The sequence below is a fragment of the Schistocerca cancellata genome, chromosome 1, assembly GCF_023864275.1.
Source record: "Schistocerca cancellata isolate TAMUIC-IGC-003103 chromosome 1, iqSchCanc2.1, whole genome shotgun sequence".
In the NCBI taxonomy this organism is placed as follows: domain Eukaryota; kingdom Metazoa; phylum Arthropoda; class Insecta; order Orthoptera; family Acrididae; genus Schistocerca; species Schistocerca cancellata.
In genome coordinates this window covers 773,759,342-773,831,430 of record NC_064626.1, presented here as the reverse complement: position 1 = coordinate 773,831,430, position 72,089 = coordinate 773,759,342, and positions in this window count along the sequence as shown.

Sequence of the window (72,089 nt, the reverse complement as noted above, 5' to 3'; positions counted from 1 at the left end):
GCTTCATAAAACGAAATAAGCTTTTCTAATATTGCAGTAATTGTAACTCACGTCAAGTAAGCGAGACTATTTTTGCACAAATGGTCATCTTTATGTACCTCATTTTCGTAATTAAGACGACAGAACATAATTCACAATATTAAATGCCTAATAGTCTACAAGCCAAAAGCTTTACGTTAAGAAATAGTTCCACATTTCATTCATTCACTACAGTTTTCTAAGGACGAGATCGAAAAGTAGTAGTACGAAATTTACATAAATCTGAAGTCGTCATATCCTTCCACATAATTTTTGTGATGTCTCAGTTTCTTTTCCTTCGATGTTCTAACAAATAATCTTGTCGTCACTAATTCTGTAATCATTCCTGCCATTGTCAAAACTTATACTACGGTTTGTAACGCCGGAAATGCGTATCCTCCTATTTCCATCTATTGTACTATTTTTTTCCCTTATTTTGCTACCTGGAGATATGACATTTCTGTGTATTTATATATTGCAATTGTTTTACTATATATATATATATATATATATATATATATATATATATATATATATATATATATATACTCCTGGAAATGGAAAAAAACACATTGACACCGGTGTGTCAGACCCACCATACTTGCTCCGGACACTGCGAGAGGGCTGTACAAGCAATGATCACACGCACGGCACAGCGGACACACCAGAAACCGCGTGTTGGCCGTCGAATGGCGCTAGCTGCGCAGCATTTGTGCACCGCCGCCGTCAGTGTCAGCCAGTTTGCCGTGGCATACGGAGCTCCATCGCAGTCTTTAACACTGGTAGCATGCCGCGACAGCGTGGACGTGAACCGTATGTGCAGTTGACGGACTTTGAGCGAGGGCGTATAGTGGGCATGCGGGAGGCCGGGTGGACGTACCGCCGAATTGCTCAACACGTGGGGCGTGAGGTCTCCACAGTACATCGATGTTGTCGCCAGTGGTCGGCGGAAGGTGCACGTGCCCGTCGACTTGGGACCGGACCGCAGCGACGCACGGATGCACGCCAAGACCGTAGGATCCTACGCAGTGCCGTAGGGGACCGCACCGACACTTCCCAGCAAATTAGGGACACTGTTGCTCCTGGGGTATCGGCGAGGACCATTCGCAACCGTCTCCATGAAGCTGGGTTACGGTCCCGCACACCGTGAGGCCGTCTTCCGCTCACGCCCCAACATCGTGCAGCCCGCCTCCAGTGGTGTTGCGACAGGCGTGAATGGAGGGACGAATGGAGACGTGTCGTCTTCAGCGATGAGAGTCGCTTCTGCATTGGTGCCAATGATGGTCGTATGCGTGTTTGGCGCCGTGCAGGTGAGCGCCACAATCAGGACTGCATACGACCGAGGCACACAGGGCCAACACCCGGCATCATGGTGTGGGGAGCGATCTCCTACACTGGCCGTACACCACTGGTGATCGTCGAGGGGACACTGAATAGTGCACGGTACATCCAAACCGTCATCGAACCCATCGTTCTACCATTCCTAGACCGGCAAGGGAACTTGCTGTTCCAACAGGACAATGCACGTCCGCATGTATCCCGTGCCACCCAACGTGCTCTAGAACGTGTGAGTCAACTACCCTGGCCAGCAAGATCTCCGGATCTGTCCCCCATTGAGCATGTTTGGGACTGGATGAAGCGTCGTCTCACGCGGTCTGCACGTCCAGCACGAACGTTGGTCCAACTGAGGCGCCAGGTGCAAATGGCATGGCAAGCCGTTCCACAGGACTACATCCAGCATCTCTACGATCGTCTCCATGGGAGAATAGCAGCCTGCATTGCTGCGAAAGGTGGATATACACTGTACTAGTGCCGACATTGTGCATGCTCTGTTGCCTGTGTCTATGTGCCTGTGGTTCTGTCAGTGTGATCATGTGATGTATCTGACCGCAGGAATGTGTCAATAAAGTTTCCCCTTCCTGGGTCAATGAATTCACGGTGTTCTTATTTCAATTTCCAGGAGTGTATATGTCGATGTATAATTGGTTTGTTTTGTAAATATTATTTGTATTTTTACGCTGGGTCTGGCCGAGGGAAAACTATGCTATCGAACGATTACATCGATAGGTCGTGTGGAGAACCAAAGTGTTTAGGATCTTTGGTAGCGTTAACTCTGCCGCGTGGAGCGCGGGCAGAGAGAGTCTGGAGGGAGTAGGGCGGTGTAGCAGGTGTGTTGAGTGACGCTCCCGCGAGTTGCCGTGCTTCCGTGGTTTGGCAGCATGTAATTGTGCTCGACTTGCTGAGATAGTTTCTGACACGGTGTCGCGGACGGGAACCATTAGCTGGCGCACATCAAGAGCCCGTTTCGCCTGGTGACCGTGTCGAGAAGGAGGCGCGCCAACATCCAGCTTCTGCAACAGCGACGGCCGACAATGAGTGACTGTCGCCACCTCCTCGACCGACGGCTTCACACCTTCAATCAACCAACAAGGAAGACTGGAAGCACGTAAAGTTTTAGGACTCTGTGGCAGACCTTAGCTTTTCAAACTGTTCCATTTTCATAACTAAAATTACAGCAACTTAGCATGAACATTTGTTGCTCATTGTCCCAATTGCATTACCAAGCAAGGTCCCTTCTTTTTCCGGAATGAACCCGAGTGTCGTTGAAATTTAAACACCAGCATTAAAGTAATATCATTCCATTTCACTGCTTTAATTTCAAAGTTCAGTTAAAGTATTCACAGTCGGCTACAATATTTAGATTATACAAGCACAAATTAAGAGTGCGAGTTTTGTTACCATATTTTAGCTTACCTGTGACTGCAGCTCAGCTTGGTACGTACTAAATTTTACTGTTGTTAATTGTTCAGAATCATTTAATTTAAGGTCAAAGTTAAATCTCTTATTTCTAAATTGCGTAGATTCAAGTAGCTTTTGAAATGATTGTTGAGGTAGCCCAAGACTAACCTTATTTTATTGAATTTCGTAGTGCTTCAGAAACAAAGTTCAATGTTAATTTCAGACACTAAATTAACTTTCAATTTTCCGGTTTTATTAATTCTTTTGCTAAATTAAGTCAGAGTGTAGCGAAATTTATTACTTCTGACAAACATTCAGTTTTCACACAGTACGTGTCAACCTTCAGTTGCCACGCTTTTAGTGCTAATTATATGTGCATTAATCTTTCATTTTCAGTTATTATAGTAGTTGTCCATAGGACTGGCGACCGTAATTTTCCCCAGATCTCAAACATCTAATTAACGCCAATTAATTGTTAACGTAACGACCGCTCATTTACTTTCTTTATTAATTTTACCCTTTTCTCAAAATTAATTTCCACCAATTTCATTTGCATTTTTCCTTTCATTTAGATGTAACCCTTTCCTCCCTCTTTACCGACAGATTAACTTCGGTGACGATTGCTTTTCCCAAATTTCCATTAGGTACACGCGGTTTAACTTTTCACTGTCATTAAGATCGATAAGTGAGGGGGAGGTTACAGGTTAACTTCACTAACCCCGCCAGAATCACAGGTTCACTTAGCCCACCTTTATTCTCCAGTTAGACAGTATTACGTGTTCGTAAAACGCATTTTCCGCGTTACTCCGCGGATAGAACTTAAAGCGGTTGCTAACTGGGGACTGTAGAACTGTTATTGTAGCGATGTGGCAAAAAAATTTGTCAATTTCCTTGGATCACCGAGAAGATAATATGTAATCATTCTTACCTTACCTAATAATTATAACATCACTCATCATTCGCACACCCAATCAACCACATAAACAAACAGCAGTTGGAATTTACACGTTCAGGAAAGTCTTTATTTCTAGATGCGACGGGGATTCCCCTGGCAGAGACGTCACGTACACTATGCAATCATTCAAAAATCAAATTATGATTCATTCAGAAATCAACTTAGAATGTGTCCAAAAATGTTAAAAAAACCAACTGAGATGCATTTCAAAATCATGTGAATAATCGATATACCAACGTGCGCTGGACATTTAGGCGCTTTGTGAAAAAAGGCTTTTTTGTTCAAGAATGTGAATTTGGCGCCCCCTGAAATTACTGCCAGGGGCAGATAACCTTGTTTGTACTTCCTCTGCCCCCCTCGCCCCCCCCCCCCCCCCCCAACTCTTAGATCCTGGCCTGCTCAGGAGTACTAGTAAGGGATCTTCACACTATAGGGTTCTCCGCAACTTGATTTACGATGGTAGTTCGCGCACAAATACAGCCACAGCAGTTATTGTCATCTAAATAATTCGATGTAATTCTAAAATGTTCTCTACCCATTTATGTCTGCAACAGCAGGTCAATGTAACTAGTATAATTAATGTTATGCTCACATATGTAACGATGGGATAGTACACCAAATGTTTGGGGTTTGTCATCTTATTTTGCTGTTCGTATCATCTTATTTATATCGTTTAAACACGTCCTGCCTTCTTCAGTTCGTCTAGAAGTGTGGCCACTTGATCTAATGGTCGCTCTAGAGGAGAAATATTTGTGTTTTCCTTACTTACTTACTACACAACTGTCAATTTCCAACTCTATTTGTTGTTTTACATCCTTTTTAGTTGTGTTGATGCGTATTATTCGGTCTGTCTGTGAGAAAGCTCTTGTTCCATATCCCTCACATTAACTCTATGAGCTTATTTTTCCAACTCGTCTTAGTACTACATCCTTTGGGGTTGTCTCCCACATAACATCAGATCTTCCTCCACAGCAAATACGTATAACCACCCATTGCGTCCGTATACTTCGCTATAAAATACAATTCTCTTTCCACAATCACATGGCATTACTCTTGGCTGTGGCAGCTTTGCTTGACACTCTTCCTGATGGAATGTTGACAAGAGCGCAAATGTTTGGCTAAATATTTTTTCTGTTCTTGTTTAATTCCTTTTAATCTAGTTCTGTCCGGGGGTTTTGTGTATTGTCTTCTTGCATCGTCTATAAGTAAAAACTGAATTTCTGGCTGAATGAAAATATACTTCCCTTTCAACCAAGGGATTTCTTGCAGTAAAGGGAATGTTCTGTATGAGGTAAACATATTATTTACTAACGGGACGTTCATCACGTATGCTACTATGCTTCCTGCTATAAATACATCCACATCAGTTAACTTTAATAACAGGTAACCTGGAGATTTGACTAGAGGAACAGGGAACCTTACATCTTTCAGTTCAGCTCTTGTTATACTGAAGAACTTCACAATTTGTATCGGGTTTATTTTGTGAGGCTGCATTGTATGCCTTTCTGTGCGTTAACTGTAGCATTTATCAATTTGTGCACTTCTGTCTCTCCAAATACATCTCCCAGTTTCAGTACTTGTTAACACGTGATTACAGATGTTTCAAATCCTATGTCTGAACCCTTAACATACTGAGCCGTGGCGCTCAATTCGATATATTGCTCGCAGGTTGGTTTGCGATTTTTGGACAGAGTCCGGCTGTCCGTGATTTAAGAGAAGCTCGAGAGAGAGCGCGAGAGGTACAAGTGGTATAGAGAGCCTATATAGGGAGAGAGAGGCCAATCGGCCCGTGGCCGCCACGTTTTTACCGGATTCCGCGCGGGACGTGCAGTTAGGTAGCGACGCAAGCAAAAAGCCAGCCACTTCACGAGTAAAATAAGGCATGTGTTTGACGCATGAGACCGAAGCAGATCTTCTAGCTTAATACTCGGTACATGATTAAAACAAATGCCATTCGTCTATGTTTAAATAGGCCTAATAAATTTGTGAGCAAATGGAAGTATCGTGAAGCAGTGTGTATGTCTGCCGAATTTCAACAGCTGTATTTCATGATGCTATATAAACATTGACAACTGATTAATAAGAAAAAGAAGTTTCATTTAATGCATCTCAGAGTACATGATGCTGTTTCAGATGTTTCCGTGCAGATATTCATCGCTGAAATTGCTAAACTCTTGTCTCTTTCCATCCACACATAATGCATTTTAAGTGTGTGTCGACCTTATAACATTTTCTTATGCTGGCAAAACACGTCATTCTGTACACATTTTTAGGAACACTCTACCACTGAAATCCGGAAAAATACCAGTATTTAGGTACTCTACTGAAACAGCAGAAAGTAATTCAAAATAGGTACCTGAATATACACACGATAATTATAATTTACAGGAATGTGAATAGCCAAGACTACAGAGCCAAGTGAAGTCGCCATTCGGAAGTACGTAGACTTAGGGTTCCGTATACATGTTAAAACACGTCTTGTAGCATGAATTGTCACTCAGGAACCATTAAAAGTCTAGAAAACGTTTAAAAAAGTGATAAGAAAAGCAAGCATAACTAAAGAATAAGAGGACGACAATATGACTAATTATGCAACTTTACTATTCTAATGAGCAAGTATATCTATGCACAACTATGGATATTCGCGTTTATTTTACTGTATAATGCTGCGTTTCAAAATGCTTATAATTATTATTACAATTAAAAAGCAACTGAACTACTTACAGTCCAGTGCATTTTATTGCTCGAATAGAAAGCACCATTTAAGTAAATAGCCTGTGAACCTTCCAAGTAAAACAAATTGTCATTGCTTTGGTTTTACTAACGGCATATCACAAGAGAAAATTACTCACTTCACAGAAAGGAATAATTTGTTGATTTCCATTAGTCGCCTTTACGATTCCGGCCTTGTTGGTTGACTTTCACTGCCCACTGTTTACGTCTTTCTTCATTTCTTGGGAAAACGAGCATCATATATCCACCATAGCTGTAACGTGTTTCCCTAATATACAAATTTCATTTAAATCGTTGTGAACAAATACTGCTAGTGAGTGCTGGGGTGCATGTTTCTTAAATAAAACTTTCATTTAAACTCTTATGAATAAACAAATCTTGAGAGCACTGTGCTGCATGTCCCTTAAATACCCATTTCATTTAAATTGTTGTGAACAAACTATTCTAGACAGCACTGTGGCGCATTTTTGTTAAATACAATTTTCATTTAAATTCTATATTGGCCAAGTTGCGATTAGTAGCTAATGATCTAATGAGCACAGTGCCACATTTTTCTTTCATTTAAATTGCTGTCAACAAATCTTCATGTTGGGCAAGTTAATCTTAATAAATTTTCGTAAGCGCTAAATTGTGTTTAAGGAACACAAATTTGATTTAAATTGCTTAACATATCTTTGTTAACTAAGCTACGCATGGTATTTAATAACGCAGTGGGCGCTGTATCGCATTTCTCTTCAATACAAATTAATTTGAATAATTCTTAAGATATTTGTTGTGATTAAAGTTATGTCAAATAAAAAGTAATTCCATGAATGGTGTAAGCTTTTGGAAAATATTTTACTTTGTTTGGAATTGCTCTTAATACTAGATATATGTTTAAACTTCATGTTTGTTAAACCATTGCCAGATAATCAATATTTTGAGTATTGTGGACAATCTCGTAAATTGTGTACTTTAACTCTATATAGCTCTTTTTGTTTCTTAGCCGCTTACAAGAGAGAAATTTGCTTGATTCATTTTCCTACAGTTATTGATAAAAGTTGTATGAATAAACTTGGTCCATAATGCAAACCGTGAATGATGATGCTGTTGCTGAGCTAACCCTTTCACATCACAGCCTTGTATGCTGACCCTTGAGACCTATCCTTGTTAATGTCATTTCACATACGACATAATGAATCTTTCCAGCTTTCCCATCCCAAATTTTAACATTTCTTCGTTTTCTTGCATCGCACCTACTGTTCTCTTTACCCCTCATAATGTTTGGTCTTACCACTGCCACTTGTTCCTTTGTTAAGCTCAAAAGATCATTCTCCATTTCATGTCCGTCTTCCCTGCAACACATAGCATACCTTCATCTAGTGTACCGAATAGTATCTCACTTACCTCACTTAAACAGACCTCTTGTCTCACGCTTTGTCAAATGATGTACTAACCTCTGCAGCTAAAAAAAAAAAAAAAAAAAAAAAAAAAAAAAAAAGACGGGTGGCTGTCAACAGCTCCGATGTACTCGAAAAATGGCGTGGTACACTCCATGCTGTCTTACAAGGTATTTATTCACAACCGGTTTCGATCATTGATCATCTTCATAGTGTGGCACAAAAACGGAAACAAAGCGAAAACTGAATATCGACACAAATTACGTTTTTGTGAAAATTACTTGTTGGAAGAGTTAAGTGTACTTACGAAAAATATTGTGACAACTTTACATACCATACATGCTATTTAACCAGAAAAGACGCCATAGATGATTTGCGAACGTCAGAAAAAGATACTTTACGTCGTAATGTCAGCCTTAGCAGGCAGAAAACGTTGAAAACATGAAACCCTGTACCAGCAGTAAGTCCACAGCACCATTGCTCAGGCACAACAGTATCCAGTAGGTTAACACGTAAGAGTTGATCAACGAAGCTACAAACCAAAGTCAAAGAACAAGTTACAAAATATATGTACACTGCAGTCACAGAGAAACACATGTGCACTTAAATTACAATAAAAGGAGTACAATAAAAGCAGTTACAAAGGGATAATTTTTTCCTCTTTTAATTTTATTGTATCCTATTTTTCTTTTTCACTTAACTTCAATACGGTATTATGTAATAAAATAGCCACATGATACTGTTACAGTGTTATATGATCTCCAGTCACATGATGAAAGCAAACCAGTCACTTGGTGAAAACAACCAAATAAGAAAAGTATACATAGTCATGTACAATAATATGCACTACAACAGTCACATATATTGCAATGTCACGTGATACTACAAAGTCACATAATAACTGATCATTTAGTAAAAGCATCACACGATGTACATAGGTACCACTCTATTTTTTAATGTTATCGTGTGATTATTATGACAATACTGTATGCAGACTGCAGCTCCTCATTTCTTCACACTATTTGTATCTTCAAACCTCTGATGTTGATTTGACATGTGAGTTGTTTGCTGCTGCTAGTTTGAATGATTCATGGTAGTTGGACTGTCTAATATTGCATACCTATATACAATTTCATATGATCTAGGTCTTACTAAATTATCAGCTTTTATGTGACATCGCAGTATGATGTGACATTGCAATAATAACATGTGACTGTTGTAGTGCATATTATAGTATATGACTGCTATACTTTTCTTATCTGGTGTTTTTCACAAAATAATTGGTTTGCTTTCATCATGTGACAGGAGATCATACAACATCATAACGGTATCATGTGGCTATTGTGTTACATAATATTGTACTGAAATGAAGTGGAAAAAGAAAAATAGGATAAAATAAGTAGATAAAATTAAGAGGGAAAATTATACATTTTACCTGCTTTTATTGCATTTCTTTTATCGTAATTATAGTGTAGGTGTATCTCTGTGACTGTACTTCAGTGTACACATTTTGTAACTTGTTCTTGACCTTGAACTTTGACCTTGTTCTTTGACTTCGACTTGTAGCTTCTTTGATCAATACTTGTGTGTTAACCTACTGGATGTTGTTGTGTCTGAGAAATGGTGCTGTGCTCTTACTGCTGTTCATGTTTTTTGCTTGCATGAATGTATATTAAGGCATAAAATATCTTTTTCCGTCGGTGCAAATCAGCTATGGCGTCTTTTCAGGCTAAGTAGCACGTATGACATGCGAAATTGTCAATATTTTTCGTAAGTACACTTAATTCTTCCAACTAATAATTCTCATGAAAACGTAATTTGTGTCGATATTCATAGTTTTCACTTTGTGTCCACCTTTGTGCCAGCACTGTGGAAATGATCAATGATCGAAACCGGTTGTGAATCAACTCGTCGGTGAAACTAAACAGTTTCGGCGTGTTCCAACTTTGGTGACACTAGTTACATGAGTTTTGAGGTTATGTGTGTTCGCAGAATTTAGACAAACTGAAATACAAAGTGGGGAACGGAGAATAATGTTCATTTTTTGTAAATATATGCTTTGCATAGGTGTGAAATTTCAGTGATGCTGATTACAAAAATAAGCAACATACTGCTGCTCCTGAGACCGTCATGTCGATCAGAACACATAGTTTGACAATATCTGAGCTGCAGGGCAAAATTTATTGAATTAGGAGCACATACACAACTGAATTAAGAAAAATACAAGCAAATGTAATTCTAGCTTTAGAGATGCTCTTGTCTACAAGCCTAAAATCCCATCGTTCGAGTTGGTCCACTCTTTTTTTTATGTTGTTGAGAGGAGGGGAGGCTACGCAAATCAAGAAGCTACATTCTTAATTCAATATTCATCTATTTAAAACATCGCAGCAGTGCTCCCCATTCACATATATTCGAATTTTGAAACATTGCCACCTTCAAGATTTGTTGCTTTTGCTCAGGACTAATCTCGCATTCTCTAACAACTGCATTTGTGGCTACTGATGTCTCCACTTTATATTTCCTCAGGACTAATCCCGCATTCTCTAACAAATGCCTTTGTGGCTACTGATGTCTCCACTTTATATTTTAGCGCTCGCCTGAGTTTGTCACATGCCTACCTGATTGCCGTTTTCGTTTCATTCTAGCTGATCCCTGTAGATATGAATATGCTGACTAGCCTGAATTCTACTTAGAGTATCTGCATTGCTATTCAGCCTACCTCGTTTGTAAACTACTTCAGTCTTATTTTTCGAGTATGTTTCCACTTCCTGAATCGCAGACTAGAAACCATGTTAATAGCTTACAGCATGTTACCACTGCAAACCGGTGTCGAAATATGTGTGGTCAGAATTGCTTTAATGCAAATAATATAGCCAACAACTCGTTCTCTGGGAAACTATAATTTAATTCTGTCCTGTTGAATGATCTGGAAGCGTATGAAGTGGGAAGTGTTCACCAACTTTGTTCACCTTGGGACAGAACCGTGCCTAAAGCTGCGCTGAGTAGCTTTGTTAAATCTGGATACTGGCGTAGCGATGTATTTCTCCTTTAATTCCTCCAAAGCATTGTTTTAGCCTTTGCCCCATTCATATTTTAATCTTCCTTCAGTAATTCATGGAGCTGCTCCGCAATTTTGCTAAACTTTGCAATGAATTTTCGGTAGTACCCAATTAGGCCTAGAAATGATTAGTTCCTTTGTTGTTCTTCGATATGGAAAGAACTCCACCTTTTCCGTCTTTGCCATGTCCGTTTAGATTCCCTTGTCCATAATACAATGATCGGAGATCATCACCTCTTTTCTTAAGAACACACACTTACGTATTTGGAGCTTTAACTTGTGCCCTTGCAACCGATCCAAAATTAAATGGAGCTTCTCATTATGCTCCTGCAGGTTCTTCCATAACACTATATCGCCTAGGTACGCAAAACATTTAATCCTTTGCAGAACTGCCAAAACTACGTCCACTAATCGTTGGAAAAAAAATGTCGCCCCTTTCAGACCCATGGTCATTCGTTTGTATTCGTAGTGTTGATAATTTGAGCTTTTGGTAATATCCACTTGCAAGGTCAAGCGTCGAGAAATACTCTACTTGTCCTAGTTGGTCCAAGATATCAGAAATGTTTGGTAGATGAAATGCATCGTCTACAGTTGTCACTTAATTGCCTGAAGTCCACTACAATTCTCCATATCTGTTTGCTACTGGCGTCTGTAGCGGGACTTTGAATTTCGTCGCGCTACACTCGTTCCCTCAGATAAAAAATATCCCGTCGCAGCGGTATGAGCGCTCGATGGCAGAGAAACTACTAATATTGTAGCTTTCTTTTGTTTTCTATTCGTTTCTTAATTGTCTCTTGATAGCCGAAGCTTAAGGCAGACGTGATCTGATGAAGACGTTAAAAAAAACTTATTAGCTAGTCTTGATCTGATTTTAATGTGTAGACATATTGTGGAAGTTGTTAAGAAATTCGGAGGATGGAAGTAGCAAAGTGAATTAAATTGTATACAGTATCAAGGTGATTTTAATTGGTATAAATTAGTGATTCCTGGACGATTGCAAGATTTCGGAGCAGACTTTTCACGCAGAATTGAAGGAGATTTTTGAAGACCTGGACGCCGCACGAAAGAAGACATGTTAACCGGGTAAAGAATGAACTCAAAACTACGCCATTTCCCTTGTCAGTTACATTTTGTTATTCTCTGTTCTTTTTCAATGCTTTTTGTAGTGGAAATTGGTTTAACTTTTGCTCAAAAACGCCACAAGGACCACCCCTAACAATAGCTTTTCTGTAATACGAAGTCCGATTTGCTTTTCATTCTTTCCCTTTTTTCAGGGTCATTTACGATTTTAAAACCCCTTTTTTTATTCACCATTTTTCCCACATTTTCAACCTTTTTTTTCTTTTTCTTTTATTCTCTCTTTTCTTTTTTTATTAACCACTACAACTGGCTCCCGCGACAGGACGCAATTTTCGGATTTGTCGTTTTTGAGCAAATTTGAAACTTTAATTTGTATTTTTTCCCAACAGAGAATAACCAAAAATCCTGAACTTTAAAGGGTAACTAAAACACCAACTTTATTGTGCCTAAGCAAATGATCATACAACAATATTGTAAAGAATTTTTGTAACTAATTCAATGTTTTCTTTTCATGGCATATATTGATGCAAAACTGTTATTGTGAGACCTTTTGGTGATTATCCGATGGAGATGTATTAAGAAAATCCATATTTTGACGAATACGATTTACGCAGAAGTGATTGACCAGCCGCTGCAGGACAGAAAATTTAATGGTGAGTCACACAATTATGTTTCATTCAAGCATTCAATAGCCAACTGCAGAATCCAGTTTTCCCTTTCCACACATCCGGTAGTTTTCTTCTAGATGTTTCCAAGATTATCTCTCTCTATTGTAGTTTGTGGTAATTATAGTGTTGTTGTAGCATATGAAGATCGTGAATTTGACCGCCGAACAGTCATTTGTTACGAAAAATTTTGTCCGGCCTGCTGCATCTCTCTCAACCATTGTTTGCAATAGAGCAATCATTTACATTGACGAGAAAATATTTCATCCTAAATTTGAGTCAAATCTTTATTAATCAGACTTATATTATTCCCTTTTTGACTTACGATTATACATCCTATTACAATGGAACGCGGTAAGGTAGAGATAGTTTCGGCAGATGAGTTAAGTGAAGTAGGTTCATCTTTCAACCAACAAGAAATTCCGCGTTTCCCTCCATGGACGAGTTCACAGATCAATGCAATGATTTTGCCTCAAACTCGCAACATTTTTTATAATACACAGATGGCGACTTTGAATGACGAAATGTGGAGTGGACGCGAGACTAGACCTTCAGCGCCATTGTTAACATCAATGTCAGAACCGAATATGAGACAAATTCAGCAATGTGACACAAATCGGACACAGGAAACAGACAAACTGGACCGACTATTAGAGTTATTTGCAGACATGAAACGAGACGTTAGTCAGAAAATTGACATATTAAACCATACTATGACCGAAAATTTTGAACGGACGACAAAACAGATGACAGAATTAAATAACACCACTCAACAGCTCAGCCAGCAATTTGAGACTTTGTCCGATCGAGTCACTAAACAGGAAGAAACTTTGGTTACATTCACACATGAAACAAAAAACGATATCACCCAATGTAAGAATCAGTTAACTCAAATAGTTAACGTGCAGCAGGAAGTGAACACTCGTGTGGAAGAGTTAGCTCAAGCCCACACATCAGCTAGCTCCACCCAAGAAAAGGTGACTGAAGAAGTGGGAAATATTACCCAACAGCTCACGATGGTAGTGCTTGAACAAACCCACCTCAAAGAAAAGATAGAAAAATTAGAAGACCGAGCGGACCTCGCGTCACTAAACAACGACACCAACATGGCCGAAAGAATCGTACATGAATGTAAATTGTGTGACGACTACCTGGACAAAAAACTTGAAACAATTACACAGGACATACTTTCAAAAGCAAAGACACATGTTAAAGACGAGACAAAACACATAGAAGACGAAATGACAAAATTACGAGACAATGTTGTGCCGTGTTTTGCGATTGGTGCAAACGCATCGCTAGGAAACGACAAAACAGCTAAAACCATGGCTAATGACACAGACAGAACACCTATTGTGGAATCACCTATTTCCAATCAAAATTACAATGTGGAGCTTTCTTTTCCACCAAACGAGCAATATTACGGTACGACACCTAGGGTAGCAAGTGACACAAACTACGTCAATACAGTTATGCCAACCGGCATGGTCGATGACACGTTTGTAAGACATGGGCATTTCCAGACATTTTCCAGTGAGGACAAGCACAAGGTCCACCCTATTGTGTTTATTAGATCATTTGACGGTGTTTTTCCACATAGTTGGTCAGAAGTCGATAAAATCAGATACGTCACCAATCTCATGAGAGGACGAGCAGCTAAGTGGGGTGCCGCTATGAAACGGCGGTGCCTTACGTTTGAACAGTTCGAACAAGCCTTCTTGGACGAATTCTGGTCCGAGAATGAGCAACAGAGTCTAAGGAGAGAAGTGTGCAACCCCGAGACCTATGACCCTAAAAAAGAGACATTAAGACAATACGTTGAGAGGTACCTAGACAAGACACTGTACTGGTCCAAACCAGCCGACTTGCCAGCGATAATTGAGACTTTAAAGAGCCACTTACCCTTTCCATACCGAGACAGATTAATAGGAGTACCGGAGAATGACGTTAAGACTTTCTTAAACTTCTTAGATCAAATGGACGTAGTTTACAGAGGCGATTCACGCCATTCAAATTTTACTCATATTAGTAATCAAAATCAGCACCCACCCCAAAGGAACCGTAGTGACGGTGGTTGGTGCAACCATCCGTCCGCGCCGCGACACAATACGATGCCTGCGCGCGAAACATATTCAAATGGAAACGTGTGTGACAGTAGGAACAACCGCAGAAATTCGTGGAAAAATAATAATAACAATAATTATCACCCATATCAAAATGGTAACTACAAGCAAAATGAAAATTACAGACAGTACAACAACAACAGTAGGAGACGTGAGAATAACCGGTACAACCCGGGCTACTTTGACAGGAACATGCCATATAACAGACATAATTACCATCAAAACAATAACAATCCCAACAATCACCGACCTAATATGTGGAACACACAACATTCACGCATGACAAATCATAACCCTCCACGGAATCCACCGCCGTTCCCCAGTACAGCTATGCTCTCCCCGCCACGAAGTAGCAATAACAATTGCGGCGCGCCATCAGCTGACGCGTGGGCGCCAACCGGCCAGAGTGTAAACATAGTGGAGCTGGTCAATGAACCCGGCCAAACACAGCAGACGACGGAAAACAGTCGACGACCGAGCTAAGCGCTCGTGTATCGGTCGTGAGGTGTTGTAAGAGGGCAACGGCTGAGACGGTTTGTTTCCTCAGGTACGATGACAAAATGACAGCAAAACAGGAATTAACAAACCTATCAGGTTGATGACCTTGTTCTTTTGCGTTCACATCCCAAGTCTACAAAATTAAAACAGCTGAACAGAAAATGGCAGCTATTATATTCAGGTCCTTTCAGAATAGCAAGCATACGTCACCCAGGTTGTTACTCCCTAGAATACCCGTTATCTCACAAGCCGAGGGGGCTGCATTCCCACAGACATTTGAAACCCTTTGTGCACTAAAACAACATAATATAATGATAACTAAGTTGAACATGAGCAAGTTGCTGTGAAAACGAGATCATAAATATTTGTATTGAATACACGAACATTAAGTTATACAGCCTAAGAACACAAACATTCATTTATGGAAATTATATACTGCAGTTACACTTGTACACATAATTATGAAGAGAATGTAAACCCAGGTAAGTACACTTACTGAATGAGAAAAGATATTCATATAGGAATGAGATCTACACAGGTTACATTTGTTGTTAATTGTAAATTATAAGGTGAATCAACAATTAGTTAGTTATTTCAAGGCACTCTAATGACAGGAGATAATAGCTGTTGAAATCAGTAATGACATAGGAATGTAGCAGAATGAATGAGGACGTAAGAATGAATGATCAGTATGAATGAGTTAATATATAAGTTAATATAAGAAGGTAAGTTACTGTGAAGTAGTTGATGGAGACAAGAAATTATTTGAGGAAAATATTATTGGAGTTTTATGAGAATGGAAGTGCCAAATGGCCCCACGTATGTGATATATTGTTTGATGAGGAATATGTTTAATGTATAAGGATATATATATTATGATGAATATGTGAGTAAGGAATGAATGAGAATGTTTTGGTAATATTGTGCTACATAGAGAAGTGAGTAAACAGTCTACATCTTTAAGATTACATAAGAATTTCAGTTTGAAAGAAAACATTTGTGATGAGTTAGAACACGTGAGTACAAGGCGTTAAAGGTGAATCTATTTACAGTGCCCTCGAAAATGAACGAATGCAAGAAAAGCAGAGTGAACATAATGATGATTACAGCTGTGGAAAGAAGTGTAATAAGAATGTAACTTGGAAACACATTAGCCTTAATTTATTTCAGAAGTGTAACTTAGTAACCTTTCGTTAAGTTTTGTTAAGCCATTGTGTGGAAGAAAACATTTATAGTTCGTGTTCAGTCAGGAGAATGATATTTTAAGGAACTTAAGTTGAAATGTAGTTTTTACACATCCCTCATGTGAATACATTTGTGTACACGAAAGTGAAATTTAGTGCCATGTTAGCCTTTATTATACTTACACACAACAGAAAACCCTGAGGAAGCAAAAGATAGGAGAGTTATTAAGGCCGTTTTGCGATTCATACAACACCTCCACTTAAGCGAACAGATGACCAAATTTAACTCTACTTTGAAGACAACATTTGACTTTTCAGGTAATGCAAGGTAAGTGCAAAGGAGCAGTGACCACCCGTGCAACCAACATCGAGCAACAAAAACTGAGAAAGAGACATTTTACTGTCAATTATAATACTATGTTCTTTATTAACGTTTTATAGGAAGAAGTGATATACATACACACAACATACATGACGTTTAACCTTCATTAAAGTAGAAGAAAGTTCATGGTTGAACTCTTGAGAGGGAATTTGATATGTTATTATATAATACACATTATGAGAGAGACAATCTCTGTGAGATATACACTCCTGGAAATTGAAATAAGAACACCGTGAATTCATTGTCCCAGGAAGGGGAAACTTTATTGACACATTCCTGGGGTCAGATACATCACATGATCACACTGACAGAACCACAGGCACATAGACACAGGCAACAGAGCATGCACAATGTCGGCACTAGTACAGTGTATATCCACCTTTCGCAGCAATGCAGGCTGCTATTCTCCCATGGAGACGATCGTAGAGATGCTGGATGTAGTCCTGTGGAACGGCTTGCCATGCCATTTCTACCTGGCGCCTCAGTTGGACCAGCGTTCGTGCTGGACGTGAGACGACGCTTCATAAAGTCCAAAACATGCTCAATGGGGGACAGATCCGGAGATCTTGCTGGCCAGGGTAGTTGACTTACACCTTCTAGAGCACGTTGGGTGGCACGGGATACATGCGGACGTGCATTGTCCTGTTGGAACAGCAAGTTCCCTTGCCGGTCTAGGAATGGTAGAACGATGGGTTCGATGACGGTTTGGATGTACCGTGCACTATTCAGTGTCCCCTCGACGATCACCAGTGGTGTACGGCCAGTGTAGGAGATCGCTCCCCACACCATGATGCCGGGTGTTGGCCCTGTGTGCCTCGGTCGTATGCAGTCCTGATTGTGGCGCTCACCTGCACGGTGCCAAACACGCATACGACCATCATTGGCACCAAGGCAGAAGCGACTCTCATCGCTGAAGGCGACACGTCTCCATTCGTCCCTCCATTCACGCCTGTCGCGACACCACTGGAGGCGGGCTGCACGATGTTGGGGCGTGAGCGGAAGACGGCCTAACGGTGTGCGGGACCGTAGCCCAGCTTCATGGAGACGGTTGCGAATGGTCCTCGCCGATACCCCAGGAGCAACAGTGTCCCTAATTTGCTGGGAAGTGGCAGTGCGGTCCCCTACGGCACTGCGTAGGATCCTACGGTCTTGGCGTGCATCTGTGCGTCGCTGCGGTCCGGTCCCAGGTCGACGGGCACGTGCACCTTCCACCGACCACTGGCGACAACATCGATGTACTGTGGAGACCTCACGCCCCACGTGTTGAGCAATTCGGCGGTACGTCCACCCGGCCTCCCGCATGCCCACTATACGCCCTCGCTCAAAGTCCGTCAACTGCACATACGGTTCACGTCCACGCTGTCGCGGCATGCTACCAGTGTTAAAGACTGCGATGGAGCTCCGTACGCCACGGCAAACTGGCTGACACTGACGGCGGCGGTGCACAAATGCTGCGCAGCTAGCGCCATTAGACGGCCAACACCGCGGTTCCTGGTGTGTCCGCTGTGCCGTGCGTGTGATCATTGCTTGTACAGCCCTCTCGCAGTGTCCAGAGCACGTATGGTGGGTCTGACACACCGGTGTCAATGTGTTCTTTTTTCCATTTCCAGGAGTGTATTTTCCATTTGTACAGGTGGTATCCACAAGAAGTGGAGATATCGAGGAAGTACTGAGCAGCTATGTGATTTACTCATGCAAGGATATGTTAATGTATAATACACTTAGTCACATGGACAGCTAGAACACAAACAGAGAATCTGTCATGATGTTACACTAAACAGACTTGACGTAAGACACTTACATTTACCCATGATTTGGTAAATTGTAAGCACCTCCTTTCACACACTCCTTGAAGGTGATGCAAACGTTATAATGTATTGTGTTCTCTTTTTATGTAGGAGCTGTAGGATTTGATAGGTTATAGGTAATGAATAGTTTCTTCCAGTCTATCTTTCTTTCTTTCTCCATTATCCTACCACCTCCTGCAGCCGGGTATTGTTTGTTTATGGAATGTAAGAATATATTGTGTGACAGTAAACTTTCAGGTATGAATAAAAAGACATGAATATTGATGGAATTACAACCCTGGTCAACCACTAGCCAGCCAACATATGGAAGCAAAAGAAAGAAAGAAATAATAAATGAAGGAAAGCCCGTGCTTTAAACATTAAGTCTTATATCCCTTGGCACGCCAAAACCTTAATAAAGAAAATCAAAATGACCATAAACACCAACAAAAGAAAGTAGCCAATGGGACCTAGTATAATTTTTTGTGTAAATATTTCACATGCATATTCTTGTAAATTTATATGTATTTGTGTATGTGTTAAAACTTTGCATATTGTCAACATATTTTGAAATGTGACCATGAGATGTAAGGTTTCATAATTAACGATGTAAACATGCTGGACAAAGTGAACTTTGTTAAAATGTAAATATTGCAAAAAAGTGTTGCAAACTGTGAACGTTATAAACGACGAATTTTGTGTTGTTTGTGAAACTTATGGTGCATAAACCAAATAACTGTTTGTAAATCGATATAAACTGCAATTTACTTCGACGATAATGAGGATTTTCACAATGCAAATGAACGTTTGTTGGCAAGTGTAAACAACGTGGTGAAACACCTACCTTTGCGAACATAAACGTCGTTTTTCCTGGCCGGCCTTCAGATGCTTTGGAGACAATGAACTCAGCACCTGTCGTAGGCGATGTGGAGGCTAAAAACTACATCGACCATATATGCCCTGGGAACAATACTCATGAAAACGCACAAGGACCTGGAGTGTTGTGTCGTAACAGAAGACATGGACGCTGCTTCAGATCACGCACACGCTCAATCTTATGGTGTCACCGGACTTAACACGCCATTTATGCTGGAATAACAACTTGTAATGAACACTATGTGAAAGTGAATACTGTTCAAGACTGTCATAACACAGCGATTTTGAAATTGCCGCACGCGAAATTCAGTGATGCTATTGCGCATGCGCAAAGACTACGTGCTGCCAGAGATGCACTGGGAAACCAACGCTGGGAGCACACAACATTAACTGCGCTGGCGAGCAGCTTGTTCAAAACAAACTGTAGGTATGTAAATATATATATTAATTGTGTACAAAGGATCCAAACTGTAATAATTGTATTTAGTATATAGGTTTAGAAAGTAAGTGTTGGGAAAGATTATCCCCTATGGATGCACGTGGCCTTTCCAATGAAAATATGCGTATATTGCTTCGACCATAGATACTAGAAGACTGGCCTTGCTGTGCAGAAGCTATAGGGCTGGTGTGGTTCCAACATAAACCACGTGACTGTTGGCAAAACGTGGCGGGATTTCAAATGAGCGGTCTGCCATCTTGTGTTTGTATCGTATTTTACCCACATTTCTCAATTGACTGCCAAACGCTTCCAACAAACATTACTTTTTTATTTGCGAAAAATTATGTCAGAACTACATTTGACCTGGATTTGTTCACAGTACCATTTATAAAATCTAAAAAATATATCGTAGGCCCCTCTGGTGGGCAGCAGAACGAAATTACTATAAACTATCAGTTAAAGTAAAATGTCATAAAAATTCTTTTAAACAGTAAGAGTGGGCTCGTGTCAAAACTTTATATATTGGATTCGCCGCGTTTTGAGCTCTAGTCACTTATAAAAGAAAATGGGATATGGGAATTATGTCAACTATAGGTCCCAAAATTGTCGACTTTAGGAGTAGGTCTATTTTAGAGTATCAATTTTAGGTGCACTTCAAAGGTTCAGTTCCTACTATTTTTACAAAAGTTTAAACTATCAGTTTAAAAAAAATGATATTTTCGATGAAAAGTGAGACTCTGAAGTTTCACAAAATAATTTTGGAACCTACATTTATTTAATAGTATTAGAAGGTAGAAAAAAATGCTCTTCGTGTGTCGACTATAGGTGCTCTTACCTTACTATAATCTCACTTGTATATACAAAAAGGCGCGTATGTGCAGATGGCTTAAAGTTTTTCCGTTTCAGGGCCTGTATCCAAAGCTGTCTTCGGTTTTCATCCTTAGGGAACCTATGAGTAGGAACGAGAAACACTTATACTTACTTCTGTAACCGAATTATCACAGATACTTTCCAAAGTGTAATATGAGTCTGACTTTACAGGCATCACCTTCAACACTTCAATGTACGTGATACTCTATTTCAAGTGTAAAAAACATATAAAAGTCACTTCAGCAGATTTCAATAAACGTATCTGCATTATCATAGAAACACACGTGAAATGTAATGCCATTTCCCTCGACAAAACGCTGAGTACAGCCATAAGCGCAACACGAAACAACCATGTTTTGCCAACATTCACGTGACTTTAGCCCAGAGATGTTGGAGCCACGAAAATGACGTCAGGGCCAGTCTATTATATTTATGGTCGAAGGTATATTGACTTTTAGGTTTGCTAGCCTGCCACGCTAAATGTTTTAGCGTGACAGTCGAGGGGGCGATGTAGCGGGACTTTGAATTTCGTCGCGCTACACTCGTTCCCTCAGATAAAAAATATCCCGTTGCAGTGGTATGAGCGCTCGATGGCAGAGAAACTACTAATATTGTAGCTTTTTTTTTGTTTTCTATTCGTTTCTTAATTGTCTCTTGATAGCCGAAGCTTAAGGCAGACGTGATCTGATGAAGACGTTAAAAAAAACTTATTAGCTAGTCTTGATCTAATTTTAATGTGTAGACATATTGTGGAAGTTGTTAAGAAATTCGGAGGATGGAAGTAGCAAAGTGAATTAAATTGCATACAGTATCAAGATGATTTTAATTGGTATAAATTAGTGATTCCTGGACGATTGCAAGATTTCGGAGCAGACTTTTCACGCAGAATTGAAGGAGATTTTTGAAGACCTGGACGCCGCACGAAAGAAGACATGTTAACCGGGTAAAGAATGAACTCAAAGCTACGCCATTTCCCTTGTCAGTTACATTTTGTTATTCTCTGTTCTTTTTCAATACTTTTTGTAGTGGAAATTGGTTTAACTTTTGCTCAAAAACGCCACAAGGACCACCCCAAACAATAGCTTTTCTGTAATACGAAGTCCGATTTGCTTTTCATTCTTTCCCTTTTTTCAGGGTCATTTACGATTTTAAAACCCCTTTTTCTATTCACCATTTTTCCCACATTTTCAACCTTTTTTTCTTTTCTTCTCTCTTTCTTTTTTTTATTAACCACTACACGTCTCTTTTCTTTTGGACTAACAATAAAGGTACATTCAATTCCCTCTTGGTTTCGGTAGTTATGTCATCTTTCAGCACCTATGTTACCTCCTCTTTCAAAACCTCTTTCTGTCCCTTGGGTATCCTGCACGGTCTAGTGTTTATCACTTTCCCTGCATGTTCCGGTGCTACCGGGATTTTATCCATCACTGTGGCTGTATGAGACAGTTTGTCACCTAGTGGATGGACTACATCTACGTCTTGTTGTTGTGGTCTTCAGTCCGAAGACTGGTCTGACGCAGCTCTCCATGCTGCTCTGTCCTATGCAAGTCTCTTCATCTCCAAACAACTATCGCAGTCTACATCTTTCTGAATGTGCTTACCGTATTCATCTCTCTGTCTCCCTCTGCTATTTTTTATCTCTTACACTTCCCTCCAATACTAAATTGGTGATCCCTTAATGTCAGAAAATGACCTGTCAACCGATTCCTTCTTTTGATCAAGTTCCTCCACAACTTCTCAATCCTATTTAGTACTTCTACATTAGTTATGTGATTTACCCACCTAATCTTCAGCTATCTTCTGTAATATCACATCTGGAAAGTTTCTATTCTCTTTTTATCTAAAATGTTTATCGTCCATGCTTCAATTCCAAACGTGGCTACGCTCCAGACAAACACCTTCAGAAAATACTTCCTAACACTTAAATCTGAATTCGATGTTAACAAATTCCTCTCTTTAGAAACGCTTTTCTTGCCATTGTCAGTCTACATTTTATATTCTCTCTACTTCTGTCATCGTCAGTTACTTTGCTGCCCAGATAGCAAAACTCTTCTACTATTTTGCGTCTCGTTTCCTAATCTGATTCTCTAGGTCACCTGATTTAGTTAGATTACATTCCAATATCCTTGCTTTGCTTTTCTAGATGTTTATCTTATACCGTCCTTTCAACACGCTGTCCATTCCGTTAAACTTCTCAGTCCTTTGCTGTCTGACAGAATTACAATGTCATCGCCAAATCTCAGTTTTTATTTAACCTCCTTGAACTTTGATTCATACTCAAAATTTTTCTTTGTTTCCCTTTATCGCTTGTTCAACGAAGATAGGCAACAATCCTGCCTCATTTCCTTCTCGACCACTGCTTCCCTTTCATGCCCCTCGATTCATAACTGCCGTCTGGTTTCTGAACAAGTTGTAAACAGCCCTTCGTTCCCTATACTTTACCCCTGGTACCTTCAGAATGTCAAAGAGCAATCCAGCCGACATTGTCAAAAGCATTTCTCTAAGTCTACAAATGCTGTAAATGTCGCTTTGCCTTTCCTCAATCTAAGTCGTAGACTCAGTACTACCTCGCATTTTCTTACGAGTACATTTCTCTGAAATCCAAATTGATGTTCCCCGAGATCGGCTTTACCAGTTTTCCATTCTTTTGTAAAAAAGTTTGTGTTAGTATTTTGAAACCATGACTTATTAAACTGATAGTTCGGTAATTTTCATACCTGTTAGGAACGGCTTTCTTTGGAATTGGAATTACTACATTCTTTCTGAAGCCTGAGGGTATTTCGCCTGTCTCATGCATCTTGCACACCAGATGGAAGAGTTTCGTCGCGGCTGGCTCTCCCAAGGCCAATAGTGTGTAACAACACAGTGCCAACATATAAATTTTTTCCTGCTTCGTTAACTATGTACATTTAAATGAAGTGTTTAAATATATTGAGTATACTGTAGTTATACACAATGTTTAAATATATTGTGTATACTGTAGTTATCCCCCCCCCATGAACCATGGGCCTTATTGTTGGTGGGGAGGCTTGCGTGCCTCAACGATACAGATAGCCGTACCGTAGGTGCAACCACAACGGAGGGGTATCTGTAGAGAGACCAGACAAACGTGTGGTTCCTGAAGAGGGGCAGCAGCCTTTTCAGTAGTTGCAGGGGCAACAGTCTGGATGATTGACTGACCTGGCCCAGTAACACTAACCAAAACGGCCTTGCTGTTGTGGTACTGCGAACGGCTGAAAGCAAGGGAAAACTACGACCGTAATTTTTCCCGATGGCATGCAGCTTTACTGTATGATTAAATGATGATGGCGTCCTTTTGGGTAAAATATTCCGGAGGTAAAATAGTCCCCCATTCGGATCTCCGGGTGGGGACTACTCAAGAGGACATCGTTATCAGGAGAAAGAAAACTGGCGTTCCACGGGTCGGAGCGTGGAATGTCAGATCCCTTAATCGGGCAGGTAGGTTAGAAAATTTAAAAAGGGCAATGGATAGGTTAAAGTGAGATATAGTGGGAATTAGTGAAGTTCGGTGGCAGGAGGAACAAGACTTCTGGTCAGGTGAATACAGGGTTATAAATACAAAATCAAATAGGGATAATGCAGGTTTAATAATGAATAAAAAAATAGGAATGCGGGTAAGCTACTACAAACAGCATAGTGAACGCATTATTGTGGCCAAGATAGACACGAAGCCCACGTCTACTACAGTAGTACAAGTTTATATGCCAACTAGCTCTACAGATGAAGAAATTGATGAAATGTAGGATGAGATAAAAGAAATTTTTCAGGTAGTGAAGCGAGACGAAAATTTAATAGTCATGGGTAACTATGATAAAATTGAATAAAAAAATTGGAATGCGGGTAAGCTACTACAAACAGCATAGTGAACGCATTATTGTGGCCAAGATAGACACGAAGCCCACGTCTACTACAGTAGTACAAGTTTATATGCCAACTAGCTCTACAGATGAAGAAATTGATGAAATGTATGATGAGATAAAAGAAATTCTTCAGGTAGTGAAGCGAGACGAAAATTTAATAGTCATGGGTGACTGGAATTCGACAGTAGGAAAAGGAAGAGAAGGAAACGTAGTAGGTGAATATGGATTGGGGCTAAGAAATGAAAGAGGAAGCCGCCTGGTAGAATTTTGCACAGAGCATAACTTAATCATAGCTAACACTTGGATCAGGAATCATGAAGGAAGGTTGTATATATGGAAGAGCCCTGGAGATACTAGAAGGTTTCAGATAGATTATATAATGGTAAGACAAAGATTTAAGAACCAGATTTTAAATTGTAAGACATTTCCAGGGGCAGATGTGGACTCTGACCACAATCTATTGGTTATGGACTGTAGATTAAAACTGAAGAAACTGCAAAAAGGTGGGAATTTAAGGAGATGTGACCTGGATAAACTGAAAGAACCAGAGGTTGTACAGAGCTTCAGGGAGAGCATAGGGGAACAACTGACAGGAATGGGGGAAAGAAATACAGTAGAAGAAGAATGGGTAGCTTTGAGGAATGAAATAGTGAAGGCAGCAGAGGATCAAGTTGGTAAAAAAAGCATGGCTAGTAGAAATCCTTGGGTAACAGAAGACATACCGAATTTAATTGATGAAAGGGGAAAATACAAAAATGCAGTAAGTGAAGCAGGCAAAAAGGAATACAAACGTCTCAAAAATGAGATCGACAGGAAGTGCAAAATAGCTAAGCAGGGATGGCTAGAGGACAAATGTAAGGATGTAGAAGCTTATCTCACGAGGGGTAAGATAGATACTGCCTACAGGAAAATTAAAAAGACCTTTGGAGAAAAGAGAACCACTTGCATGAATATCAAGAGCTCAGATGTAAACCCAGTTCTAAGCAAAGAAGGGAAAGCAGAAAGGTGGAAGGAGTATATAGAGGTTCTACACAGGGGCGATGTTCTTGAGGACAATATTATGGAAATGGTAGAGGAGGTAGATGAAGGTGAAATGGGAGATTCGATACTGCGTGAAGAGTTTGACAGAGCACTGAAAGACCTAAGTCGAAACAAGGCCCCGGGAGTAGACAACATTCCTTTAGAACTACTGACAGCCTTGGGAGAGCCAGTCCTGACAAAACTCTACCATCTGATGAGCAAGATGTATGAGACAGGCGAAATACCCTCAGACTTCAAGAAGAATATAATAATTCCAATCCCAAAGAAAGCAGGTGTTGACAGATGTGAAAATTACCTAACTATCAGTTTAATAAGTCACAGCTGCAAAATACTAACGCGAATTCTATACAGACTAATGGAAAAACTTGTAGAAGCCGACCTCGGGGAAGATCAGTTTGGATTCCGTAGAAATATTGGAACACGTGAGGCAATACTGACCCTACGACTTATCTTAGAAGAAAGATTAAGGAAAGGCAAACCTACGTTTATAGCATTTGTAGACTTAGAGAAAGCTTTTGACAATGTTGACTGGAATACTCTCTTTCAAATTCTGAAGGTGGCAGGGGTAAAATACAGGGAGCGAAAGGCTACTTACAATTTGTACAGAAACCAGATGGCAGTTATGAGTCGAGGGACATGAAAGGGAGGCAGTGGTTGGGAAGGGACTGAGACAGGGTGGTAGTCTCTCCCAGATGCTATTCAATCTGTATATTGAGCAAGCAGTAAAGGAAACAAAGGAAAAGTTCAGAGTAGGTAATAAAATCCATGGAGAAGAAATAAAAACTTTGAGGTTCGCCGATAACATTGTAATTCTCTCAGAGACAGCAAAGGACTTGGAAGATCAGTTGAACGGAATGGACAGTGTCTTGAAAGGAGGGTGTAAGATGAACATCAACAAAAGCAAAACGAGGTTAATAGAATGTAGTCGAGTTAAGTCGGGTGATTAGGAAATGAGACACTTAAAGTAGTAAAGGAGTTTTGCTATTAGGGGAGCAAAATAACTGATGATGGTTGAAGTAGAGAGAATATAAAATGTAGACTGGCAATGGCAAGGAAATCGTTTCTGAAGAAGAGAAATTTGTTAACATCGAATATTGATTTAAGTGTCAGGAAGTCGTTTCTGAAAGCATTTGTGTGGAGTAGCCATGTATGGATGTGAAACATGGACGATAAATAGTTTAGCCAAGAGGAGAATAGAAGATTTCGAAATGTGGTGCTACAGAAGAATGCTGAAGATTAGATGGGTAGATCACATAAATAATGAGGAGGTATTGAATAGAATTGGGGAGAAGAGGAGTTTGTGGCACAACTTGACTAGAAGAAGGGATCGGTTGGTAGGACGTGTTCTGAGGCATCAAGGGATCACCAATTTAGTACTGGAGGGCAGCGTTGAGGGTAAAAATCGTGAGGGAGACCAAGAGATGAATACACTAAGCAGATTCAGAAGGATGTAGGCTGCAGTAGGTACTGGGAGATGAAGAAGCTTGCACAGGATAGAGTAGCATGGAGAGGTGCATCAAGCCAGTCTCAGGACTGAAGACCACAACAACAACAACAACAGCTGTAGTTATATATGTTTTAATAATTTCCTGTGTGCAGAATAACCAAGGAGGATATAAATAACTGTACTAGACGCACTGGCCAAGTCAGGGAACATCGTTATGCAAACCAAAGAGGTTATTGTCGTACTGTCGCAGGGCGCAGGAGCGCGGTGCAGTCGGGCAGTGTATGTGTGGTAATGAGCGAATGAAGGGGTCGGAGCAAAGAAGGAACTTGCTGTGACAGGACGCGAGACTTGTTTCACTAGAAGATACCACGTACGCTATGGCCAGGTATAATGAGAGGGACAGAGATAGAGAGAGAGAGAGAGAGAGAGAGAGAGAGAGATCGTATGGCATTGTTGGCCGGGATCCCCATTGCAAGTCCTCTTTAGTTCACGCCACATGTGGGGAAGTAATTGGGCACAGCGCAAAGCGTAATCGTTGATCAGTATTTAAGAAGAGCGCTGGGGGCTCAAAGTTTATTCTGGTGAAGGGCCTGTGGCCGTACATTGTCGTGGTGTAATAGACCTCACCACACCGGCCGTACCGCTATGAAGTAAGAACCGACCAATTTATCATTTGGAATTGTAAAGGATTTGCCAGTCTTGATTGCGACTCCTTCAGTAACAAATGCTACAGCAGCTTATGTGTCTTAAGGTGTTTACTCCTCACTGACAACTACCTGACAGAATCCCCTCCGTATTCATGAGTAACAGAGTTCGTCATTAATGACCTCAAAGTAGGTGATAACAAAAGTGAAGTTTATCGAACTGATTAATAGTTTAAATGAAAGTGAACAAAAAAGTTATTTTGGACCCGCTAGTTAAGTGCTGATTATTGACAAGTAATTTGACAAAGCAGAATATTTGACGATACTTCACGTTCAGACAATTTTGTTTGAGAAGTAATTTACGTAACAATGATTCAAAGTAGCGAACTCCGTAATCATTTTAAAAACCAGTTATTGTAGAACAGCCAATTTAAAGACTAAAATTATTCCGAAAAGTTTAGCTTTTGCAAAACAGTTTAACAGCAATAATCATCTTGTCGTGTTCAAGTCGTCCTCCTTATGTCCGTGCTTGCTATGAAAATAGGAAGAGGAATTCCGCCTTATAAAAGACACCTTTTTCAGTTATGTTTGACCCAGACATGTTTCAGCACTTTTGTGCTACCTTCAGTGGGTTAATTTTTTTATTTTAATACTTACATGTTACTATTGGATATTTATGTTACACAATCTAAAACTTCTCATGGTTTTGATGTTATATTGTTTTCTCATATGTCGTTGGCGAGGTGAATTGGCCGATTTCGTGACAACTCACTTTCTCCGACAAAGTCTATTGTGTAGCAGAATAGCTATCAACATAACTATCCAAAAGCAACATGCAAGTAAGAAAATAAAAAAAACACAGAAAATATCACAAAGTGCTGAAACATGTCTGGGTAAAACAAAACTGAAAAATGTCTTGCATAAGGCGGAATTCCCTCGTCCTATAGTTTAATAGCAGTTATCATTACAATGAGAAACGCAGTTCAGTTGTTACGTAACTGGTTAGTGTAAAGAATTAGTAATTAATTTCATGAAATAGTTGGAAGTTTCTTTTTGTCCGTGACTGAAATTTAACTGAGTGGTCATTGTGTTTCGTTAATAAGCGCGAGCCAGTGCCTTTGCGACTGTCTACGCCTGCCAGCATGCTACGATAGTAACGTGATTTAATATCAAAGTCAAGAGTCTTAATTGATTTCGCTCACACTAAGTGACCTGGCGACCATTAATTTACAGTAATTTCTAAACAGTCACTATTAATTCATCATTTCGGACCAAAATGACACTAGCGAGGTTCTGTATTGTTTTGTACATTATTTCTACCGATCATTATTGGTCAAAGTAAATCGCACAATAACTATCAAGTTATGACAGCACCTGACTTCTTCCGAATAATACTTTCACCTTTCACTCAGAATTCGATGCTTTATCCCAAATTAATATCAAACCATTAGGAACACGGCAAGTCTAACTAGTCTACCATCTGGAGAGGAAAGGGGGGAGATATACTAGGCACCGCGTGACAGGACAATTTCAATCTTGTGATTGTCCAGTAACCCGGACCCTGCAAATTTGGTTTTCAAATTAACATTGGTTAGTAGAATTTTCGGTCAAACAGTAGAAAAGCAAAAATGTTGAACTCGACGATGCAGGTGGGGCGGCAGCTACAAAGACGTGCGCTGAGCTCGGAATTGTTGAACGGTGAGAGCGGGGTTGTTTGGTGGTGGGGGGGGGGGGACAAACAGCGAGGTCATCGGTCTCGTCTGATTAGGGAAGGAAGTCGGCCGTGCCCTTTCAAAGGAACCATCCCGTCATTTACATGGAGCGACCTAGGTAAATCTCGAAAACCCTAAAACAGGAGAGCCGGACGGTAGATTGAACTGTCGTCCTCCCGAATGCGAGTCTAGTGTGCTAGCCACTGCGTCACCTCGCTCGGTGTTGAATGGTCAGTTGAGTAACGAAAGTGGGCTGCGTAACTCAATAAATATGGAAGACGCAAACAGTATAGCTATAAAGCAAGAGGTTGATGATTCCCATCAGGAGAAATGTTCACGGAGAGTTAAAATTACCTACAGTAGACTGAGACAAAAACAAAAGTGGAACCAATGAACGACAGGACGAGTTCGATGAAGATTGAGTCAAAAACTGATATGCGTTCAATGAACGATAAGATCAATTCGATGGAGAGTGGATTAAGAACTACTATGGGTTTGTTAAAAGATGAAATATCTACTTCAATACGCAAAGATTTGGGCGATAAAATAACAAAGTTCGCGAGTTAGGTGACAAGCTTGATGATAAAATGGAGGCTTTAAAAAATCTGTAAGCAGTGAAATAAAAAAGCAAAAACAGGATTTGTACGATGCAGTGAGCAGCTAATTAACCGAAGACGTCGATTCGATCTGTAGGGGTTTACAGTCTAAAGTAAACCAGAAAATTAAAATACTGAGTGATGAGCAGATGAAAATTCGTAGTAAACTGGATCGATTTGTAAATGCGTTGAGGGGACAGCTCGGGAAGGTTCAAAGCGAAACAGAAAAGAAATTAAAAGAAACAGAGACAATTACTACTGATGTTCGGAACAAAACTCATTCGTTAGAAGCTGACATAAATCACAAACTTGCGGAGTTCAAAAAGAAGGAACTGGAAAGTTTGAGATCCGAAACTAATAAAATCAAAGTATAAAGAATCTGGTTACTACGTTTACGTAAAGAGGGGCGTATCCCAATCATGCTAGTTCCAAACTGAAACGTTCGATCCAAATGGAGGGACCCACGTAGTCATTTTCATGGACCCATGCAGAAAGATAATCCTTTCAGTGTTCTCTGAAGAGGATCGAATCAGAATAGCGAGAACGAAGTCACAAGGGGACGCAAGTAACTGGGTTAGTGCATGGCACTGACGACTGCCGGACTTCCGAAGAATTTTTGAGCAAATTTGAAGAAAAATACTGGTCTTTTAATAAAGAGGACGAGGATTTGCAGGAATTTATGCGAGTTTCCCCATACCGACCGAATAAAGATAAATATGAAATTGTATGGGCGAGGAGCTACTTAAAAACGTGGAATATGTGAAGGGTCAGATGACAAAAGAATATGTTAATGATACTTCGCGGAAAATTACAATGGAATGTCCGAGGCTATCTTACGGGCGTAAACGATAAAACATCCTTTCGGAAGAAAGCAGTTGACAATGACACATGGTACCGCGACAGTGACATACAGTACCGCTGCGGAAACAATAACCAGAACAGAAACAATTTCAATAACAACCAAAACAATGACCATCACAATGATTACGACGTGAGATGAGCTCACATAGATAGATAGGAGAGGAGGACGAGATGGTGGCCTCGAAAATAGTTTGGGAAAGTTACTGCTCGGAAAATGTAAGTCCGCAACAGTAAAGGGGCAAACTGATGCGTATGGCAGTACGCGGTCACATAAAAGGATAAGTATACCAGCGTTGGCAGCAACAAAGCAAGCGAAAACGGGCGGGCTCACCTATGTCAGAAGTTTAGGAGATAATGCAAGGGCAGTGAACTACATGTACAGAACAAATAAGAAGCAATAGCAAATGAAATTGTGTGCGATGTCGAAGCGACAGCGGGTAGGTCGCTTACAAGTGGTACAGCGGCCCCGATAAATGAGCATGGGGACGCGTGTTATTGTAGTTAATGAAGTCTGAAAGCAGACGATGATAGGGAATGGCTGAGGCAATCAGGCAAAATGTATGATGAGCTAGAGGAGTGGAAAATACGTAGGAAAATAAGTTTTGACGGGGAAAGGAGACAGAGTGTGGAGGAAGATAATTATTAAGTGTTTGTAATGGTGGTGGCGAGCGATCTGAGGGAGACTATGCGCGGAGCAAATGATGATAATAAGAACATAATGAGTAACATCAATGAGATTAATGAATACAGTGGAGATGAGGGGGCGCGTTAGGTGTAGATGTTTGACAGATGCCATTCCCGATTCAGCCGAATTCGGCGTATGTGATTGAGCAACTGGAGACTGGCGTGCAGCCTGATTATGTAGCTTATGACAGCAGAATAAAACTAGTGAGCGAAACAGATGGTTGTAATGTATAGAAAGTCAGAGCAGAAGTGATTCGCGAAGGTGATGATAACGATGAAAGCCAACCTGCCGGTCAGTTGAGCAAGGATGAATTAAGGTATGTTTTGTGTCAGAAGGAAGAAGGGGACAGGGGAAGGCGGAAGAAACCCCCGGATAAGTTATGTAGACGGAATGACGCCTTGTGGAGTGATTCGATAGTGGAACAAAACCTCTTATAGGAAGGGAAGCGTAATGAATCGAAGCAATGTGATGAAATTTTGATGGAATGGAATGGAAACGCTGGCGTTAATAGACGGTGGAAATCAATTAGTGCGTCACAGTCAATTTACGAGAGAATTAAAACCATAACGGATATAGCCGAAATGCTTGTTACGGGAGTAAAAGTAGTACACTAAAGCACCAAAGAAATTGGTATAGGCATCATAATCATCATCATCATTATCATTTAAGACTGATTATGCCTTTCGGCGTTCAGTCTGGAGCATAGCCCCCTTATAAAATTCCTCCACGATCCCCTATTCAGTGCTAACATTGGTGCCTCTTCTGATGTTAAACCTATTACTTCAAAATCATTCTTAACCGAATCCTCCTACCCTCTACTGCTGAACCCATGAGTCTCTTGGGTAACCTTGCTTCTCCCATGCGTGTAACATGATCCCACCATCTAAGCCTGTTCGCCCTGACTGCTACATCTATAGAGTTCATTCCCAGTTTTTCTTCGATTTCCTCATTGTGGACACCCTCCTGCCATTGTTCCCATCTACTAGTACCTGCAATCATCCTAGCTACTTTCATATCCGTAACCTCAACCTTGTTGATAAGGTAACCTGAATCCACCCAGCTTTCGCTCCCGTACAACAAAGTTGGTCGAAAGATTGAACGGTGCACAGATAAATTAGTCGTGGTACTGACTTCCTTCTTGCAGAAGAGAGTAGATCGTAGCTGAGCACTCACTGCATTAGCTTTGCTACACCTCGCTTCCAGTTCTGTGTATTCAAATACAGAGATATGTAACAGGCAAAGTACGGCACTGCGGTCAGCAACACCTATCGGAGGCAATAGGTGTCTGGCATAGTCTTAGATCGGTTACTGCTACTACAATTCTAGGTTATCAAGATTTAAGTGTGGTGTTACAGTCGGCGCACGATCGATGGGACACAGCCTCTCTGATGTAACGATGAAGTGGGAATTTTCCCGTACGACCATTTCACGAGTGTACCATGAATATCAGGAACCCGGTATAACATCAAATATTCGATATAGCTGCGCCGGAAAAAGAACCTGCAAGAGTGGGACCACCGACGACTGAAGATTGTCGTTCAAATTGACGAAAGTGCAACCCTTCCACAAATTGCTCCCGATTTCAATGCTGGACCATCAACAAGTGTCAGTATGCCAACCATTGAACGAAACATCGATATGGACTTTCGGAGCCGAAGGCCCACTCTTACACCCTTGATGACTGTACGACACAAAGCTTTAAGTCTCGCCTTGAACCGTCAACATTGGTCTCTTGATGACAGGAAACATGCCTGGTCGGACTAGTCGCGCTTCAAACCGTATCGGGCGTATGGACCTAAACGGGTATGGATATATCCTCATGAATCCAGAACTCTGCATGTCAGCAAGGGGCTGTTCAAGCTGGTAAATGGAAATGAGCGTTTGGCGTCATTGACCGGGAGGCCGCTTGCGGGGCAGGTCTTATTACATTCGGCGCGACACTGGGCGACCTGCGCGCCGAATGGGGATGAAATGATGAAGACAACTCCCAATCCCTGAGCGGAGAAAATCTCCGACTCAGCCGGGAATCGAACCCGGGTCCGTAGGACAGCAATCCGTCACGCTAACCACTCAGCTTTAGTGGCGGACGTTCCAGCTGGTGGAGGCTCCGTGATGGTGTGGGCGTGTGCAGCTGGAGGTGATATGGGACTCCTAATACGTCTAGATACGACTCTGGCGGGTGACACGTACATAAGCATCCTGTCTGATCACCTGCATCCATTCATGTCCACTGTGCATTCCAGCGGACTTGGACAATTCCAACAGAACAATGACACCCCACACGTCCAGAATTGTTACAGAGTGGCTCCAAGAACACTCTTCTGAGTTTACACTTCCACTGGCCAGATATGGACATTATTGAGCATATCTTGGATGCCTTGCAACATGCTGTTCAGATGAGATCTCCACCCCCTCGTACTCTTACGGATTTATGGACAGCCCCGCAGGATTTATGCTGCCAGTTCCCTCCAGCACTACTTCAGACATTAGTCGAGTCCATGCCACGTCTTGATGCGGCACTTCTGCGTGCTCCCGAGTGCCCTGCACGACATTAGGCAGCTGTAGCTGCTTCTTTGGCTCTTCAGTGTAGTTGCTACTGGTGCCTGTAGCAAACCGATTAAGACTTAAATTTTCATGCAATTTTATATTAGGGATATTGCATTTGAACATCATTTCCTAGTGATGTCTCAGTTGAGCGCGGAAATAGTGATGGGCATGGTCTGGATGATAAAGAATAAAAAGTAATTGATTGTGACAGACGAATGATAGTATATACAGTAGGAAAAATATATAAGAGGTGGATTTTCATGATTTCGATCAGGGGGTTAGTGATCACGACACCAGACTGAATAAAATTACGATACCTGTGAATGTAGGGTTGAGTGAAGGATCCGAGTGTTACAAGGAACGTAAATATATCACCTTCCGATGATGAGTTTGCAACAATAGTCGAGAATGTGTCGAGCATAACTTCCGACCAAAAGGAGGAAAGAGGAGCTGCAAGATATTTTGATTAATAACAAGAAGGTATTTTCAGATAAGCCTGGTCGTATACGCGATTTTCAGTATAAAATTTTGGCGATACCCATGAAACATTTGTAAGTACCAATAGGTAGGAGGCAAGTGGTACGAACAGAAATAAACCGCAAGGAGGAATGGGGCATCATAGTACGTTCTAAATGTCAATATAACCCGATTGTTTTGGTGAATAAAAAAGATGTGTTAGGATCGTGATAGATGCGCACAATCTTAACAAGGTTGTGAATCTTGAGACGGATCGTCCTGAGTGTTTAGACGATGTTTTGCCAAAGTTTCGCAACGTGCAGTACATGACAAGCCTCGATCTCACAGTTATCTGTTGGCAGACAGCCCTCTAAGACGAATCGCGAAAACTGACAACACTCATGTTTGCTGGGGGATGCTATAAGTAAAAAGTTATCCCTTTCTGACTGAACATGTCACTGTCGTGTTCATCCAAGCGCTTGATAGTGTATTGGGGAAACAACTTGGCGCCAGAATTAAGATCTATATTGACAATTTAACAGCGACGTCACCATGGGAAGACAGCAGTATTAACAGGACCTTTTAAAGCACTGAGATGCGAGAGAATGACATTGAAGTCAAAGGAATGTGAATTTGTGAAAATGGAAGTACAATCTCTTCAGGAATAACTAAATACCTGCGAAAAATAGAGGCGGTAAGAAACTTTCTACTGCCAAGAACCAAAAAAACAATTGTAGGCTTTCCATGGTCTTTGTAATTTTCATCGTAAATATGCAGAACGGCAAGTTTTTAATGACACAGATTTGTGTGGTCTGTTACTTAAACATTGGATTTATTTGGACAGAGAAATATCAAACAGCGTTCCGTAAACTAAAAGAATGAATTTATAAAAGATGTAGTATTACATCACCCAGTTTGACAGTAGCATTCCACACGGGAACCGACTCGTGTGATTATGATATTGCGGTGCACATATTTCAATAAATAGAACAAGGGGAAAACAGAGTGTTAGACCATTGCTTTTGCTAGCAGAACTCAGACAAAATACGAGAGAAAGTATACAGTCTCGGAAAAAGAAGTTATAGCTATAGAATGGGGATTTAAAAACTTTAAAGGTTTCTTAAGGGGACACGATCATAGTGCATACCAACCACAAGGCCTCGATTTTTTGAAGAACTGTCTGTTACTGCACGATAGGTTGAAAAGATTGACATTCCATAACAAAATCTGATTTCGAGATATGTCATGTGAGGGGTGTAGGCAACTGTGTAGCCGACGCATTGTCTAGACTGCCTTATAATACTGTTGGAGTAATTAACAATGAGGGTGCAGAGGGTACGTTTAAAATAATGTACTTCTGGGACGTTGACGGAAAAAAGAGATTAGAAAACGTGTGTAGAAACATGCGTAGTTATCAGAACGAGGACGAATGCTTGAGGTTAGTTATGACTGAGTTTGATGCAAAGAAATTGCGAAATTATTATAAAAACTATGGTGGTATCCAATACTCACGAAAGAATAAAGATGAAGAGTGGCTTGTGAAGTAGCCAGGAAAATATGTCGATTATTTTCATTTAGTTTTTGGTCACTGGAGCAAAAAAATGTGTGAATAAGGTAGCTGAATCAGTTTTGACGATTTGAATAGGAAGGTGGCTGAAAGATTTCGAACATGTGATAGATGTCAAAAAGTTAAGGTGACTAGTCGTGGTCCTATGCAAAGTATAGGACATAAGGATAATTTGGAAGTTCTGGCAACGGGTCTTTACAGTCTGCTACCTAAAACAACTGGTAATTTTGGACACATTCCAATCCTATTGGATACGTTTTCAAAATTTATAAAGCTGTGTACTTGCGTAAGGCCACAGCTAAAGCGGTGTTAAGCAAATTTACGGACGATTATTTCGTGAAAGTTGGAAAACCGAAGGCGGTATTATCCGTCAATGGGCCGCAACTTATATCCGAGGTAGAGAACGAAGGCATGAAAGAAAAAGGGGTAGAGATCATTTTTATCTCGTCTTACCATCTATCGATCAACCCTTCAGGAGGCTACAGGCGTGAATTGGGTACATATCTCAAAACTTATTGCCATAACAACCACAGGACGTGGGGCAAGTATGTAACTGACATTGAAAAGATCATGAACTCATTGTCTCACGAGGGAACAGGCTTCACACGGGAGGCAGACATGTTGGTTGTTAAAATGAAAAGAATAATAGGGGAGATAATCGATTTCCCACCGCGACAAGATTTAGATATCAGTCAAAAGAAAGATCTTGAGGGGAAAAAATGAGAAAACAATCACGATGCCAATTTAGAACCAGTAAAAATATTGGTAGGGGACAGGGCCCTCGTCAAAACACACAAGAAATTCAGTGAAATAGATACTGAAATTTCCAAGGTCAAGTTTATTTATAATGCTCCATTTAAAATTGAAAGCTTTCCTCACTCTAATCCACACTGTCTGAAATACTCTCAATCAGGTAAAATACTGGAGGTATGGAATGTAGCATACTTATCGCTCTGTCAGGGTAGAGACAAATAATGTTATTCTGCCTGTAAATAACTGTAATTAATTGAGGAATAAAAAATTACTTATTTTTATTAATGATTACACAATGTAGATGTCATGTTGAAATAATCAAGGTAATGCTTTTGTTTAATTAAATAAGTGTTTAATTTGCTACATAACTGGTAATCAGAATATTAATTGTATTGTAATTAGTTTTAGGAGGTGTATAGTGAATGTAACTGGTGACTTCAGATGAACTCAGACTTGTCATTTAAGTTGCAGGTACAACTATTGTGAAATGGAAGTTAATTAACGCGCAGGAAACTAAATTATTACCTAACAAGAGTAACAAATATTATGAAAGAGGTGCCTATGGACATGGAATACATGCAGGCACCCACACAAAAATGAAAGCTGATGAGGACACGAGGCAGTACACTAGTAATCTGTTTCTGCTTTCTGGGAAAAGGTATATACAAGAAATGCTTACGAGTAGGCAGGAATATGTGAATAATGTGGGACAAAAAATGTAAATAGTAAATCAAATGTTTCTTATATGGCGACAGGTAATGTAAATGTTGCGTGAAAAATAATTTTGGGATCACTTTTGAGTAATGAACATTCGTGATGTTTAGTTTAAGTGGACACAGAATTCTGTGTGAAAATATCTTAATCATTTTTAATTAGTGACTGCTCATGTTGTTTAATTGGCGTCAATTGTTAATAGCAGTGCTTTGTTTCTAAAAAAAAGTTTGAGGGTACTCCGACATTGGATGTAATGCAGTGAAAACTACTTATAAGTGAAGCAAGGGATACCACCCATCTGATGGGATACCACCCATCTGCTTTTAGGCATGACATCATTTTCCAAAGTCTTCTGTTTGGCACGAAGTATTATTTGGGCAGCAGCTTGATCAGTGGAACTTTCTTTATGTTTAACTACTTTTTTATGCAAAGAAACCATTTCTTTTTTCCTGGAACCACCTGAAGATGACACAGATACTGTAGCCCAAGGGCTGTGCAATGTTCATGCCTTGTTTCTCTCTTTCTATGCCTAAACTTCCTACTTCTTTGTAAATTCTGCAGCCAAGTTTTTTGTTTGAAACGATCAACCAGTCATTTTTCTCACAAAATGCTATTTCTTGTTCCAGAGTCCAACATTCTCGACGATCATTTAATTTTCTTTCATGCACACATTCGTTCACTGCATAAGTTCAGTGCTCAGGTTTACAGTTTCGATTGTGTTGAACTTCCTGGCTTTTCACTCGCATACAAATTATTGACAGTTTTAGGTTTTTTAGATGCAGGAGAACAAGTAAAATAGTTTGTTAGTTTTCTGCTCATCGCTCACCTCCAACTTAACTTACAAGTTGCAACGAAAGACAGGACACACTGTAAAACTTCGCACAACTGACAAGAATGGAACAGCAAACGCAAACGAATAAAGAACAACAAAACAAAGATGGTAATTAATCGCGAAGGACTATGGTAACTGGACTGTAGAGGCATCTATCGGTAGCTCGGCGTTTGAGCGTACGCATATCCGTTTACCACTACCATCGCCCATTATTAGCGGGCGAGGGAACTACGTGCTTGTTGAACTGGCTGCCAGCGATTCAGTTGTCGAGAACGGTTGCCGCAGCTTCTAAATGCTTGAAACAGTCAATGACTTCGGTTTTCCCACCAAAAAGTGCACTGGTATCGTTCGTATTGCAATTACCAACACGAAAAAATGAAATAAAAAATTTACGTCTGTGAAATAAATCTTTGGCTCTTCCAAGTTCTCAACATCGTTAAAAAAATTACTTTGTCGACGAGAAAGTTTAGGGGTACGCATCCCCCAGCGTTCCCCCTGAAAAACAGCACTGGTTAATAGGTTAGTGAACAAATTTTTTCGTCTTTTGTGTGATTTACAGCAAGTTGTTGGACTAAAAGAAGTTCTATATGTTTGAATGTTATTGTGTACATACTTGTTTTTGTAAGAAATTATTTTGTGATACAGTATTAGCGAACAGATTTCAAATAAGTAATGAATAGCATGTTTCTGACAGTTGACAGGTATATACACAGGTTAAAGTTTAGTAATGAAATTTTATACTGAACCAGAAATGGTCAAATGTAGTATCGATTGTGTAGTAGCGTCGCTGCTCAACAGCGATCGATGGTTGAAGGTGTTACGGTTACGGGTAAAGTGTTAAAGTAGCTTTAGATGCAGACACGTATGGAGGAATCTAAAGCGTAAAGATGTGTTGTACCTGGTGTGTGCTGGATATACATTTACTCGCTACTGGCAGAAATGTATTTTTATTTGCAAGATGCCAAACTGGAAATTATTAAGGTAAAGAAAGTTGTTTTGTTACCAGTGGAATGCGCTCCTTCGTAGGTGATGACTGAGACAGTGTATAGCTTTCACATCCAATGATTTTGTAAAGCTAATTGTTAATGTGTAATCAGTTTATTGTGTGTTAATTGTGGGCATTATTAATACAAAGAGTCAAAATACAAGCTTTAAAGTTGTGCCATATTACCTACCACAAGTCAATAACAGTTCCCAGATCCATGTCCTTTTTGATTAACTATTTTGCTCAAGAAATTATTGTCTCTCATATTCGATTTAATTAAAACGTATGCTAAGCAACAGCCTTGGACATAGCTGTATGCTAACTATACAATTTAAAGTACTAACAGAGAGCAGTGTGAAGAGCGTTACCATTGCGCAGATAAAGGAAAGAAAGTTTTTATTTCAGGGATAACATTCATTAAGCACAGAGATCATTATTTACAAATTGATCAAGTTTTATTACCAGGGCCACTTTAAAATCAGTAGTGTTGCATCAGATTTAGTTTTTGTGTTACGTAGTTTCAGGCAGTTTTGGTTTGGTTTAAAGTTATTGATAGTTTACACTCTCGCAGTCAGAGAAGTTCAGCACAGGGCAAAGTGCATAAGCTACGAGATAAAATACACGTTCGCTTGATATTCCCATTCTAACAGATGTGTTGCAGACGACTGTCAGTTACGTTACTTCTAACGTACATGTTTCACTTGGGCAACTTTCTACAGATCGAAATTCTTTTTGGAATCTTTTGAAATAATACTGTCAGGCATACGCTCTGCTCTTTGTTACTTAGTAGGTGTAGTTAGCAATTTTGCGCTGCGTACTTACTAATCTGTGTCATCTATTCCTAACAAGTCAACAGCAAATTGCTCTATATTTCTTGTTTATTTGATCGTTCTTTAAGTGTATTTGTACATAATGCCGCGTGAAACGATTAATAGTACTACGCGTAGCTCAGTCATGGACAATGCCGAAAATACTCATTTGCCAAATGACCGTTGCAATGAATACCAATTCTGACAATACTGCATTGACGACAGCGCAGAACACGACAGTCAATGAAAGTGCGTCTTCAATACTAAACAGTCAAACTACCTTGAATGTTGCTTTACCTACCAATGTCGCAATTAATCAGACGGCACATTCCATAAAGGCAGAAGCCGCTGATACACATACTTCCCACGTACAAAATTTGCACTCCGATCATTTACCTTTAGAATCCAATCAAAATGATGATATCCAAACCTCAACAGACATGTCAAATGCTGACACTGTTGAAAAGTTCATGCAAAATACTTTAAATACTGATGGCCAACTATCGAATTATGCCATTATGATGATGTTTCAAGAAATCATGGATAGCAATAAAATCTCTCAGCAGAAACAAGACGAACGTTTCACTCAAATTAGTGACGCGATAAACTAAACACACAAACTCAGTGACGAAGTCTCACAAACACAAGACGAACTGACACACAGTATAGAACAACAAATTAACGTTTTGAACAAGAAACGCGACTTAATGAAACGCCTCAATCAGCGCGCAGAGGCATTTAATCGATTCCAAAAGCAAGTTACACTTGCAGTCCACGCGCAGACCATTAACCAACAAAACAAATAGATTGAAGAGATACGCGAAACTAGTTCACGAGCAACATGAAATCAGGAAAAATGTAATCGCTCACGAAGAAAAATTAATAGACAGTTGCTACAGTTAAGTTTTCGGTGATCTTAAAACTGTACAAGACACGAACACACAGCTTCAAAGCGATTTTATAGAACATAAAACAAGTAGAAACTCGTTTGAGTCAACACAAAAAACACCAAAAAGACATACAAACTGTCACCAGTCGACTTGAACAATTATAACTTGATACTGATTCTGGCGTAGCCAAATCTTACATTCGCAAACTTAATAAGCGTACAAAGGAACTGCAGAATCAGATCGACGAAAATGACAATACAGCTCAAATTTCATCACTTACAGGTAAACTTGATGGTCTTTCGAACAGAGTAGAAACATTATAAAGTAACAACGATACTAAATCTGAAGACACATTGGTTTCTCCTTTCATTCAGCCTGTACAATTCCGATTTATCAGTCGTGCTATTAATGAGCTGAACTCACATAGCAGTGCACTGAGTCGTTGAGTTAATAGTTTGCATCATGAAATTGCCACGTTAAAGGATCAGACATCGTACAATGAAGTACATAGTAACCTCCAAAATAACCAGGCAGAACAATTTGACACTACATCACTAGAAGACAATCTTGGCAGATTACGACGTGTGAGGTAATTAAACGCGGAACAACGTCCGCAAAACATTTTTTAACAGTAATGAACCGACACATAATTTCCGACACAATGGCTTCGATTACAAGCATTTTTTTTTTTTTGAGCATGTAAGTTCAAAGTATTCCGCAATAACAAAACAGATCTCCATTCCGTAGACTGAGTACAACAGTTTTCATTCTCGCTACCACCTAATTGGCATATTACCCATAAATCAGAGTACATTTGCAGTTTTTTGTGGAGGGCGAGCCCGCCACCAGGATGCGTCCCATTGCAAGACAATGCTACTCATTAGAATAATTTCAAAATTCCTTTTAGTCAGTTTATTGGTCGGAAAGTATACAACGAACAGTTAAAGATAAGTTAATCGGTTTACCGTCCTTTGAAAATTCTCACTTCTCAACCGTTAAGCAATTTTTTGAACACATTGTTCAACAAAGTCAGCACTCTACCGAGCCAGTCAGCATTAATACAACTATGCCTCTCTAAATTACCCCGTTCATTACGAATCTCCCTGTTGACGGGTCAACAAAAAGAAAGCATTACTGCTTTTCACGACCTTTTACAACTTTTGTCAGTACAACATTCTGACTATTACTTTGTCAATAAAAATTTCTCCCAAAACAGCAACAGTAATAATACGTATGGGTATCAAAACTCATCCAGAAATTTTAATGACAGACGTAATAAGAGGTTTAGGAATGGCAACAACTTACAGAATAATTTTCACAGACGACAAAATTCTAATAATCAGTGTTCACGAAACCAACAACAGAACCAGCAGTTTGTTAGCAACAACCAGAATTTTCAACAGTTAAGTGTAAATTCCGGACAACAATATTCTCCGCAAGGTCAACCAACTTCAATGGTTCACCGCAAGCTTTCGTGAACACGCAACAGCACTGCAATAATACTACACCACAGGGAATAATTTCGCGTATAGAAACCAGACATCACATTTCAACCGAAATGTTCCGTATCAGACTAATTACAGCAACAAACTAAAAGGTCATAATCAGAATTTTCAGCGCAATTATGGTAGTAACAATTTTTTCCAGAATCACGAACAATTTCAACAACCACCTCCACTTGTTCTAAATGAACCTGACGTACTATTACACCCACCTCTAAACTATAATGATCACAATAGAAGGCTGTACAAATTACCGAGATGCCACAACAAGCTTCGACACGTAATCAAATTCCGAATCCTACGTGACTAGAGGATAACCCCATTGCTTTAGCCTGCAATGACGATAAGCAATTAGAACCTCATGAAACAACAACTGAAAATGTAATTACTTTCGACGACATTAGAGAGACGCTTTCACAAGAAGAGAATCACACTAACACGATAGCTTCACACTCCATCATTGAAATAGAAATTTATTGCTGTGATACATTCAGGTTCGCCTGTTACTGTGATAAGCGACGTTGCATTTAAGAAGTGCAACCACGATAATTCCTGTCCTACTTTTCCACTGAGCAAAACAAAAGTACTTGGTGCAGTTTCTAGCAAGGGCGTCAACGTAAAACTGCACACATTTACCTTTCTCAGTACAAGGTCACACATTTTATTCTAATTTTAGATTTTTCCCTTCCTCACCACCGACATAATGTTGCGTACAGATTTCTGATCGAACATACAGCTGTCAAAAATTCGTACCTCATATCACATGAAAATGACCACCAGGTTGCTTTGGAATTTCACCATACTTTATCATTTGAGGAACAAAATGTCAATAAAATTGAACTTATCTCTGTTACCAAAAATTCGCATAGCTTACATCATTTTACACGGGCACTTCTTTTCATTGCACCAATGTACCAGACGATATGGAATAAGACGTTCAACAAACAATTACCAACTAGGTCAGGCCAAGCAACAACTGATGACGAACGGCGACAATTACATGACATTTTACTACAACATTCATGAGTCTTTTATAACATTCCATGTACTATGACAGGTTTCTTATATGAATTTCAAGTCAAACCTCAAGATTCTTTCATATCTAAAGATTATTCCATACCATTTATTTATAGAGAACAAGTCAAGCAGGAGCTTCAAGTCAGGCTTGACCAAGGAATTATAGAACCCGCTGTTAGTACATAATTCCACCACACATTGTTATCAAAAAGGATGGATCATTATCCCTTCTTCTCGATTCACGTCAGATCAACGACATTATAGTAACGGAAACTGATCGACCACAGACTTTAGAAGAACTTTTACAGAAATTTCATGGTACACCAGTTTATTCTACACTAAATCTAAATCGTGTTTTTGGCAGATTGAACTTCACCCCAACTGTAGAAACGCCATTTCTCTGTTTTGGTAATTGCTATCAATTTCGTAAACTACCAGTTGTTTTGACAATATCTTCTGCTGCATTCATACGAGGTATGAACACAGTAATATCGGCTGAATTGAAAGACAGAATAACCACGTATGTTGATGACACTTTAATTTCTGAACCTACTTGGTCTGACCGTAATACTCTTCAAGCTTTACTTCAAATATTTCTTCAGCAAGGTCTCACAGTTAATCTGAGTAAATCCCACTTTCGTAAAGCTTGTATTAAATTTCTTGGCCGTGTCATTTCTGCCGACGGCTTTGCACACGATCCAGAAAAACTTCGAGCAATTCAAGATATCACGATTCCTACTTCGAAAAAAGCAGCTTCATACCTTCCAAGGACTGATCAACTTTTTTCGTTACTTCATTCATTATTCTGCACATGATAGCCCGAGATTATGTCAATTAACAGACAAAAATACTATTTGGATATGGGATGAATAAGCTCTTTCCGAATTCTTGAAAGTTAAACATGCACTCTTAAATGCACTGATACTATCACACCCTAATCCCGCGAAAAACTTTGACGGCCACTGACAGTTCCAAAACAGCCCTCGGCATATACATTTCCGAAGACTTAGAAGAAAATGGCATCATCATTGTTATTAAAAGCATTGCATTTATGAGCCGCATTCTGACTGCTGCAGAACTCAACTATTCGATGAAGAATTTGGAAACCACATCTGTCGTTCGGGCCTTTACTAAATTTAGACACATTTTGTATGAAAGACATACCACTGTTTATCTTGAGCACCGTGCTATTCAATTTCTGCTTTCCGCAAAATTTTCTCACGACCGCTTTGGACGTTGGAAGTTATATTTACAAGAATTTGACTTTACTATAATCCATATTCCCGGTTCTCAGAACGTGGTAGCTAATGTTTTATCCCGTTGTCTTAATACCAGACAAAAAGACATTGCCACACATTTTTGCCAAACTAATTATAGTATTTTGTACACAGAGCAAGTAGCGTTTGAACCTTCATTTCTTCAACTCTTAAAGACATTTCCAAAGAAGAAGGTAAGGATAGCAACTGGAAGAATATTAGGCAGCTTTGGCATGACAAGACCAATTCAAGAATCAGACTTCACTACTTAGTACGTAAAATATTCTCTTGCGATATACACATCTACACAGTGACAATTGGGTCTTATGTATACCTGATGATATAGTCAAGAAATTAATTTGGTACACTCACTTAAGCTATGCACATCATGGTTCACGAATGTGTTTCCTCATTCTCAGACAGAATTGTTACTTTGCAAATATGGGAGAACGTATATGACGTGTAGGGGCCTACTAGTACCATGAAAACTTTGTCATCAAGCGAAATCATCGATTACTTTTTATCTCGCTCCATTATATCCCGTTATACCAATTAAATTACGTCACATGGCCGCCGTGGATATCTGTGGACCAATTCCCAGAAGCAAAAGAGGCTTTTCTTACGTTTTCGCACCAGTAGTTCCAACTTCTACATTAGTAACATTCATGTCCTTACGTAAAGCTCGAGCCAAACATGTTTCAGCAGCTTTTACAAAGTATTTCTTACCGATCTTTGGTCATGTACAAAAAGTTATTTCTCATAATGGAGCACAAGTCAGATCAGCTACATAGATACGTACTCTGAAAATAAGGAAGATTACACCTGTATACATATCCAGTTACCATGCTTCATCAAAGCCATCTGAACGCATTATGAAAGAAATTGGTAAGCTTTGTTGTCTATATTGTCTTAAGAAACACGTCGATTTGGATAAATATATCTACACATTTCAAGAAGTTATGAACTCCATTCCAAATTATTCTACATTGTCGTCTCCATAGATGGTATTAAAGAATGATGAACCGCCGAACAAAATTAACGAATTTGTAGCATTTCCTGCTTCACGACGACTACGTCACCATGAAGTCACCGAACATTGAAATCAACAATATTAAGCGTGCAGCTGAACGAAGAAAGAAACAACAGAAATAGGTAAGTCATTTCCGTAAATTTAAAATCGCTTAAAAAGTATTAGTATACACTCATCATCTTTGCAACAAAGCCAAAAATAGATGCAACAAGTTTAAGTTGCTGTAGAGTAGACCGTGCAGAATAAGACATATTCCACATCCAAATGTTCGTGTAGAAACTTTAGGTACGAAAAAGTCACGATGAAAGTATCATATCAGTAATGTAAAACATTTCATTGAAGGAAACAATTTTTTTCCTGATTGAGACGTTATTTGACACTAAACCATCACAGTGTGACATAATAATTCCTTTTGCATTTTTCTCCAGTTTTAGCACTTTCATTTCCACTACGCACTATGTATTTGTTATTTGTCTTGTAACTTAGAACCATTTTACGCACTGTTGTGTTGTTACAGATAGCACCTTTTAGGTAGAGACAAGATTTCACTTGCTTACTGTATACTGTCATTACTATTTTATTTACTCATTGTGCCCTTTAGTATTTAAGAACAAGTTGTTACCATGTAAAGTAATACATAAAGAAGTAAACAAATATACATTTTGAAACATCGAGGATATGCAACACGTTTTGGAAACAGAACGAAACTAGTGTAATAAAGGTCATCCTTCATCATATACCAACCAATTTTTTTCTTGCATGTTTGACAGGAAACTACGAAGTATAAACTTAAGGATAACATCCGTATACTACAAACTCATTTTATGCTTTCACTAATCCGTTCCTTGCAGAAATACCAATAATGACATGTACTAGCTATTTTTCTATAATCAATTTTATTATGGTAATATTCTATCAAGTGATAATAATCAAGAGACAATGATATTCTATTAATGATAATAATAATTATGTGTGAATGATAAGGTAAGGAAAAGTGATGATAGAGAGGTAAAATGTAAATGTCGTGTGACTAGGGACCGTTCGCCGCACACTGATGTAATGAGAAATGTTTTATGATAATTTGAAGTTCATGAAAACACAATAATGGATTAGTGGAGATACAGATACTATTTTTTAAAATTATTGTAGAAGAACATGACATTATTTGGAACACAGACATATTACTTCTTGTATTACAAAGAAAAGATTTGCTTCTGAATGGTAGAGTAGTCATATGATCCACTAGATACATTGCATTTTTCTGAACTAATGGTGCTTTTACATAATATGTACACTGACATTTTGCACCTGCTGATATTACTTTTCCTTGCACTATCTACGCTATTAACAAGTCCCTCATACTTTATAGGTACAATGAGCCATTTCTCATCACCCATTTTTTACTTTTGCATGCTTTGCAATCTCTGCTTATACCATAGCTTCTGGTTGTTTAAGTCATTCTGATATCTTTAACATTTTCATGTCTATGCGTAGAACAGTCTTGTGACACATTTTTACATCTTGCTTTATTTTGACTGACTAATTTGACGACTATGGACGATAATAATGTTCTTTTGTAGCAGAAAATAATCAGCATTGGCGGCCGAAGACTTCCGGCATAAGAAGTCAGCCTTATTCTGCCAACGGCCTTGTCAAAGAGGGCGGAGGAGCGGATAGAGGTTCAGGACACTCTCTTGTCCTAGGGGTGGGAAATTGCCCCTAAAGGCGGAAGAATCACCAATGGTTCAAATGGCTCTGAGCACTATGGGACTTAACTTCTAAGGTCATCAGTCCGCTAGAACTTAGAACTACTTAAACCAAACTAACCTAAGGACATCACACACATCCATGCCCGAGGCAGGATTCGAACCTGCGACCGTAGCGGTCGCGCGGTTCCAGACTGTAGCGCCTTTAACCGCTTGGCCACCCCGGCCGGCGAATCAGCAATGATCAACGAAATGAGGATGTAGAAGGCAATGGAAACCACTGCATTAAAGACACGTAACGTGTATCCACAGGACATGTGGCCTGTAATTGAAGAAGTGTCATGATGATCTCTCCATTGGCAAAAGATTCCGGAATAGTCCCCCATTCGGATCTCCGGGAGGGGACAGCCAAGGGGGAGGTTATCATGAGAAAAAGATTGAATAATCAACGAAAGAATAACGTTCTACGAGTCGGGGCGTGGAATGTCAGAAGTTTGAACGTGGCAGGGAAACTAGAAAATCTGAAAAGGGAAATGCAAAGGCTCAATCTAGATATAATAGGGGTCAGTGAAGTGAAGTGGAAGGAAGACAAGGATTTCTGGTCAGATGAGTATCGGGTAATATCAACAGCAGCAGAAAATGGTATAACAGGTGTAGGATTCGTTATGAATAGGAAGGTAGGGCAAGGGTGTGTTACTGTGAACAGTTCAGTGACCGGGTTGTTCTAATCTGAATCGACAGCAGACCAACACCGACAACGATAGTTCAGGTATACATGCCGACGTCGCAAGCTGAAGATGAACAGATAGAGAAAGTGTATGAGGATATTGAAAGGGTAATGCAGTATGTAAAGGGGGACGAAAATCTAATAGTCATGGGCGACTGGAATGCAGTTGTAGGGGAAGGAGTAGAAGAAAAGGTTACACGAGAATATGGGCTTGGGACAAGGAATGAAAGAGGAGAAAGACTAATTGAGTTCTGTAACAAGTTTCAGCTAGTAATAGCGAATACCCTATTCAAGAATCGCAAGAGGAGGAGGTATACTTGGAAAAGGCCGGGAGATACGGGAAGATTTCAATTAGATTACATCATGGTCAGACAGAGATTCCGAAATCAGATACTGGATTGTAAGGCGTACCCAGGAGCAGATATAGACTCAGATCACAATATAGTAGTGATAAAGAGTAGGCTGAAGTTCAAGACATTAGTCAGGAAGAATCAATACGAAAAGAAGTGGGATACGGAAGTACTAAGGAATGACGAGATACGTTTGAAGTTCTCTAATGCTATAGATCCAGCAATAAGGAATAGCGCAGTAGGCAGTACAGTTGAAGAGGAATGGACATCTCTAAAAAGGGCCATCACAGAAGTCTGGAAGGAAAACATAGGTACAAAGAAGGTAGCTGCGAAGAAACCATGGGTAACAGAAGAAATACTTCAGCTGGTTGATGAAAGGAGGAAGTACAAACATGTTCCGGGAAAATCGGGAATACAGAAATACAAGTCGCTGAGGAATGAAATAAATAGGAAGTGCAGGGAAGCTAAGACGAAATGGCTGCAGGAAAAATGTGAAGACATCGAAAAAGATATGATTGTCGGAAGGACAGACTCAGCATACAGGAAAGTCAAAACAACATTTGGTGACATTAAAAGCAACGGTGGTAACATTAAGAGTGCAACGGGAATTCCACTGTTAAGTGCAGAGGAGAGAGCAGATAGGTGGAAAGAATACATTGAAAGCCTCTATGAGGGTGTAGATTTGTCTGATGTGATAGAAGAAGAAACAGGAGTCGATTTAGAAGAGATAGGGGATCCAGTATTAGAATCGGAATTTAAAAGAGCTTTGGAGGACTTACGGTCAAATAAGGCAGAAGGAATAGATAACATTCCATCAGAATTTCTAAAATCATTGGGGGAAGTGGCAACACAACGACTATTCACGTTGGTGTCTGGCGATATACCATCTGACTTTCGGAAAAGCATGATCCACAGAATTCCGAAGACGGCAAGAGCTGACAAGTGCGAGAATTATCGCACAATCAGCTTAACAGCTCATGCATCGAAGCTGCTTACAAGAATAATATACAGAAGAATGGAAAAGAAAATTGAGAATACGCTAGGTGACGATCGGTGTGGCTTTAGGAAAAGTAAAGGGACGAGAGAGGCAATTCTGACGTTACGGCTAATAATGGAAGCAAGGCTAAAGAAAAATCAAGACACTTTCATAGGATTTGTCGACCTGGAAAAAGCGTTCGACAATATAAAATGGTGCAAGCTGTTCGAGATTCTGAAAAAAGTAGGGGTACGCTGTAGGGAGAGACGGGTCATATACAATATGTTCAACAACCAAGAGGGAATAATAAGAGTGGACGATCAAGAACGAAGTGCTCGTATTAAGAAGGGTGTAAGACAAGGCTGTAGCCTTTCGCCCCTACTCTTCAATCTGTACATCGAGGAAGCAATGATGGAAATAAAAGAAAGGTTCAGGAGTGGAATTAAAATACAAGGTGAAAGGATATCAGTGATACGATTCGCTGATGATATTGCTATCCTGAGTGAAAGTGAAGAAGAATTAAACGATCTGCTGAACGGAATGAACAGTCTAATGAGTACACAGTATGGTTTGAGAGTAAATCGGAGAAAGACGAAGGAAATTAGAAGTAGTAGAAATGAGAACAGCGAGAAACTTAACATCAGGATTGATGGTCACGAAATCAATGAAGTTAAGGAATTCTGCTACCTAGGCAGTAAAATAACCAATGACGGACGGAGCAAGGAGGACGTCAAAAGCAGACTCGCTATGGCAAAAAAGGCATTTCTGGCCAAGAGAAGTCTACTAATATCAAATACCGGCCTCAATTTGAGGAAAAAATTTCTGAGGATGTACGTCTGGTAGTGAAACATGGAGTGTGGGAAAACCGGAACAGAAGAGAATCGAAGCATTTGAGATGTGGTGCTACAGACGAATGTTGAAAATTAGGTGGACTGATAAGGTAAGGAATGAGGAGGTTCTACGCAGAATTGGAGAGGAAAGGAATATGTGAAAGACACTGATAAGGAGACGGGACAGGATGATAGGACATCTGCTAAGACATGAGGGAATGACTTCCATGGTACTAGAGGGAGCGATAGAGGGCAAAAACTGTAGAGGAAGACAGAGATTGGAATATGTCAAGCAAATAATTGAGGACTTAGGTTGCAAGTGCTACTCTGAGATGAAGAGGTTAGCACAGGAAAGGAGTTCGTGGCGGGCCGCATTAAACAAGCAAGTAGACTGATGACCAAAAAAAAAAAAAAAAAAGCAGAAGTGCAGTTTCATTTGCCTTATTCCTACTTTTCCCAGTAGTTACTAGCATTCCTTACACCTGTTATTTTATATTCACTTCTCTGTACGAGATAGATTACTCATGTATAGTCAACAGTTGAAACGGTTACCATTTTCAAATCTCATGTACTGTAGAGGTATTGTACTATACAGATCTTTCTTATGAGCTCTGGCAGCTTATAGTCTGGTTAATTATAAACTACATTATTTTGTCATTTATTACTGTCAATCTTCACGTTCTATTTTTCAGGTCTACTTACTGGCACAGCCACTGTTATTCTATACATAACCACCAGTGTTACGTGGACAGTCACTACCAGTAAATGTATTTATCACTTGATTACTGCTAGAATAGCTCAGCTATGAGTCTAAAAATACTCTATGTACCATATTGTTAGATACAGAACTATGAAATCACTTTCTCATTTACATATTGATGGCTTGGCGGCTTTACTGATGCGGACGATAATGCACTACAAGGGAGAGCTATAATGACACCATTCATTGTGCTCACAATTGTACTAGGCAGCACTTAATATATAAGTGGCTCAGTTGTCATTGGGTACCACATCTACTGATGCCACCAATGAGCCTGCTCAATGCCAAATCCCACTACGTTCACATACCTAGTGATGTTCCAAAAAAAATCTTCAAAATAACGTGACTTAAACATATTATCCTTTGATGAAGAAATATGAACCAATGTCAATGGATCCTCGTTTTGCAGACCATTCAGACTGCAACTTTGTACCTCAACTTTGACTTTATTCTTGCCTTTTTCACTATTTACTTCATCTTTTATATTCATGACGTAGCTACGCTATGCTTTGTGTAACAATGCCTATGATTAGTTATAATTACGTAAATACACCTTATAAATGGACACCTGATCTCGCATACTAGTGCACATAAACATAACATTTCTTAACAAGTTTGTAAATACTTAATAATGTTTTTCTATAACTCTGCATTCTATGGCTCAGGTTGTTTTAATTCCCATGTACTTTGTAAAGAGCGAACTGCTCTTAATATTGTATGTTTCTTAGATATTGGGCCAATGAGCACTATCATACCTGAACATTTGTACATTCATTATTCCTAACCACAGATCTTAGATGGTTAAAGAAAATGCTTCACAAGTAATGAGTGAATGGGTCGGACACAAAGAAGGAATTCTGTTGTGAGAGGACACAAGACTTGTTTCACTGCAAGATGCCACCACACCGCAAAGCATCAATATTGATCAGTGTTTAAGAAGTTTTCATTGATTTTGCTCATGCTTAGTGAGCTGGCGACCGTTCATTTCAGTAATTTCTAAACAGAGTCAAAATTAATTTATCATTTCGGACCAAAATTACACTAACTAGTTTCCATATTGTTTTGTACAATTTTTATTTCTACATATCGTTATTGAGAAAAGTAAATCGCACAGTAACGGTCAAGTTATGATCGCATCTGACCTCTTCTGGGTAAAACTTCCACTTCGGATTCGATGCTTTATTCCAAATTAACATCAAACGCTTAGCAACACGGTAATTCTTTAATTAATCTACAACCCAAAGAGGAAAGCGGGTTGTAATAAGTGGTTCTGAAAGAATGTCGACTTAGATCTTTATCGACTTCTTCTCGTAGTATCATCTCTCTCATCTCATCTTCATCTGCGTCCACTTCCCTTCCTATAATATTTCTTTAAATTTCATCTTCCTTGTAGAGCTCCTGTATATACTCTTTCTGCCTTTCAGCTTTTCCATCATTGCTTAGGAACGGTTTTCTATCTGAGCACTTGATATTCATACAACCGATTTTCTTTCCCGAAAGGCCTGTTTAATTTTTTTGTAGGCGGCAGCTATCTTTCCGCTAGTTAAATATGCTTCCAAATCCTTACGTTTGTCCTCTTGCCTTCTCTGCTTAGCGATGTTGCACTTCTTGTTAATCTCATTTTTTAAATGTTTTCATTCCCTTTCACCTGCTTCATTTTCAACATTTTTAAATTTCCTCATTTTATCAGTTAAATTTAATATCTCTAGTGTTATGCAAGTATTTCTACTAGGTCTTGACTTTTTACCTATTTGATCCTCTGCTGCCTTCACTATTTCATCTCTTAAAGCAAACCATTCGTCTTCTACTGTATTCCATCTCCAGTTCTTGTCAACCGTTGCCTAACGCTTCCGCTGAAAGTGTCAGCAACCTCTGGTTCTTTCGACTTATCCAGGTCCCATCTCCGTACTTTCCTACCTTTTTCCAATGTTGTCAGACTTAATCTACAGTTCATAATCAGTAAATTGTGGTAAAAGCCCACTTCTGCCCCTGGAAACGACCTACAGTTTAAAATCAGCTTTCTAAATCTCTGTCTAACCATTATATAATCAATTTTAAACCTTCCAGTGTCTCCAGGTCCCTTACAAGTATAGAACCTCCTTTTATGATTCTTAAACCAATTTTTAATGATGATTAAATTATGCTCTGTGCAAAATTCTACCAGGTGGCTTCCTCTTTCATTCCTTTCCCCCAGTCCTTATTCACTTACTACTTTTCCTTCTCTTCCTTTTCCTACTATCGAATTTCAGTCCCCCATCACAATTTTTTGTCTCGTTTAAGTATCTGAATAATTTCTTTTATCTCATCATATATTTCTTCTATTTGTTCATCAACTGCGGAGCTAGTTGGCAAGTAAACTTGTGCTACTGTTATAGGCATGGGCATCGTGTCTTTCTTGATTATGTTAATGCGATCACTATTCTGTTCATAATAGGTTACCCATATCCCTATTTTCTTATTCATTGTTGGAGCCACTCCCGCATTATCTCTGTTTGACCTCGTATTTATGTGTTCACCTAATCAGAAGTCCTGTCTTTCCTGTCATGGAACTTCACTAATTCCCGCTATATTTAATTTCAAACTATCCATTTCTCTTTTCAAATTTTCTAACCTACCTGCCCGATTAAGGGATCTAAAATTCCACGCTCCTGTCCATAGAATGCCAGTTTTGTTTCTTCTGATAACAGCATCTCCCTGAGGAGCCCCGCCCATGAGAACCGAATGGGGGATTATTTTACCTTCGCAGTATTTTACTCGAGAGGACGCCATCATTTAACCATACAGTAGAGCTGCATGTCGTCGGGAAAAGTTACGGCTGTAGTTCCTCCTTGCTTTCAGTCGCTCACAGTACCAGAACAACAAAGCCGTTTCAGTTGATGTTACAAGGCCAAATATGTCAGTCAACCAGATTGTTGCCCCTGCAACTACAGAAAAGGAACCACACGTTTGTCTGGCCTCTCAGCACATACTCCTCCGTTGTTGTTGTACCTACGCTACGGATACCTGTATCCCTGTGGCACGCAAGTCGCCCCACCGACTCCAAGGTCCGTAGTTCATAGGTGTGTAAACTTCTACTATCTCTTCTTCTACATGAGAGTAATCCACTTCGAATTGTTTCCGCAAAATGCTACCACGACTCCTTGTTGTTCCTACAGCTTCCTCACTGCCTTTTACGTTGTGTACTTCTTCCATCACCAACCTGGCGTTCTTTAATTGTGCTCTGATCTCCGACAGATTTATCGCACTATGTACCTGCTATTTCTTACTTTCACTATTGTGTCCAGAATGTACACCCCTTGCATAGGCATAACCAGTTCCCTTTCGCTATCTTGCAGTACTTAATAATCCACTATCAACCGCAGTCCTTTTTCCTCGTGTGGCCTGATTTCCCTCTTTTATTCCTGGTCGGCCTCAAACTAATAGCCTTTCGGCACGTGTACCACAGCATTAATGGCAAAATCAAAATTGAAAAATAAAGAATGAAATACACAACTAGACCAAGAATCCAACTTGTGAACTCTAGTAGTTAAAGCAACACTTGACCCACTATGCTTAATCGAGTAAAGAGTACTTTTATCTTCAGCTTCTTCTAGAAAATTTTCTTGTGAAATCGGAAGGGCCCACTTGAAACACTCTGTACCTGAAGTCGGAATAAACCAGAGATCGTTCACTACTTTACGTTGACGATGGCTACATTTATATTGATTTTGAAGCCAATGTAGGACAGTTACTTGTTCTTACGTTCGTAATGTGAAAGTGATGAGCTTCCTGCTGCCGCTACTTGTTCAGTGCTAGGCAGCAGTGGGCATCTTGAGCACCTGAACAATGGCCGGGTCAAATAGGGCGGCGGACAGCGTCAGGGACAGGAGCGCAGGGCCCTGGGCGGTGCTCATTATTAAGGGCGGAAGGGCAGGACACACACGCGAGGGTGGCGAGGCGGCAGCCGCGTCCAAACACAGGCGGCAGACGCCGGCCCCGGCGCGCAAACACGCCGCATAACCGGCAGCGGCCGCGCAGGGGCACTTTATGCGGCGCGCCGGCCTTCTGCGCCACTGAGCGGCCAAAGGTAATAAGGCCGGCCGTGCCTGTGCAGCCGGCCACTGTGTGCCCGTGACGGCGGGCACGTACTGCGCACACTCGGCTGCGCCCGCCACCCTCACAGCGCGTCTGCTGCACGCTGCACCGCCGGAGCAGCCTCTGCACTCGCGTCTCGCAGCGCCGCACTGTCGATTCCATCGCGCGCTCAAGTATGCAACGCTAATGAGCTGTCTGTTCCGAACCAAAGACCCTTTATTAATGTCGGGGACGTCCCTGTGTTCTCAGCAATGTGCACCACACATGCTTCCAGACAATAGCTGCAGCAGGCTACGCTATGTCCAATTTGAACCTGACAGTTTCAACAAAAGGATTTAAGACAACGACACCGTTATTTGTGGTCGCGAGAATTACTGTACCAATATTAAGGTGTGTTTCCACTACGGAGACTTACCAGGAAAACAGCTAAGAGAGGCTGTTTCGTGATAAGGCGTTATCGTCCTTTGATTTATACGTAGTATGTGTACCATTTCGTGGGCGCGAATGTGTACTCGTCCCATTCACTTTTGCGAACACCAAAAATAGTTTCTGAAATCTAGTGGACGAGGATTTTGTTCAGTTTGGAAGGTCTTGCCATAATGTTCCTGGATCGGTTTTAGTCTAGGCCTACTGTAGTCGGATTCACGAACGATGGCGGTTCGCGCAGTTCGAGGCTCGTATAGGATTTGAATTGTTGGCAGTTCCAAGCTAGAGATGGGCAAAGTCGTTCATCCTTGGTAACTAGTTCTCTGGTGAACGCTCTTTTTTGGGAACCGTTCATTTTTACTCGTTCACCGTTCATTGTGCTTGGTACATGATTCTTATGAAAAACTGAAAATTAGTAGCATAGGTGACTGAAGATGGAAGGCGCCAAGAGGAGGACTTGCCTTCTCCTAGAGTACAGAGTTTTTATTCATAACAGAATTCTCACACACCTGTTATTTTCGTGATTCTGCAAAACATCTCGTTTAGCCAACTGTAGCGTCATGTGGCTGATCGCAGTGAAATAATATAAGGTGGCGCACGAAAAACCGGCCCCGAGTGCAGACTACTTGCCAATTACGCACGATTTGTTGACCGCTACGAGCAGAATAGATAAAGATGTAATAATTAGGCAGTGAAGAAGTGACAAATAAGCTAATGCAAACAACTTCGAAATAACAGATGACGATTGGTAAGCGACAGTGAGCAGTATAGTACTCGGGGCCGATTTTTCGTGCGCCACCCCGTGCCACTGAAATAATATTGTACAAGTTATCATATTTATCTTTACAAAATGTGACACATACGCTCGATTACGAAGCGTGGGCTTCATTCGGTTGTAAGTCGGTCTGCCTTCCATAACAATGAACATGTTTTTTTACCTTCGATCAAAAAAAGACTGAAAACGGCCACTCGTGTGTGCCGTGCCGACGCCTTTGCATGTGTAATAACAAAAAATCTTGCCTTCTGCTGTTTATCGAAGTAGTGAAGTAAGTTGATACGCCCATTTTGTTACCTGAAAAAATGTATGTATTACATACCACGTAATTTTTATGTAGTTTACGTAATTATACAATACATTCTAATTACCGTTCGTGGACGCTGAATAGGATACGAAAAGAACCAGAAGTTTAGAGTTCAAAAAAGGTTTGAAACAGATCTAGAATGGGCGTACGAAGCGAAGGAAACAAACAACTCGATACTGAACTAACTATGAGTAGTCGGCAGTGGAACTGCGACGAGTGGCCACGCGAAGAAGGACGAGTCCGGACGAGCGAGACCGAGACCGAGATAGGCGGGTACGGGACCGAGGCTGTAACGAGACCGGCCGACGTGCCGTTGCGGGAACGAGACCGACCGTTTCCCGATCCCGGGAACTATAAGTAGAAATCTGGGACCGACGTGAACTATGAAAGACCGTTCGTTAGAATTCATTCCGCACTCGTTCCGTTCAACTTGGTGAACCGTTCCTCTGAACCAGTTAGTTCGCGAACGACCCATCTCTATTCCAAGCGACAGCTGAAGTAGTTGCATACTCGTGCTTTGCACTTGAAGAAAGCGCCTCTCGCTTGCTTATGTAGAATTTGGCGCTTACCATCATCACCAGCGATGACGACTCGTAACAAATGGGATAAAAATTCGCCAAATAACTCTCTACGATATTAAATAATCGCATTCACAGCAGAGCGTTCAAAACGCTGTCAAACGCTCACTGGCTGTTGGAAAATGCGCATAACAATTTTAAATTCGAATTCCATCGCTTGTGAGAGCAAGCACAGACTAGTTTAAGGGCCTATAAATTTCCCATGAGACTGGTGTTTTCCACAACCCATTGGGAAGGAACTCCTGAAAAGTCCAACCAGGAAGCAGCAGTTTACGTAGTAATGCTAATGCTATTATTGTGAGCTGGAAACGGCTAGCTGATGCCTGCCATGAAGCTATTGGTAGAAAGGCCTCGATGTCAAATAACTTCGTGGACCTGCTAGAGGTTGACAAATTCTAGGAATCAGCCAACGGCCATCGCAAGGTGAAGGAACCCCAATGCGTCGAAGGTGGTGAAATCGGTAGCCAGAGATGGTTGGTGGTCAATCAAGGCCTTTTTTGTTTTAAGGACAGAAAGCCTGCAATAAACCTAAAGTGTTGCCCCTTGTGCTAAATGCTGAAGAAGCCAGTCTTTCTTTTTTTGCGAGAGATATACTATTTAGTGGGCGAATACATGGTTAGTAGGCAGAGACGTCGTATCAGGTCAGGGAGCCAGTAGCTAGCTGGATGTATTGTTGGATAAAAGTCACAAACTTGGCGAGGGTTAATTGATGTCAATAAATTCGATCTGTTTCTGTGGAAACTTCAACAGTAGGCTTTTCAAACAAATGAAACTATATGGCTCCAGAGAACTTTTCAAGTAGCAAACATCTATGATCTATGTATGGAGAATAAAGCGACAAACGAAAAATTTGTACCAACACTGAGATCTGAACCTGTGTCTTCTGCGGACTGTGGCACTCTGGCGCAGTGGCTTTGCACAACTTCAAGGCCTACTCTAGCATGCCTCCCTCGTCCATCAAATTCCCGTACACACCTCAGCCCACTTGATACTCCCATCAACTCTTAACAGCATTGCAGATGCTCTCCAGCTGTACTGGAATAGCGCCTCAGCATCAAACAGAATGGAGGATCCTGCCTGAAAGGCAAATTCGTGGAATTTTGTATCTTCACTGGGTTTCTCAAGGTCACATTATTAGCCAACATTAGTACCTTGAGGTTCTTGCTCAACTCCGTAGCAAAATAAAAAAGGATCCGAACTTTGGAAGAAGTCATGGGTTCTGCATGAAGGCAACGCACCGTCTCATACCGCATTGTCATGGTTCCTAGAAAAGTTCAGCTCCGCAGTGTTTGACCACCTTATTCACCTGTAACTTATCTACTCCTCAAGGCCAAATGTGCATTAAAACTAACAAGATTTCAGGCTGTTGAAGCACTGAAAGGAAAAGGGGCACTCTTCATCAAGGAAGTCACAGAAATAGAGTTCCAGCACCATTTCGATCAATGGATGATTCGCACGGAGTGTTTTAAGGATAGAGGGGATGGGGAGTGTATTGAGGCTGTTAACTAAACATGTACGTTTTGGAATAAAATATTTTACAGCAATATTCCCGTTACATTGCAGCCACACCTACGTTTCCAAGTAGAGCAATACATCGCTGTTGAGCGCGTGGATCCTGGCTGCGACCGAGTGGAACTTCGCATGACGCCACGGAAGCTCCGAGAAAGATAAAATCAACGTTTGAAGCCAAAAGGTGGAGTCGCCAGTTTGGGTGAGACAGCTGTGCCGGTATACTCTGTCGTACCTCAGGCTGCTAAACCCTCGTTGGCCCTCAGGACGGCGCCGTATTTGGAAGAGAAACGCAAACTGCGGCTGCTGGTGATGGAGCAAGGAATTATTCCGTCAGTGACACCAAATGAGAACCGGCTTACGAGGGAAACGTTAATTCAACACCATTAGCAACTTCATTTGCATGACTAAGATTCAATATATCGCTGATGACTGCCTGCTCCAGAATTAGAGGAAATTGTGTAAGGTGTACGAATGTGTTTGTAATGAAGCGTCTACTACTCTCGTAGTGATAAATAAGGCCTGATTGTTTCAGTGATTCGCAGAAAGAAAATATAAAGCCCCAAAAATAAGTTGACAGTGCTATCTGACGAGAGAAACATCTATTAAATAATCACACAGAACACACACTCCTCGAACCTACGCAATGAAAATAGAAAAAGCGGCTCCACAGCCCTAAAATAGACACTGTACATGAATGAACAGTTGTGAAAGTGTGTAGTCCTTTTGCTTGTAGCACCCAGCTGTGCAATGGGCAGTCTCCCCGTTAACTTGCACCTAAATGCAGTATGCAACAAATAGTTACACCCCTGAAAGATCATTTAATAAAGCTAAAATCCCTATCAGACGAATTATGGTAACATTTCTGTGATACAGTACCGCCACATGTTAGGCCTACACATCAGCGTCCTGCAATGCAGGGTCATGGCCTACGTACGCTTACCTTATTCAAATTCTGAAAAGTAGCTAGCAAGCAAAGAGATTGTTATATGTTAATAATAATAAAAATGTGCCCCTTATTTAGTTGATCCCGATTCACGAAAGCGACAGAACAGAGCATCCTTGTGCTTCATGGTAAGAGAAAATGGCGCCGCAGCAACGTGGCACACTTAAGTAGCAGTTTTTGTCAGCAGGAGAATTCGTTCCCGGTAAATAAGTTCGCAATACTTGATTACAATAACTGAGATATTTTCAAGAGTGATTCAATTTACAATCCCATAGTGGTAATCTAACCTACACTTCTCGTTGCAGAACAAAGAATTTTTTGGGACACGTAATTCAAAAACATCAGTACAAAAATAACGTTATAACCGTTGACCAGTTAACAATGAAGAATTTAAGATGATAAAAAAATCAGTCAGCCACCAAATAACTAAGTTTGCAGCCTCTTCGGATCTACTCCATTGCACATAGGCATGCGACCGAACACTAGCGTAAGTAGCAACACCAGTAAACAAACTGTCAACCTCGCGCGAAAAATGTTCTTCCGCACTGAATATAAAATGGACTGCTCTTACTAGACACCTTATATATAGTAAATACTGTTGAACACCATTGCTCTCCATCGAACAAAGGTAATTTCTCAAAGAACAGCATGTGACCTCGAAAATAGCTCTAAAACCAGTCTCGACGTAACACTAGGAAGTACTGTAATGCAACGACTGACTTCCTTCGAACAAGGAACCCAATTGGCTCGCAAACCGCCAACGAACGCAATTACCTAAAAACCATCCAACCGACTCACAGAGGACTTAGTATAGACTTTGCGAAAGTGAACATATCTAGCCGGCCGGAGTGACCGTGCGGTTCTAGGCGCTACATTCTGGAACCGAGCGACCGCTACGGTCGCAGGTTCGAATCCTGCCTCGGCCATGGATGTGTGTGATGTCCTTAGGTTAGTTAGGTTTAATTAGTTCTAAGTTCTAGGCGACTGATGACCTCAGAAGTTAAGTCACATAGTGCTCAGAACCATTTGAACCATTTGAACATATCTATACCTCTTGGAACTGGTTATTGTGGTATCTCAAAAACTGCAATAAAGTAATATTGCACGATACTAAAAAGGTAAAGTATATCGTGAGGAAATGAAAGAATCGGTTAACAGGTGCCTTTCAATGAGTACGTCGTTTAGAGAAGCAGGCTGGGTGTGTTACTGCGATTCCTTGCAACAAGTGATTTGCTTATGAACCCAACACAGGTTTTAGTTTTTCTTTAAGACTGCTGCTGAAGGATCGTGGTTCTATCCTTTTAGCTCGACTGTTCGGACTTTTTCTTGGAGATCCAACAAAAGTGGAGTTTTTGTACAATTCGATGAGATGGGTGATTTCCTCCTGGCTCTTTATCTTGCGTGCAACAAGTATTTACTTTTACATTACGTGAAACGCGAGGAGAGGGTCTTTGCTACACACGTAAAACCCGACAAGGTTCAGTCTCGTAGTCTTGCGAAATACTTTGTGCTGGACACTACCTATGTGAGATCTGCATGAAACCAGGTTGCGCGAGGCTGTTTAGAGTATTGCAATAACACCCTCAGTAATAACAGAAGACAAAACGCTTCTGGTGGGAAGTACGTAGTATTCAATTTCTAAGCATAAAGGGGAGTCAGCTTTGGACAGAACTTGGATGATTTTCTAGTTTTGGGCCCAGGTTGGCACGGAACTTGGATGACTTACTATTTTCTGGGTGATAGTTAATTTTAAAAATGTATTTTACTGTAGCAACAGAGTTAACGAAATATAACGAATGTGTAGAATATATTTGATATCCAATGAGGACACATGTTCATTAGATCAATGAGCGTTACAACTAAATAAATCGTATTTTGGTTGGGATTTATGAGTGCATGGCGTTTAAGTACATTTAAGAAATGTGAAACTCCATTTACAGTGGATTAACGATTCAGTTGCGCATCTCCTATAACTTCTGAAATCATTTTGCAAAGGTAAATTTTTGCACTGCAGCTTTATGACGCACTTTTGGAACAGTGGTGCACTAACTTAACTTCTGCTGGCAGGTTTTAGCAGCAGACAGTCGGCGGCTGCAGTAGTTCTCTCAACGTCAGCAAGTCAGGAATGGAAAACCTGCCACCCAGAACGCATAACCCCTTCCATACTCACCGGAGATCGACAGAATGTGATCCAGTGTAACTACCCAACCTTTGCTAAAAGCAAACACGCCGGCCGGAGTGGCCGTGCGGTTCTGGGCGCTACAGTCTGGAGCCGAGCGACCGCTACGGTCGCAGGTTCGAATCCTGCCTCGGGCATGGATGTGTGTGATGTCCTTAGGTTAGTTAGGTTTAATTAGTTCTAAGTTCTAGGCGACTAATGACCTCAGAAGTTAAGTCACATAGTGCTCAGAGCCATTTGAGCCAAAGCAAACACAAATCACATACAAACGTCCATTTTAAACTACATCACGTAATTACGATTATCAGCTGTGAAATAAACGTTTCAACACTTTCATCTAAATGTCTTGCACTGACATTCTATTCAGGTTGTTGAGTTTTTCTTCTAGAGATAGAGCACATTTCCTGTTCCGGTCTGAAGCATCGATCCTGCACTCATAAAATTTTACAATTACTGCGTTTTACTATCTCCCCTGCCCACCTAGTTTGATCTGTTTTTAAAGGGCAAATTATTTTCCATTTCGTGAAAGTATTTATACTTTCATGGGTCCCAATTTACCATATAATTGAAGATCTTTAGAATACTTATTTGATTATTGTGCGGTGTGGCAGACTGCTTGTCGCTCTTCTGTGCCTCCCTTTGAAACTTAATCGCTTGTCTGTTTTCCTCTATCTCGTAAAACTGTCCACCAAAATATTTCAAAATGATTACCAAACATATGAATTCCAAAATTAAACTCGTGAAATGTGTTAAACTCTCACTATTCTTAATTATACGAAGAATTAATAAGATTTGCTCAACACTGCCTACAAACTGAAGCCAGCTGTTTCTATAAAAATACAGGGCTACCCTGAATGTAGCATGACTTCTGAAATTAATGCACAGCTGATCTTAAAAAGAAATTCAGTGCCCTGAACTGTATTTTAACTTACCGCTTGTTTGATAAACATTTCCACATATTGCTCGAAAGCAGTGCAGAGCCTATAGCAGCAATGCAACATTAAAAACCTACGACTGGAAACTCCGAACCACAAACTGCAATATGCATACATATATAATAAACTGAGTGACGGGTGGGAATTTTAACTGGTAATATATGACTTCAAAATTAACTGCATGTTCACAATAGTATTAACATAGCATGACTTTAAGAAATAACTTCAAGCAAGGGGGAACCTCATCTTTTCATAAGAGCAATCCATGTAACAGTCCTACAGCGTCGCGAATGTTATGTTGGACTGTGGTGTGAGCTATACATATCGATATTTACGTAAGAAACAGAATTTACAAAGTGACCAGAATAATATACCTACCTCACATATGCTCCCTATTCTGCAACTAGAATTTTATACGAAATGCTTTGCAAATAATAAAGGATTGAGTGTAAAATTCGAATAGTGATAAGTAAATCGATGCTCATGAAGTCACAAAAGTGAAGCGTTAGAAAAGAATTAACCTAATTACAAACATATGTTTTCAGAGAATAAATATTTCTTCATTTCTCATCATGAGCAAAAGTAAATAGCTTAAGATGTTCTCAGTAATTTAGGACGTGTTATACAGATATCTACAAATTATAGACTAAATTATTTAGAGTACAATCATCTGTAGGTAAATTGACGTCCACAGAGAACAAAATGTCTTTGTTTTTGAAAGCACACCGAACTAAACTGTATTCACAGTATTTCTTAATGTCTGCTTTCACTGTAAACCAGTTACAGGCGCCACTGAATCAGAAGCACTTCTGTCATTTAATGCATCATATAAAGACACAGTACTGAGAGACAGCGAGGAATGTCTATGCTCCACCTACTAGCAGTAACTGCGATGCGAATTATTGGGTAGATCATAGTACCAGGAGCAGACTCATAGAAGCGATCCTTCACTGACAACTCACTAATCTCGAATGGAATCAATAAATTGTTTTGAAGATACTTAATGATTCAAGAGTGTCGACGTCTGATTCTGAACAGTTCAATGTGGAAATTCAAAAGTTTGCAGTTCGTTGTGTGTTTGTGCTAAATATCCTTGGAAATCACCAGTAAAAAAATTTTGTTGTGCAACGCAAGAATGTGACATAGTGGTAAGATTTTACATCATTAGTGTACATCAACAATTCAATAACTATACAGATGAGGTAAGTAGTAAAAGTTGTACCATTGTGTATCTACAGGCCTAAGAAAATTACATTACGATTTTGCAGAGTCCTGTGTCTATAAACGAGAGGAGTGGTATCTTGGTCTTAACATAACAAGTCTACAATAATGAATTTTAAAAAAATACAGGTAATACATGTGAAACAATGTACATAATAAGCATGATAAGAGACAATTGTTATTTGTGTTTAGAAAAAGCTGATAAAAACTCTGAATCGATCCAAGTATGTTTGTACCTTTTCAGTAAGTAAATTCTAATACACAAAAGTATAGGGAGTAAGGCACAAATATCACATAAGGAAAATAAACACACACAGATGAGAACATAACCATATAGTTAGAAAAACTTGGATTAGGGAGTAACCATGGTTTACATCACAAGAGTTGAATGCACTCTGCAAAGAATACTGTCAGAGTCGTGTTTTTGTCAGGACTGCCCTAATACTAAACTTTGAACCAAAACTGATCAGTATTTTTAGTTACTTTGTTTTCTCCATTCTCATACTTTTCTTTCTAAGAATTCATACTTCATATTTACTTTTCCCTAGCTTCTATTGCCTTTGATATATTTCTTTTTTAAACTTCTTATTACGATTTAATGTTTCTCAACTTTCCTTTATTTATCTGTTGCTTCCTATCTTTTCAAACAAAACCTCATTACAAACGTCATTGTACATTATACTCTTTAAAATATTTTCTCTTTAGTGCGCCAACCTTTTCTTTAACCTCCTTCCTCACCTCTTTCCTTTTGCTTTTTGCTTACACATCTTTCATGACTTACTAGAACTCACTATAACACAGCACTTAAGATAATTATTGTACTAATGGCACCGCACCCTACAGTAACAATTTATACACAGAATATGCACTACAAAGAAACCCAAGAAATGATGTAAATGCAGGAGAGAAATTCAACCTGAAAATTCCTTAAGCTAAAGTAATGCATGTTATTATTTTTGATCATTAGTAATACAAGAAAACAATCAGTGTGTGATGTCACACATGACAGTAGAAAATGTATACAAAAGAATCTTATTCTATGCAATGGCAAAAGAATAAAACAGAAAAGTAAAAAATCGTTATTAATAAAGTATTTGTTAGTTAAACTTCATCTACAGACGAATGTCTGTAAGTATAATGTTTCTGCTAGGTAAGTATATCTCTATGTCCATATACTCGTATCCTTGCTTCTCAATTTGTTTTTGGGTTATTTCATGTCTTGATGATCTTCACTGTATGTAAACACTTCTTTCAATAGTGTGCCAAATTTGCATGTGAATGTCCCGCAATTCTTTGACTATATGTATGCAGTGTACTAAGTTTCAAGTCTCCTTGTGTTTAAAATTCTGATCTGAAGAGAAAGAAAGAACAATTAATCATGAAATGCATATGGTTTACTACAAAAGAATGCTTCAGCTAACATAAGTAAATATAAGTACTCAAAATAACAGCAAAAATGTAGCATAAAACAAATTATTCCAGAAATATATACGCTACGAGTAAAGGCTGAATTCTGTTTTTCTCATAATAAAAATTTAGTAAATAAAATTATTCTCCATATCGTCTGAAAGGCATAATATGATGGAGTTCTTTGTTTTTATATGTCTGAATAGTTTCAGTTTCTGCAGCATCGTCATGTGAAATTCTGCGAATTCTGTAAGGTTCTTGATACGATCAGGTAGTTGTTCGTTGTTGAGTAGAAGTAACAGATATAATGATGCAGAATAGTGTGCTAACACACTGAAAATCCTTTGAAAAGTGTGAATGTGTTGGTTCCAACTCTGGTGTTGACAATTACAATATTACCTGCATTGTTCATTCTGAAGGATCGGATTGTGGCCAGTAAGGTGAAGTAAAAGTGGGTTTGTTTTTGTTATGTCGCAAAGTTCGTAATCAAATATTTTAGCGGAGTTATGGACCATTTTCGGAAATTACATCATCAGTGTGACCAACTTTTGGTAGAAAATGATTGACTAAGGCTTTGGATATTGTTTGTGCAGTGACTTTACGAAAATGAGTGAATGAAACAAATTTCGAAGTTAAATCAATAGCAAAAAATATATATCAGAATCTATCATGTGTTCTGACAAGGATCCTAACACGTCTACTGCAGCTATAGCTTTTAGTTTAGAAGGAATTATAGGAAATAATGGTACACAATGTGTAATGGTTGATGTTTAGCCTTTCTAATACAATATACGTTTTGCTTCACCTTTCTTATTGTTTTCTGCATGTTTTAAAGCAACAATGTGTTCAAAGTTCGTGAAAGCATTTTCTCGAACCAAACTGATCATAATTAAATAGCATGTACCAAATAAGCTTATTTACAAAACCATCAGGTACGCACACAACCCAAAGAGAGTCACTGACTGTACATCTTTTCGAAAGAATATTGTTACATACCAAATAAAACTGCCTTATTGTGGCATTTGTTTTGTCATGCCATTTACGTTTCACATCTTTCCAGATAAGGTCTTTGTCTTGTTTCTGAGCAATTTCTCGTAAAGAGGAAGACATAAAATTTTTAAAGATTATCTTTCATATGTACAACAAGCATGTTTACAAAACAGCGATAGAAATTTATTAAATCGAGATAACTTCGGACTTGACGTTTTGTGGTAGGAGTAGGAACTGCCCCAATTGCCTCAAATTTTTCCAGGGTTGGTTCAATACCTGCTGAAGAAATTATATGGCTGAGAAATTTTACTTTTGTTTTACCAAACACTGATTTTTCTAAATTGACTATACTTTTAGACTCCTCAAAAATGTGCAACAAAGATCTCAAAACATCGTTATGCTGTGCGCAAGATTTTTCTGCTGTTAGTAGATCGTCAACGCAAAATGAATTTCGTCTATTCAAGTAAGCCGATAAAACAGTGTTCAAACCATGAATAAAGGCGGCTGAACGAATTGTATCAATTAGAATTCGCATGATGACCATTTGAATTTTAGTGCTGTCCATTAAAATTTGAATATTGCCTGTAATCTGAATGATTCTCGTTTTAATTTGAGTGATGTCACCAATTATCTTGACCGTTAAGATTATTATTGTGATATCTGCCCTCATCACCGAAATTCTGTGATGTCTTCTATCATGTTCATAGTGATTGCTACGGAAATTTACTTGTATCGCGATAATCGTTCAGCTGCGACTCATACCGATGATATCGGTTGTCCGGTCTGAAACTGTCTGTTATTGTGCTTGTTTTGAGAGTTCAAATTGTTTTTGTTTTCATGAGGTACAAAAGAATTTCATGTATCATGATTTCTCTTGTAATTGTTATGGTGTTTTCCTGTTAAGCTGTTGTGACTGTCAAATTTCAATTCCTGAAGTAATGTCTGAAATGCTTCTTAATCATCTTTTACCGCCGACCGATATTAAGAGTCTCAAATGTGAAGTTAATTTTCTGCAACAAATAAGAATAAGCTCTAACGGACTGTATGTGTTTCTTAATTACTGAATTCTGCGTACCACGTCTTCAAATTATTTTGCTGCGCTGGAAAATTTTGATATTTTCAGAGATTCTTAACATGACAATGCAGTGTTACACAATATTGTGTGGTTTGTGAGCAGTAAGCTGACATAAATGCTCGACAACAATCATTTACACTTTGGCAATCTCTGACAATCGAAAGCATTTTTTCTGCTGGGTCGTTTTCTAAATATCCGCAGATATATTCCAATTTGTGTTCTAGTGGCCAGACTGCTCATAAAGATTATAAAAATTAATCAAGCCAGGTTTGAGGCTGTATTTCGTTACTGTAATTTCTGAAAACTTTAAATTTACGTATCTTCAAAAAAGATTTTATAGTCTAAGTTTATCGCTTTATGTAAACCGGACTGTTCTCTATTGCGCCACGTCGGCAGCTCATTACCATATATGGATGTGTGGTACTGCTTTCGCGGAAAATCAACTAAACACCATAAATGAATATTGGCTTCAAAATTTTCTGACTGGGAATGTGAATGTAAACGGTCAAGGGTTTCCACGACCCCAATAGGAATTGTGTGTGTATGAATTCTGCAACCAATCATACGGCCAGCTGTAAGAAATGAGTATAACCACTGGTAGGACTCTGCAAATAATAAACAATGTGAACACTGAAATGTGACGAGCAAGGTGTGATATAACAAAGCTGTGTAATTTATGAAACTTATGCACAACTTGTGCGCATTTATTCTAATAATAATAACGTAATGGTCAAATTCATCAATTTCGTCGTTGCAGTTAAGCTTTCTTTCTATGACTTTGAGCTGTTCACGCTCAGTGTTCGTATTAGGCTTTTGTTGCTGACTGATTTTCGCCTGGTCATCTTTATGTTTCTCAATGACTGGTAATGTGCTGTGTCTGAAAACTGCTATTAGTGTGTTATTTGAATCTCTACCTGCACTGTCTGACAAATTTGCCAGTTTGTCAGGTTATCAACTTTTTCTTTAATTGTGATTCTTAACTGTTTTTCTTGTTCATAAGAATTTACTGACAAATTTCCCACATATTTGTTAATTTCTTTTCCGTTATGGTAAACTGTTAGTTCCGTTACCTGTATAACTTTCGCACTCGAAACTTTAGAGATGATTTTAACTAACAGTTCATTCTCGTCATTACGCTAGTTTGGTCACATAACCTAGTTGCAAAACTGCTAATGATTGGTTGAAGATCATTTTTGGTTTCTTCCCTAATCTGAACTGATAAATCTTGCATTTTCAGTTTTTTTCCCCCCTTGTGATTTCTATTCTCTTCCTGTCATTTTCTGTTCCCTTCATATGATTTTTCGGTTTTCTTATTCTTGTGCTTAAGTATTTGATGAATTGATTCTAGAAAATTTGTCCATTTTGGGAACTGTGGTTTTACATTATTGTTCGCTGAAGGTGATGTGGGTTGTGTTCGTTCAAAAGACATTACTGCAAAACTTGATTCTGATGTGTCTGTTACTGGTTGTCGTAAAATTTCACAAGACTGTGGTGACTTATTGTCTGTCGACTCTTCTTCAGAATTTACTTTTTCACTGGCCATCACTTGTTCTTTATCGTCAGTTTTCATTAAGTTGGTTGGTAATTGTAAGTCAGCAATATTTCCTGCGACCTTGTGTAAATTACTGGGTGGTGTTAATTCTTCAAAGTGGTTCTTTCATCCTGTACTGAACCATTATTTTGCAACACTTTCTGTTGCCTTGCGCTACAACGAAATTTCGTACAGTTATCCTCTGTGCCAAATATGGTAAAATTCTACTATGCAGGATATAAATTACTATGTAATGACAAAACTCTAAGAAACTGTTTTTGGTAGTATAATGTACACATATTCTCAACAACAAAAGAAATATTCATAGAATCTGTACCGATAATCGTTTCCGTCTACATAGCAGTTTTCAATAAACATCATATGTGTTTGCACAAAAATTTCAGAAATTACAAGCAGAAATTTTAAATGCATTACAATGTCTGAAAAAGAAGTATAACTTTAGCAAAAATAGCTGCAGTGGTATTTTTTTGCTTTCGAGAAATCCAACATCATCTCACTACTTATTTTCAAAAGACCCAGTGAACTAACGTAGGCAGAAAGATCGACAAGTGTAACTTAACTGCTTGTATGCTTCTCTCTATCTGAGTGAATCTTCCTGAAACTGTCTACCAAACCTGAAAAATGTTTACCAAACAAACCAGTTCCTAATTAAACTAGAGTACAGTGCAAAACTCTGGACCTCCCTACATGAAGGATGATTACACAGGTGTCAATAACTATCAGTGAAGTTCTCAGGTTTCCAGCCAGGTGAGGTTTCCATAAATGTCGCTTACATCATCTTCTGGCGTAGTCAGTTTCATGTTAGCTCAGTAGGACGAGATTATACCTACCAAACAGTCCATACATGATTTTCCAAAATGACTGAAAAAGTAATCTACTCAAGTGCTGTAAAATATCTTTGAAGTTGTAGAATAATTAGCCAATCACAGATTTGATTTACAATGACCACATTATTGAGATCGTTATTTATTTATTGAGTACACAGTAAAATAAAAAAAAAATGTCACCATTTGGGAACATCTGCCACTTAATGGGACAGGTTTTTAGGAATTGATGGTTGATCATACACCTGATTTACTTTCTGTGCAAGAATTAGGAAGTTCGAGTAAGGACACCTTGTTATCTGTATGAAATGAAATTAGAATGGGCAATCCACAGGGTTCAATAACAAGCCATTAACTGCTCTCACTTTTGTGTTAGTGGTATATGGTTTTATTAACATACAGAATTATGATTGTCCTTTTTGTAGATGATACAATTTCTCAAGCCAAGTAAAGAAGCATCAAAGTGAAAATAATAAATTATGTTTCTGTACAAGTTAGTAGCTGTTTTAAAAAATGAACGATGTTTCAACTAAATAAAGTATATGTTTAGACACTTGGGAGTATTAACCAGTCTCACAGTACATATGTGCACAAATGCAGTAGATTGTCAGAACGTAATTTGAATTAGAAATGAATAGATCTTGCCAGAAAAAATAATTGAAGGGAGAACGATCTACACTATTCTGTAGCAAATCTCTTTGACTCAGAAAGAAGTGAAATATTCTGTTTAAGAACTTTCTGACGCGTTACCCAGATGAGTGAACTGTTTGATAAAATACGAGGGTTGGAACTTTAATAAGGGCAACTATTTATTTACAGCTCGTACAAAATAGAAACTTGTTTCAAAGTTTTACTGACCTTCAAAGTAGTCACCAGCATTGTGTATAACCCGTTGCCAGCGATGTGAAAGTCGTAGGATACGCTGAGCAGTGCCAGTTGTGTTGACAGTTGGAGACGCGCGGTCTATTGTCCGACGAATTTGTAGCAGTACTGAAGCGAATGGCGTGCTGTTCATTTTCGGAACACAACCTTCGACCTGCTTAGAGACCGAAGTGATGACACTTTCCGCAGGACCTGACTATCTTTTTGCAGGACAATGTCAAGCACGTACAGTGCAAGCTGTTACTGATTTGTTTGACTGATGGGCCTGCTAAGTGCTACACCACCTACTGCACTCCCCTGACTTAAGCCCTAGTGAGTTCTACTCGATTTCTAAACTGAAGGAAACACTTCACGGCATTTCGCTTCAGAACTGCTACAAATTCGGTGGGCAATAGACGGCGGCGCTCGAACTGTCAACACAACTGGCACTGATAAGAGTATCCTACGACTTCTACATCACTGGCAGCGGGTTCCTATACAATGCTGGTGACTACTTTGAAGGCCAGTAAAACTTTGAAACACGTATTTATTTTGTATGAGCTGTAAATAAATAGTTGCCACTATTAAAATTCCAACCTTCGTAGAAATGTTTCCAAATGCAAAGTAAACTGGTTTCTCATTTTATATCTGCGAGGAATTCTTGAAAAGAAGTAACAAATCAATAAAAAACTGTAAACGGCATCTACCTAAAAACATTTTCAAGAGAAACGTGCAACCTTTGCTTCATTGTCATATACCATACCACAAAAGTTTTGTAAATATATTCTAAGAACTTGCAACAAACTAAGTCAATATTTAATACAATCGTCAGTAATAACTGTCTCAGTAGTTGACTAGTGATACCGTTAATTTTTATAGTTATCAGTCTATCGATTGATTTTACGCTGTCCATCTTATTCCTTTATTACTACAATCTTTTCATTTCTACATAGATGTTGCAAATAACATCCTCTACAAACTGTTGTACATATTTTAATTTTGTTTGCCTCTGCTATTTTTTCCTTCTACCATTCCTTCTAGCACTAGGTTCACTATTCCTAGATTCTACG